The 72,089-nt window shown below is 45.1% G+C and overlaps 2 protein-coding genes and 1 long non-coding RNA gene across 3 annotated transcripts in view; 1 reads left to right on the top strand and 2 right to left on the bottom strand.

The window, feature by feature from the left end:
* Positions 1-41,544: 41,544 nt before the first annotated feature.
* Positions 41,545-46,707, top strand: LOC127331952 (uncharacterized). Its single transcript, XR_007870123.2, has 4 exons — positions 41,545-44,310; positions 44,699-44,778; positions 45,199-45,333; positions 46,400-46,707. It is a non-coding gene; the product is annotated as an uncharacterized lncRNA (long non-coding RNA).
* Positions 46,708-52,923: 6,216 nt separating this feature from the next.
* LOC127331951 (peroxidase 2-like) lies at positions 52,924-54,271 on the bottom strand. The gene is made up of 2 exons (XM_051358185.2): positions 53,917-54,271; positions 52,924-53,797 (listed from the first exon to the last, which is right to left on the bottom strand). The coding sequence occupies exons 1-2, from the start codon at positions 54,202-54,204 to the stop codon at positions 53,018-53,020; spliced, it is 1,068 nt and encodes a 355-aa protein (XP_051214145.1). The 5' UTR covers positions 54,205-54,271; the 3' UTR covers positions 52,924-53,017.
* Positions 54,272-71,633: 17,362 nt separating this feature from the next.
* Positions 71,634-72,089, bottom strand: part of LOC127331950 (peroxidase 2) — a 1,441-nt gene continuing 985 nt past the window's right edge. Inside the window, exon 2 of the mRNA XM_051358184.2 lies at positions 71,634-72,089. This exon is cut by the window's right edge and continues 541 nt beyond it. Within this exon, the coding sequence (XP_051214144.1) occupies positions 71,836-72,089 (254 nt within the window). The 3' untranslated portion in view covers positions 71,634-71,835.

Below are 72,089 nucleotides of genomic sequence, written 5' to 3'. Positions count from 1 at the left end.
AAAAGCTTCAATGCATTTATAATCATAATTTATACCTGATTCTCTATCTTTGTCGTTCTCCCATCCTTCAGTATTTTCCTGGATCCGATTAAGAAGGTCCCTTTTAAACTCTTCTTTGTTGCGCGTGAATGATCCAGAACAAGAAGTATCCAGCAAGGTCTTGTCTTGAAAAGAAAGTCTTGCATAGAAATTATCAATAATAATATTACCATGAAGCTCATGAATGGGGCATTTGAGCATTAAAGACTTCAATCTCCCCCACGCTTGGGCAATACTCTCTCCATCATGAGGCCAAAAATTATATATGCGGTTCCGATATTTGTGAATTTCACTTGGAGGATAGAACTTAGAATAAAACCGGGGCACAATATCATTCCATTCAAGAGAATCCCCATTATCCAGTAATTTATACCAATGCGCCGCTTTACCAGACAGCGATATAGAGAATAGTTTCTTCCTCACTTCATCCATAGCAATACATGCACACTTGAATAAACCGCATAATTCATGTAAGAACAGTAAATGATCTCCAGGGTGGACAGTTCCATCCCCTGTATAACGGTTATCCACTACACGTTCAATAATTTTCATAGGTATTTTGTATGGTATCTCTTCCTCACCTGGCGCCTCATCCACTACCTTTGCAGTTGTACAGATTTTCCAAATAAAAACTCAAGAGAAGATCTCTCCATAATGAATTATGGCAGCAGGCAGAAATAAAATCACACAAACAGTAGAAGTTTCCTTACCAATTCCACTTACCAATAGCGCTTCACTCCCCGGCAACGGTGCCAGAAAATAGTCTTGATGACCCACAAGTATAGGGGGTGTATCGTAGTATCTTCGATAAGTAAGAATGTCGATCCCAACGAGGAGCAGAAGGTGTTGACAAGCAGTTTCGATGAAGGATTCACTGTAAATGCTCACAGACAAGTATTCAGGGGGTTTTGATGTAGCAGATGAATAAAGTACGAGTAAGTAAAGTGCGAGAGTAATAATTGCAGCGAGTGGCCCAATCCTTTTTAGCACAAAGGACAAGCCGGTTTGTTTACTTATAATGACCAAACGTTCTTGAGGACACACGGGATTTTAGTCTAGTGCTTTCGCTACATACGGCTAATTAATCTTCATTGTTTTGATAAGTGTTGTGTGGGTGAACCTATGCTAATGTACCGCCCTTCCTAGGACTAATACATACTTGTGATTATACCCCTTGCAAGCATCCGCAACTACAAGAAAGTAATTAAGATAAATCTAACCACAGCCTTAAACTCTGAGATCCTGCTATCCCTCCTGCATCGATATACCAACGGGGGTTCAGGTTTCTGTCACTCCGGCAACCCCGCAATTGGCAAACGAGTACAAGATGCATTCCCCTAGGCCCATAAAAGTGAAGTGTCGTGTAGTCGACGTTCACACGACACCACTAGAAGAATAACACCACAACTTAAATATCATAACATTGAATATTACTCAACCATACTTCACTACTAACATTTAGACTTCACCCATGTCCTCAAGAACTAAACGAACTACTCACGAGACATCATATGGAACATGATCAGAGGTGATATGATGGTGAATAACAATCTGAACATAAACCTTGGTTCAACGGTTTCACTCAATAGCATCAATAACAAGTAGAAATCAACACCGGGAGAGTTTCCCCTATCAAACAATCAAGATCAAACCCAAATTGTTATAGCGGTGACAATGTGCAGCGGTGGAGACGGCGGTGATGATGATGGAGATGATGATGATGATGATGGTGATGGAGACGATGTCCAGCTCGATGACGGTGACGATGGCGTCGATTTCCCCCTCCGGGAGGGAATTTCCCCGGCGGATCTCAGCCTGCCGGAGAGCTCTTTTCTCTCTGGTGTTCTCCGCCCCGTAGAGGCGGCTGTGACTCTTCGCGACTTATTTCCTGGAGCTTAGGTTTTCGGGACGAAGAAATACGCGAAGGAGAGGAGGCCAGAGGGGGCTGTGGGCCCCCTCCCCACAAGGCGGCGCGGCTAGGGCAGGGCCCGCGCCGGCCTATGAGGGGGGGCCATGGTGGCCCTCCTCGGCTCCTCCTTCTGGCTCTCGTCGTCTTCTGGAAAAATAGGATTTTTCATATAACTTTCGTCAATTGTTGATCTTCTGAAATATTGCATTCTGACGACGCTTTTTCCAGCAGAATCCTGACTCCGGTGCGCGGTCCTCCAATAGTCATGAAACATGCAAAATAGATGAAATAACATAAGTATCATCTCCAAATATGAAATATATCAATGAATAACAGCAAATTATGATATAAAATAGTGATGCAATTTGGACGTATCAAAGAGTTCGACCAAAAGGCGACCTCGTTCATCACCCCATTTGGCACTTACTGCTATGTTACTATGCCTTTTGGCTTGAAAAACGCAGGTGCCACCTACCAACGTACGATGCAGCGGTGCCTGAAGGACCAAATTGGCCGGAACGTACACGCCTACGTCGACGACATCGCGGTCATGACCCAGAAAGGATCCGACTTGATCAGCGACCTCACAGAAACCTTTGAGAATCTCCGACGGTACAAGATGATGTTGAATCCACTGAAGTGCGTCTTTGGCGTACCAGCTGGAAAACTCCTTGGCTTCATTGTCTCTAACAGGGGTATTGAAGTTAACTCGGAAAAAATCAAGGCAATCCTGTGCATCAAAAGGCCAACTTGTCTCAAAGATGTGCAACGACTAACTGGTTGTGTCGCAGCAATCAGCAGGTTTGTTAGCCGTCTTGGCGAGAAGGCACTACCCCTGTACAAGCTATTGAAGAAAACAGACAAATTTGTCTGGGAAGAGGCAGCAGATGCAGCACTTCAAGGGTTGAAGGAAATACTCACCTCCCCACCTATCCTAGCAGCTCCAGGAGAGTCAGAGCCTATGCTCCTTTACCTGGCAGCTACCAACAGAGTCATCAGCCTCGTCATCGTGGTGGAGCGACAGGAAGAAGGTCACGAGTATGGAGTCCAAAGGCCAGTCTACTACATTAGCGAAGTGCTTACGGAATCCAAACAACGCTATCCTCACTTTCAAAAGCTAGCTTACGGAGTTTTCCTAGGCAGCAGGAAGCTGAGACACTACTTCCAGGAGCATCCAGTAACAGTTGTGAGCAAAGCTCCGCTGGCAACTATTCTCAACAACGCTGACGCAACAGGACGCACAGCAAAATGGGGCATTGAATTATCCGCCTTCGACATCAACTACAAAGCCAGGACCGCGGTCAAATCCCAGGTCTTGGCAGATTTCGCGCAGATTGGACAGAAGCTCCGGATATGAATTTGGAGCCGGAACCAGAGACATGGGTTATGCACTTCGATGGATCCAAGCAGCATCAAGGCTCAGGAGCCGGAGTCACCCTGAAGTCCCCTACCGGAGAAGAACCGCGCATGCGTTACGCGAGATCCACTTCGAAGCTACAAACAATATGGCGGAATATGAGGCTCTACTACACGGACTGCGCATCGCCAAGGAGATAGGGATCAAGCACATCATATGCTGCGGAGATTCAGACCTGGTGGCACAACAAGTAGCCGGAACCTGGAACGCCAGAAACTCCGTCATGGCGGCTTACAGAGACGAAGTTGACGAGATCGCCAAATATTTCCTCGGATACGAAGTCAAGTACGTCAGGCGAGACGATGATGCAGCGGCAGATATGCTATCCAAGCTCGGATCCGGCAGGAAGCCAATTCCGTCTGGTATTTTCCTGGAGCATCTACGGATACCCTCGGTAAAGGGCGCTAACCCGGAAAACCCAGAGGTGGCAGTATCTCCGGCCAGAGAAGTGATGGCTATCATTCCGACTTGGACACAGCCTTTCCTGGACTACCTCATTGATCAGAAGTTGCCAGAGGACGAGGTCCTCGCACGACAGATCATCAGACGAGCAAGATCCTACACGATTGTTGATGGACAGCTCTACAAACGAAGTGCAACAGGGGTATTTCTCAAATGCGTCTCCAATCAAGATGGCATTGAAATCCTCAGAGAGATCCATGCAGGGGATTGCGGGCATCATGCCGCTCCCAGGTCACTCGTTGCAAAAGCTTTTCGGCTAGGGTTCTACTGGCTCACAGCTAAAGAAGATGCTGACAAAATAGTCAAGACCTGCCGAGGTTGTCAGTACTACGCTACTCAACCAAACGCTCCAGCCCAAGAGCTGAAGACCATACCTATCACCTGGCCGTTTGCGGTCTGGGGCTCGATATGGTTGGTAAGTTAAAAAGATCATCTCCTGGCGGTTTTGAATACCTCTTGGTCGCTGTTGACAAGTTCAGTAAGTGGATCGAGGCAAAGCCAGTGAGAAAAGCCGACGGTGCTACGGCACTAAAATTTGTCTGCAACCTCGTGATGAGATTCGGCATCCCACATAGCATAATCACAGATAATGGCACAAACTTCGCAAAGGGAGAATTGAAGGATTATTGCGAGACAGTAGGGATTCGACTGGACCTTGCATCTGTGGCTCACCCACAATCCAATGGTCAAGTTGAAAGGGCTAACGGCCTCATATTATCAGGAATTAAGCCATGCCTTGAAGAACCGCTGCGACGAGCAGCTGGAGCTTGGGTTGACGAGTTGGAAGCTGTTTTGTGGAGTTTACGAACTACCCCTAACAGGTCAACAGGATTTACCCCCTTCTTCCTGGTATACGGATCCGAAGCCGTGCTTCCCTCCGACATCATCCACGATTCACCGCGAGTTTCTGCCTACGATGAAGAAACAGCTGACGAGGCCAGACAGCTATCTGTGGGCCTGATCGAAGAAGCTCGGAATTTAGCTGACCAGCGCTCCGCCATCTACCAGCAGAAGCTCCGACGCTATCACAATCGTCGAGTTTGGAACCGCTCTTTCATGGCAGGAGACCTGGTCCTCCGCCTTCGGCAGGTGAAAGACCATAAGCTGCAATCTCCGTGGGAAGGACCCTTTGTCGTTAGCAAAGTACTTCATAACGGGTCATACTACCTTGTTGATTTCCGGGAGCTGAAGGACAGACCTGCTAATTGGTACCGGAAATGCAAGCGTGAGGATCCGGATGACATCTACGACGAGACAGATCGCCCTTGGAACATTGCACAGCTACGTCCTTTCTACACTTAGCATAATTTTCTGAGTTACAAACTTTGTAATAGTTATACATGATCAATGAAATAAAGCTTTTGGTTCACTCTCTGAGTCTTTTACCTCCTTTACTTGTTCATTTTTAGATCGTGTATGTTTTCCGACTAAACCCGCAGAGCTGGATCTTTCCGCCTAGGCGTGTATAAAAGTTGTGATTTTCAAAAATCGTCCTTTAGGACGTAAGCTTAAGTTTTTCTGATGGAGGTGTTTTCTGTTGCGAACCCGTGGATTCCTAGTAGCGATTTCCGGCACCTATTCTTGGGGGCTTGTTTCCGCGGTTATTGACGGATTGCCATTGGGCTTCGTCGCCGCTGGCAAGTGTTTCCGGCTAAGGTCTTCCGGCTCGCGGAAGGTCAAGCGAGCAAGCCGGAACACAATGAGATCAGCACTTGCTTTCCGACACAAAACGAAACATGCAAATAATTTTAAAGGATAGCAGGATAAGTATTTCCGCCCATGCATAGTTGTTTCGTTCCTAGCTACTTAAGAATTTAAGTTATATTACAAACCCACTTCGGGGCCAAAATGATGCAACATTGTTTCAATTCTTTCACAGGAACTCTACTCGGAGTCCTCCTCTTCAGATTCCTCGTAGGCGGAGCCATCGCCATCGCTATCGCCGGAGCCAGCTTCGGAGTCTTCGTCGGAGCCATCTCCGGAAAGCTCAACGCTTGACCCGGAACCCTCCGCATAGTACTCCGGCTCGCCTTCCTCCTCTTCCGCGTCGGAAAAGCCCTTGGGCAGATCATACTTGTGATACCAGAACGAGTGGTTAACTCGCCTGACAAACAACTGCTCAAACCCTTTGGTTTCCAAGAGGATGGCGCGCATGTCGGCACCCTCTGGAGTGCCACGCGCAACATCCGCGAAGCTGAGCGAAGGAAAGTGAGCCTTGCAGGTGGCTAAGACCAGGGAGGCGACTCCGCGAGCGGAAGACTCCTGCCAATCCTTGATGAACTTCGGCACTTGCTCCATCAGCTTGGTTATTGTGTCAATCACTGAAGTTTTGGCCCTCTTCAAGGACAGGGTCTTGGCGATTCCACGACAGGCTGCGAATAGCGCGTCGATGGAACTCCGCGCTTCATCATATGCTTCTGTCCTCTTGAGGGTTGACTCTTTGGTCCACTCAAAGCCAAGGCTTGCTGTGAGAAAATGGGGTTCAGCTAATTCGCGGACAGAACAACATATGATGCAGTCGGAACAACAACAAGGAAAAAATGCTTACGGAAGATGAGCTTGTCAATGGCTTCCACCTCTGCTTCTTGAACCTTGTTCTTGGCCACTAAGGAAGTTACCCTTTGTTGGCTCTTCTTCAGTTTATCAGACAGTTCCGCCACATCGCGGGCGTGCTTCTCGGAGAGCTCCTTCCTCGCCTCATTCTCCTTGTCGGAGGATTCCTTGATAAAGGTCTTGAGGGATTCGTTCTCCGCCTCGAGCACCTTGACTTTGGCGGACAGGTCATCAAAGGCAGAGTGCTTGGTAGTCTCTTCTGCAGTCGGACAGCCACATACGTTATGCATCATGAACAGTTATATCAGCATACAGATCAAAACTCGGATTTCGTACCCCGAAGGCGGGTCTCCAGATGCTGGATAGCTTTCTGGCTATTCTCCGCGTTCTGGCGCAGCCCCTCAATCTCCGTTATATGCTCCAGCTTGTGAACGCGTAGATCTTCGTGCAGTTTCCGCGTGGTCTGAGAAGCAGGCGGGAGTTAGCCGGATATTTAAAATCTTGGGGGCTGGCGAGGAATTCAACGTCTTGGAGGTATAAAATTTTAAATTTCCGCCTAAGGTACATATTGAAGAAAGCATCGGCTAACACATGTTACACGGAAAAAATGTCTGACCCAATGCTTGGGGGCTAGTGTTACCTGGCGCACGTCCTTGTGCTTAGCGAAAAAGACCTTGAGGTCGTTCTCCAGGTCGGTGAGCTCCTGCATCTCCGTGTTCGCCGTCCCCCACACCTTGTCCATCATGGCGGAAACTTCCGCGTGGCGCTGTGCGAGGGAAAGCTTTTGCAGAGATGGGGCAGGTTGAGGGTTAGCTTGGAGTGTGTTGGAGGCATGAATAAGCTGCACCTTCTGCTCATACTCTTCCGCCGTAGGCTCGGCAAAGGTGGCGCTTGGTTGATCAGGCAGAGGTGCAGACGAGGAGGCACCCTTGCCGGAATCGCCATGGCCAGCGGGGTCTTCGGGAAGGTCATCGATGTTGATGACGTCCTTGGGATCCGGCTTGCTGGCAGATGAGGCCTTGGGCGGAACCTCCACTTCCGGCGTAACAGGGATAGAAGCCAGAGATGGCTTGACCTTCTTCTTGAGGGCCCTTGAAGCCTTGGGGGGCTGGGTTCCGGAACTTCTGTAAAAGAAAAAAGCATAGTAACTAAGTAAGGTTTTGCTCGTGAAAACAGAAGAATTTGGATTCCGGAAAACAAGCATTTACCCGGAAGGCTTGAAGAATTGCTGGATGTCGGGCTGGCCTCTGTTGCTGGTGTCGATAAGTTTGAGGCGCTTCTTCTCCGCCTCTGCTTTCCGAGTAGCCACAGTGCTGAGCACTTCGCGGGCGCGTTTGGCTGCAGGGCTGGGGGGAGCGGCCCTCTTCCTCTTGGAAGGGCGCGGAGCGTCATGAGTTTCCGCCTCCGATGCGGCCTCCGGATCCGTGTTGCCCGTAGAAGGGACCCGGACAAGGGTTCCGAGTTGACCTTCCTCGAGGGCTTCGAGCTAAGACACAGAGCCAATGCTTAGAAAAAAAATTGGATGCAAAGGAAACAATGGACAAAGTCAAGATAACATACCGCGGTTCCGGAACCGTTTGTTGATGTCTTTGTTACACACGTGAACATGAAGTTCACGCGGAATCTTGATGAGAAGCCGGATCCTCTTGTCGATGGTGTCGGCGGAGAGATTGTCTTTCGTGGCGCGCATTGGTTCGTCGCACCCTGTATAATGGAACATCAAGCGGTCCCTGTGTTGGAGCGGCTGGATCCGCTTGGTGAACCAGGACAAGGTGAGATCCTTCCCCGTCAGCCCTTCCTCCGTGAGCTTGCAGATCCGCCTAACAGCGCGGGTCAGCTGGGGCGACTCGGAAAGGTGGGGGCACTGCGTCCATGCCGGAGTCTCGCTGGCGGGGCAGTTCTTGAATGGCGGCAACTTCCTTTCGCCCGCCGGGTCGGAGATGTCCTTCAAATAGAAGAAACCCCCTGACCAGTACTGCGCGGATTCGTGGCGGTCGGTATGTGGGTAGACGCGGCCAGGGCGGAGCATAAAGGTGATGGATCCGCACGTCGCCAGCTCGGAGCTCTGGCGGATCTTCTCCTTCTTAATGGAGAAATAGTACTGGAACAGGGAGAGTTCGGGAGGTACCCGGAGATGGCCCTCGCAGAGGGTGACGTGATTGCTGATTGCTAGCACGCTATTCGGAGAGATGTTGTGGGGCTGGAGCCCATATACCTTCAGGATTTCCGAGAAGAAGTCCGAAGGCGAAAACGAGAAGCCTCGCTCCACTAGCGCTTTAGTCAGCACCATCTCGTTGTCTTGGGGGGCTGGAGCCAAAGAGTTTGGAACCGTCCGCCAGCTTCCGGGTTGCAAGAAGCCTTCCGTCTCCAGGTTTTTCAGTTCCAACTCCGTGGTGGTGCAGGGCCACCATTTCCCTTTTGACTCTGAGTCTCACTGGCGGGCTTTAGATTTCTTGGCGGCGATTTCTTCCGCTTTCTTTTCTGCCTGCTCCACCCCGGAGGTTTTCTCCGGGATAGCTGAGGTGCCTTCGGCATCCTTGCCGGAATCCTTAGTGGGATCCAGCTGGACAGGGACGAAGGGAGGAGGGGCGGAGGAGAGTGGCGTCGCCATGATTGGCTCGGAGGTTGGAGGCGGAGTCGCAGAAGACATTTGAAGACAAAGAGGTCGCGGAAAAACAAGACTTAGTCAGATCCACGTCTTCGTCCTAAGGATCGTCCCTACCAGCTACGGCGAAAGGTTGAAGCTCGGAGAACTCACCGTGATGGTTTCCGCAGTGGTCAGAGTTGCCGGCGACGAGGTTTTCGTACGGTGGCTCGCCGGAGTTAAGAACTCGATGAACACCACGGTGGTGAAATCACTCCGGCGAAGCTCCGGCGAGTTTTCCGGCAGACTCCGGCACGGCGGAGGAGGAGCTCGCGGGCGGCGCTTCGCAGAGAGGTGAAAGAGGGGGTGAATGGGAGATTAGGGTTGACGGTGTATATTTATAGGCCAGAGGGAGGAGATTCGTGCTACGCATCCTGTGGTCGGAACGCAAGCGTCGCACCATTGGATGCGTGACACGTGTCCAAACCCTAAGCGGTAAAAATGGCTAAGGATAAGTTACCGCGCAAATCGCGCGAAAATGGCACCAGAATTGGCGGAACCGTTTGAGTCTTTTAAGATTCCGGGTAATCGCGCGAAGATAAGCAGTTCTCGTTCGCAAGCAGGGAAGTAACCCGGAAACGTGTCTTGAACCGTCGATGGATGAAGTCCCGCAGGATGAGAATATTTACCGACTAAAGGTTGGGAAAGAAGAAAATAAGAAGTTGGAGTTCTTCAAGTTTCTCCGTGTTACCAACATTGCCGGAAACCATGATGGGCTAGCAAGGCGGAAACAAGAGGCGAAACTCGGAGAACTCTAGGGGCTACTGTTGTGGGTATACTTCATGGGTGTACCATCGACATTGCCTAGATCCGGCAAGCCCGGGTGGCCCACAGATGGTGATGTGGCATGTGGCCCATCGGGCGGCCCGGTTGCTGTTGATCTTGACGGATGAAGTCCGGCCCAGGCAAAGGGAGCCGGATCCGACCGACCTTGAGGAGGAACCCGGATCCATGAAGGCCCATTAAGGAACCCGGATCCGGTACGACGTAGATAGGAAGGTGGATCCTTAACGTGCACGGCAAGACATTGTACCGTAGTTAGGCAACCTGTATCCGGCTAGGACTCTCCATGTAAACCCTAGATCCGTGCGCCTTTATAAGCTGGATCCCGGGAGCCCTAGAGGGACAACCACAACTCATTGTAACATCGCGAAAGCGCCCAGATAATTCCAGACAAGCAGCAGTAGGCCCTGTCATCGTGCAGGTGTTCCGAAGCTGGGTAAATCGCGTACCACCGTCCCGTGTGCACTCCGCCCTATGGCCCCTACTTCTTCTCCCCCTCGTGAGGATCCCTCCTCCGAGGTACCGTCGATTAGGCAACGACATACACTAGTGGAAAACGGGGCATTCGTGATAGCCTTTTGTCGCGGGCGCGTCTGGACCCGCGACAAATGGCATGGCCACGTCGCCCCGAGACCCTTTGGAGCGGTACGGGTCTTTTGTCGCGGCCAGGTCTATATATACACACAACCAGCCCCCCCACCTCCCTATTTTTTTCCTTGGTGGTGAAAGGTGGAGGGTTTATGCTAGCTCTTTTTTTCTTCATGTGCACAAGAGGTGTTTGATGAAATGTTTGTGAGGGATGCCACTTGATTTTATTTGATAAGATTTCTCCTCTTTTTGATCCTAAAAGGTTAGCAACTACTTTCTCGTATACATAGTTCGTACAATACTAATTTTAGCAAGGTGATTGCATCTGATACATAATTGTACTTATGATGCAGATGGGTCATCCATGGATGTACAGTAACCGATGTGCTCCCGCTTTCAGAGAGGGCATGAATTCTTTCCTGCTTGTGGCCGAGGCCAACAAGTCGAAGCAAGGTTTTATGTGCTATCCATGTCTGAAGTGTAAGAATGAGAAGGATTACTCTTACTCAAGAGACATTAAGAGCCACCTGATTCGATTTGGATTCATGTCCAGCTATAATGTTTGGACGAAGCACGGAGAAGAAGGGGTTATGATGGAAGACGGCGATGAAGACGAAGATAACGATGACCAGTACCGATCTATGTTCTCTGAATGCGATGATATCACAATGGAAGACCATGAAGAAGAAGAAGGTGAAGAACGGGCACTAGATGATCATGTTGATGATGATCTTCGTCGGGCCATTTCTGATGCAAGGAGAGACTGTGGCACAGATAAGTAGAGATTGCAGTTCAACAAGATGTTAGAGGACCACCACAAATTGTTGTACCCAGGTTGTGAAGATGGACAGAGAAAGTTGGGTAGCGTATTGGAATTGCTGAAATGGAAGGCAGAGGCCGGTGTGACTGACTCGGGATTTGAAAAATTAATGATAATATTAAAGAAGCTGCTTCCAAGAAATAACGAATTTCCCACCTGTACGTATGAAGCAAAGAAGTTTGTTTGTCCTCTAGGATTAGATGTGCAGAAGATACATGCATGCATTAATGACTGTATCCTCTACCGCGGTGAGAAGTACGAGAATTTGAATAAATGCCCGATATGTGGTGCATTGAGGTATAAGATCAGAAAAGATAACCCTGGTGATGTTGAGGGCGAGCCACCAAGGAAGAGGGTTCCTGCGAAGGCGATGTGGTATGCTCCCATAATACCACGGTTGAAACGTTTGTTCAGAAACAAAGAGCATGCCAAGTTGTTGTGATGGCACATGGAAGAACATAAGAAAGACGCGATGTTGAGGCACCCCGCTGATGGTCGGCAGTGGAGAAACATCGGGAGAGAGTTCCTGGATTTTGCAGGTGAGGCAAGGAACTTATGGTTTGGTCTAAGTACAGATGGTATGAATCCTTTTGGGGAGCAGAGTTGCAGTCACAGCAGCTGGCCCGTGACTCTATGTATCTACAACCTTCCTCATTGGTCGTGTATGAAGCGGAAGTTCATTATGATGCCAGTGGTTATCCAAGGCCAAAACAACCCGACAACGACATTGATGTGTACCTAAGGCCATTAGTTGATAAAATTTTGGAGTTGTGGGCCAAACCAGGTGTACGTGTGTAGGATGAGCACACCGAGCAAGAATTTGACCTACGAGCGTTGCTATTCGTAACCATCAATGATTGGCTGCTCTTAGTAACATTTCAGGACAGACGAACAAGGGATACAATGCATGCACACACTGTTTAGATGAGACTGAAAGTAAATAATTGGGAAAAGTAGGAAAAAAGTGTACCCGTAAAATCGTCGTTTCCTTCCGCGCAAGCATGCCTTAAGGAAAAAAGGCAAGCATTTCAATGGCGAGGTAGAACACTGTCCGAAGCCTGTCCCCCGTAATGGTGCTGATGTATTTGACATGGTCAAGGATTTAAATGTTATCTTTGAAAAGGGTCCAGGTATGTTCCGAAAGACGCTGACGGACACGCACCCATGTGGAAGAAGAAATCTATTTTTGGGTGCTAGAATATTGGAAAGCCCTGGAAGTCCGCTCTACAATCGACGTGATGCACTTGACCAAGAATCCAGAAGCCATGGGTCGTGTCTCCCTTTGGGGAATAGAACTTTCCCCTCGGGACATCACATACGAGAAGAGAAAAGAATAAAGTCGCAGATCCTGCCAGACTTCATCGCAGAGTGGATGGAGCTACAGAACACGGGACCTCCAGATTTGTCGAGAACCTAGACTATGAATTTCGACGGGTCCAAGAGATTAGAAAGAGCAGGAGCAGGCGTGATATTAGTATCACCCTAGGGTGACAAGCTGAAATATGTGTTGCGGATGACATTTCCAAACGCATCCAATAACGAAGCAGAGTATGAAGCACTCATACACGGGATGAAGATGGCAAAGGCTTGTGGAGCAACCCGACTAAAAATCTTTGGCGACTCACAGTTGGTGGCCCAATAAGTGATGAATCAATGCGACGCAATCAATGATAGCATGATAGCATATAAAAGAGGTATACAACGAGCTCGAGAGGTTATTCGACGGGTGCGAAGTAAATCATATCAGCAGGCTCAACAACAATGAAGCCGATGTTCTCGCAAACATCGGGTCGCAATGCCTCGCGATTCCACCTGGTGTGTTTTGGGAGCAGATAGCTGAGAGATCTACCAAGCCAAAGAAACCGCAGAAGAAGAAGGATGAGAAACCCTCGGGGGCTAAAATAGCATCACTGGAAGAAGAAGAGGAACCAGACGTAATGATGATGGTACAAATTTATTGGATGCAAGCATACTTCGCATACATCTTATGAAGGGAAATACCCGACGATCCAGTTGAAGCAAGGCGAGTTATCAGACATTCTAAAGCCTTCACTGTGGTCAAAGGGGAGTTATACAAACAAAGTATTTCGGGAGTGTTACAAAGATGCGTCACACCGGAGGAGGGAAGGCTAATTTTAAAAGATGTACACGAAGGAGTATGCGGACACCACGCAAGCAGTCGAGCTATAGCAGCCAAGGTTTTCAGAGCAGGGTTTTACTGGCTAACAACAATCGAGGATGCAAAGGACATAGTACGCACTTGTGATGCGTGCCAAAGGTTTGCCGCAAAACCACATTCCCCAGCAGCAGAGTTGATGCCAATACCATTGTCATGGCCCTTTGCTCAATGGGGTCTCGATATGGTGGGAAAATTGCACAAGGCCTCGCCAGGAAGATACGAGTATATGCTCGTAGCTGTCGATAAGTTTACAAAATGGATAGAAGCAAGACCGATAAATTCACCAGATGCAGCATCTGCAATTAAGTTCATGAAAATCATCGTTTTTCGGTTTGGAGTCCCTCATAGCATATTCACAGACAACGACAGCAATTTCACATCTAAGGAATTCAAAGCTTATTGTGCAGAGGTAGGCATCAAACTACACTTTGCATCAGTTGCGCACCCGCAAACCAATGGGCAAGTCGAGAAAGCAAACGGTATCATCTGCAACGACATCAAAAAACGTCTGCTCACACCATTGGAAAAAGCTAGGCACACGTGGCCAGAAGAGTTGCCCAGTGTTTTATGGAGTATCCGAACAACACCAAATACAGCGGCACATGAAACGCCGTTTTTTCTGGTTCATGGAGCTGAGGCAGTATTGCCAATAGAAATAGAGCACGATTCTCCGAGAGTGGTGAAGTATGACGAAGAAACTTCACGAAAGGCATTAGAGGACGATGTCGATGCACTCGACGAAGCTCGAGACGAAGTACTATCACGAGTTAACAAGTATCAGCAAGATCTGAAAAATTACCACAGTCGACGTTTGCGACCAAGATCCTTTCAGGTGGGCAACTTAGTTCTTCGGCTCATGCAAACTAGCCATGAGAAACTCGAGTCGCCGTGGGTTGGCCCATACATCGTCACAGAAGTAATTGAAGGAGGAGCGTACAGAATAAAGAACAAGAAGACAGGAGTCGCCGAGCCAAATCCCTGGAACGTGGCGCAACTTAGGCGTTTTTACGCTTGAAGTCGAAATATAGTCCTCTCTGTAAACATACAATGTACTGAAACGCCCGCGAGTCTTCAGACGCACTCTTTTCCTTTACGGGCACCGAGTGGGGCTGAAAGGTTTTTAATGAGGTGGGCTCGCGGTGCTGCAATATAGTAAAGATATTGGTGATATACATCTTTTTCGTCGACAGGCTCGGGGGCTCATAACCCGCGGCAACAATATATATATGAACTCCCGCAAAATAGTAATTCACAATGGCGTAAAAATAGCTCGAGCAACGGTCAACAAAAGGCTCGGGGGCTTGATTGAAAAAGAAAAAACGTCATAAAGACACTTTGCAATATAGATTGTCTTTACAATATACATAACCTCATCATCAAGAAAAATTCGACAAGGATAAGTAAACTTTCAGTTTCCACCGAGTATATCATCTATGTTTACCCTTTCATTGTTTGGAGCGCCAGTTCTATGTTCAGCATAGCTACCTCGCATGAAGAATTCGGCATCTAGCCAAAGCAGTTCATCCATCATCTTTTCTGCTACAGAGGTTACAACATCGTTCATTTTGTCGATGTTCCTCCTCCTTGTCAGCTTGGCCTGGCACTTGGAGACAATTCGAGTCATGTCTAATTTCGGGTAGCAGACTTGTAGCATAATCATGGCAAATCTTGCTCCAGCAGATAGTTGGGCCCGCACAAATTCATGGATTCGAGGGGCATCCCGGAACTTATCCATAAGAGCAGGAAGAGTTTCTGGCGTTTTGTTGCGCGGAAACATGGTGTTATAAATCAAATACAATGACCTCATGCAGAAGTCGAGAAAATCATGAACTTGACCCGCGCGATCTTGAAATCTGACGATTTGGCGGGTACGTTCAGGTGTAACCCAGAAATTAGAACCATGCTCCAGGGCAAGCTTGAGAAGCGCATTGGATCGAGCTTCAACACGCTGATCTTCGGCAGCAGTATCAAAAAAAGAACCTGTTTTCAGCGAAAGCATTAGAGAGGAAGAACAGACGGTAAAAACATAATATGACCAAGTTCAAAGAAATGTACCCGTCATATCCAAACTGGAGTCGTTCATCAGTTGAAGCATATAATTTTCCCGGGAAGTAGCTTCAACAGCTTCAGCAACCGTGATTTCCTTCAACGCGAGGGCTTCTCGAGCTTGTTGAACAGCAAGTTTTTCCCTTTCAGACGATCTTCGAGACTGTTCCATTATCACGAGAGCTTGTTTTTTCATCAACTGCAGTTGTTGTTGAAGATCGTCCAAGTCTTCATTCTGTGCAGCACCCGAAGAACCACCAATAAACTCGACAGCGGAGGACCTTTTCAAGTAGGACGCAGCGGGTAATGCATCCGAAGAATGAGGCACCACGGTATAGTTATCAAAAATCAACTGGAGAGAAATATTTCGATATCAATAATTCGGCAACATAGCTTTTCATTGATTGGATCAGATATTTACATGGGTATTGCAAAAGAGGGTTCCTAGTGAACTAACGGGGCAGTTGTCGCCAAAGCTACTACGGCGACAGCATCAAAAGAGAAACAAAACAAAAATATAGACAAGATGGTCTACTTGACCTCCGGCTTCGATGAACCAGGGGCAGGAGTCGGTTTGCATCCGAGGAAGGAGAGGATCTTCTTCGAGTTCGGTTTGGCAGCCTTAATCAAAGACTACCATCTCTTTGTCTCCATCTTCTTCGCATCACCAACCTTCGCCCAGTCGACGTCTTGTTGGCTGTCAGCAACCAATGCGATGGTGCCTTCAACGCCAATCTTCAAGCTTTCTTGCCGAAGACCCAGCCCAAGATCTTCTTGGGAGTTGAAGCACTTGGCCAGGGCAGTAAAAGTGTCAGGTTCTTCTTTCTTCGCGAAGAAGTAGGGAAAAAGCCGTGATAGACCCGATCTAGCGTCAGCAAGGTGATACGTCTCCGACGTATCGATAATTTCTTATGTTCCATGCCACATTATTGATGATATCTACATGTTTTATGCATACTTTATGTCATATTTATGCATTTTCCGGCACTAACCTATTAACGAGATGCCGAAGAGCCAGTTGCTGTTTTCTGCTGTTTTTAGTTTCAGAAATCCTAGTAAGCAAATATTCTCGGAATTGGACGAAATCAAAGCCCAGGGGCCTATTTTCACACGAAGCTTCCAGAAGACCGAAGATGATACGAAGTGGGGCCACGAGCTGGCGACACGATAGGGCGGCGCGGCCCAAGCCCTGGCCACGCCGGCCTAGCGTGTGGGGCCCTCGTGTGGCCCCCTGACCTATCTCCTCCGCCTACTTATAGCCTTCGTCGCGAAACCCCCAGTACCGAGAGCCACGATACGGAAAACCTTCCAGAGACGCCGCCGCCGCCAATCCCATCTCGGGGGATTCAGGAGATCGCCTCCGGCACCCTGCCGGAGAGGGGAATCATCTCCCGGAGGACTCTTCACCGCCATGGTCGCCTCCGGAGTGATGAGTGAGTAGTTCACCCCTGGACTATGGGTCCATAGCAGTAGCTAGATGGTCGTCTTCTCCTAATTGTGCTTCATTGTTGGATCTTGTGAGCTGCCTAACATGATCAAGATCATCTATTTGTAATGCTATATGTTGTGTTTGTTGGGATCCGATGGATAGAGAATACTATGTTATGTTGATTATCAAGTTATATCTATGTGTTGTTTATGATCTTGCATGCTCTCCGTTACTAGTAGAGGCTCTGGCCAAGTTGATACTTGTAACTCCAAGAGGGAGTATTTATGCTCGATAGTGGGTTCATGTCTCCATTAAATCTGGGGGAGTGATAGAAACCCTTAAGGTTGTGGATGTGCTCTTGCCACTAGGGATAAAACATTGATGCTATGTCCGAGGATGTAGTTATTGATTACATTACGCACCATACTTAATGCAATTGTCTGTTGTTTGCAACTTAATACTGGAAGGGGTTCGGATGATAACCTGAAGGTGGACTTTTTAGGCATAGATGCATGCTGGATAGCGGTCTATGTACTTTGTCGTAATGCCCAATTAAATCTCACAATACTCATCATATCATGTATGTGCATTGTCATGCCCTCTCTATTTGTCAATTGCCCAACTGTAATTTGTTCACCCAACATGCTATTTATCTTATGGGAGAGACACCTCTAGTGAACTGTGGACCCCGGTCCATTCTTTTACATCGAATACAATCTACTGCAATACTTGTTCTACTGTTTTCTGCAAACAATCATCATCCACACTATACATCTAATCCTTTGTTACAGCAAGCCGGTGAGATTGACAACCTCACTGTTTCGTTGGGGCAAAGTACTTTGGTTGTGTTGTGCAGGTTCCACGTTGGCGCCGGAATCCCTGGTGTTGCGCCGCACTACATCTCGCCACCATCAACCTTCAACGTGCTTCTTGACTCCTACTGGTTCGATAAACCTTGGTTTCTAACTGAGGGAAACTTACTGCTGTACGCATCACACCTTCCACTTGGGGTTCCCAACGGTCGCGTGCTGTACGCGTGTCAAGCTAAATTTCTGGCGCCGTTGCCGGGGAGATCAAGACACGCTGCAAGGGGAGTCTCCACATTCCAATCTCTTTACTTTGTTTTTGTCTTGCTTTATTTTATTTACTACTTTGTTTGCTGCACTAAATCAAAATACAAAAAAATTAGTTGCTAGTTTTACTTTATTTGCTATCTTGTTTGCTATATCAAAAACACAAAAAAATTAGTTACTTGCATTTACTTTATCTAGTTTGCTTTACTTACTGTTGCTAAAATGGGTACTCCTGAAAATACTAAGTTGTGTGACTTCACAACCACAAATAATAATGATTTCTTATGCACACCTATTGCTCCACCTGCTACCACAGCAGAATTCTTTGAAATTAAACCTGCTTTACTGAATCTTGTTATGCGAGAGCAATTTTCTGGTGTTAGTTCTGATGATGCTGCTGCCCATCTTAATAATTTTGTTGAATTATGTGAAATGCAAAAGTATAAGGATGTAGATGGTGACATTATAAAATTAAAATTGTTTCCTTTCTCATTAAGAGGAAGAGCTAAAGATTGGTTGCTATCTCTGCCTAAGAATAGTATTGATTCATGGACTAAATGCAAGGATGCTTTTATTGGTAGATATTATCCCCTGCTAAAATTATATCTTTGAGGAGTAGCATAATGAATTTTAAACAATTGGATAATGAGCATGTTGCACAAGCTTGGGAAAGAATGAAATCTTTGGTTAAAAATTGCCCAACCCATGGACTGACTACTTGGATGATCATCCAAACCTTTTATGTAGGACTGAATTTTTCTTCGCGGAACCTATTGGATTCAGCTGCTGGAGGTACCTTTATGTCCATCACTCTTGGCGAAGCAACAAAGCTTCTTGATAATATGATGATTAATTACTCTGAATGGCACACGGAAAGAGCTCCACAAGGTAAGAAGGTAAATTCTGTCGAAGAAACCTCTTCCTTGAGTGATAAGATTGATGCTATTATGTCTATGCTTATGAATGATAGGACTAATGTTGATCCTAATAATGTTCCGTTAGCTTCATTGGTTGCTCAAGAAGAACATGTTGATGTAAACTACATTAAAAATAATAATTTCAACAACAATGCTTATCGGAACAATTCTAGTAACAACTATAGGCCATATCCTTATAATAATGGCAACGGCTATGGTAATTTTTATGGGAATTCTTACAACAATAATAGGAACACACCCCCTGGACTTGAAGCTATGCTTAAAGAATTTATTAGTACACAAACTGCTTTTAACAAATCTGTTGAAGAAAAGCTTGGGAAAATTGATATACTTGCTTCTAAAGTCGATAGTCTTGCTGCTGATGTTGATCTTTTGAAATCGAAAGTTATGCCTAATGAAAATCATAATAATAAGATTGTTACTACAGCAAATGCCATCCAAGTTAGAACTAATGAGAATATAAGATTGATGGCCGAATTGCGTGCTAGGTGGGAAAGAGAAGAAAATGAAAAAGAAGATAATATAGCTAAAGTTTGGACTATTACCACCACTAGTAATGCTAATGCTACACATGTTGCTGCACCTCCTACTATTAATGGTAAAATAATTGGTGTTGGCAATGTTTCCACTTCTAATGCAAAGCGCGAAAAACTGCCTGAAACTGCTAAAGCTGAAATCGCTGTGATAAACTGCTGAAATTTTTTCCAACATTGGGGACAATGATCCCATTGCTTTAGATCATAATGGTTTGGATTTTGATGATTGCCACATCTCTGAAGTTATAAAGTTCTTACAAAAACTTGCTAAGAGTCCTAATGCTAGTGCTATAAATTTGGCTTTCACGAAACATATTACAAATGTTTTCATAAAAGCTAGAGAAGAGAAACTAAATTGCGAAACTTCTATTCCTAGGAAGTTAGAGGATGGTTGGGAGCCCATCATTAAGATGAAGGTCAATGACTTTGATTGTAATGCTTTATGTGATCTTGGTGCAAGTATTTCCGTTATGCCTAAGAAAATCTATAATATGCTTGACTTGCCACCATTGAAAAATTGTTATTTGGATGTTAATCTTGCTGATAACTCTACAAAGAAACCTTTGGGGAGAGTTGATAATGTTCGCATTACCGTTAACAATAACCTTGTCCCCGTTGATTTTGTTGTCTTGGATATTGAATGCAATGCATCTTGTCCCATTATATTGGGAAGACCTTTTCTTCGAACTGTTGGTGCTATCATTGATATGAAGGAAGATAATATTAAATATCAATTTCCTCTCAAGAAAGGTATGGAACACTTCCCTAGAAAGAGAATGAAGTTACCTTTTGATTCTATCATTAGAACAAAGTATGATGTTGATGCTTCGTCTCTTGATAATACTTGATATACACTTTCTGCGCCTAGCTGAAAGGCGTTAAAGAAAAGCGCTTATGGGAGACAACCCATGATTTTATTACAGTACTTTTATTTTATATTTGAGTCTTGGAAGTTGTTACTACTGTAGCAACCTCTCCTTATCTTAGTTTTGTGCATTGTTGTGCCAAGTAAAGTCGTTGATAGTAAGGTTCATACTAGATTTGGATTACTGCGCAGAAACAGATTTCTTTGCTGTCACGAATCTGGGTCTAATTCTCTGTAGGTAACTAAGAAAATTATGCCAATTTACGTGAGTGATCCTCAGATATGTACGCAACTTTCATTCAATTTGATCATTTTCATTTGAGCAAGTCTGGTGCCTCAATAAAATTCGTCTTTACGAACTGTTCTGTTTTGACAGATTCTGCCTTTTATTTCGCATTGCCTGTTTTGCTATGCTTGATGGATTTTTCTATTCCATTAACTTTCAGTAGCTTTGTGCAATGTCCAGAAGTGTTAAGAATGATTGTGTCACCTCTGAACATGTAAATTTTAATTGTGCACTAACCCTCTAATGAGTTGTTTTGAGTTTGGTGTGGAGGAAGTTTTCAAGGATCAAGAGAGGGAGATGATACAATATGATCAAGGAGAGTGAAAACTCTAAGCTTGGGGATGCCCCGGTGGTTCACCCCTGCATATTTCAAGAAGACTCAAGCGTCTAAGCTTGGGGATGCCCAAGGCATCCCCTTCTTCATCGACAACATTATCAGGTTCCTCTAGTGAAACTATATTTTTATTCCATCACATCTTATGTACTTTGCTTGGAGCGTCGGTTTGTTTTTGTTTTTGTTTTGTTTGAATAAAATGGATCCTAGCATTCATTGTGTGGGAGAGAGACACGCTCCGCTGTTGCATATGGACAAATATGTCCTTAGGCTTTACTCATAGTATTCATGGCGAAGGTTGAATCTTCTTCGTTAAATTGTTATATGGTTGGAGACAGAAAATGCTACATGTAGTAATTGTTATAATGTCTTGGATAATGTGATACTTGGCAATTGTTGTGCTCATGTTTAAGCTCTTGCATCATATACTTTGCACCTATTAATGAAGAAATACATAGAGCTTGCTAAAATTTGGTTTGCATAATTGGTCTCTCTAAGGTCTAGATAATTTCTAGTATTGAGTTTGAACAACAAGGAAGACGGTGTAGAGTCTTATAATGTTTACAATATGTCTTTTATGTGAGTTTTGCTGCATCGGTTCATCCTTGTGTTTGTTTCAAATAAACCTTGCTAGCCTAAACCTTGTATCGAGAGGGAATACTTCTCATGCATCCAAAATCCTTGAGCCAACCACTATGCCATTTGTGTCCATCATACCTACCTACTACATGGTATTTCTCCGGCATTCCAAAGTAAATTGCTTGAGTGCTACCTTTAAATTTCTATCCTCTACCTTTGCAATATATAGCTCATGGGACAAATAGCCTAAAAACTATTATGGTATTGAATATGTACTTATGCACTTTATGACTTATTAAGTTGCTTGTTGTGCGATAACCATGTTCCTGGGGACGCCATCAACTACTCTTTGTTGAATATCATGTGAGTTGCTATGCATGTCCGTCTTGTCTGAAGTAAGGGAGATTTACCGCTAGAATGGTTAGAGCATGCATAATGTTAGAGAAGAACATTGGGCCGCTAACTAAAGCCATGATCCATGGTGGAAGTTTCAGTTTTGGACAAATATCCTCAATCTCATATGAGAAAATTAATAATTGTTGAATGCTTATGCATAAAAGAGGAGTCCATTATCTGTTGTCTATGTTGTCCCGGTATGGATGTCTAAGTTGAGAATAATCAATAGCGAGAAATCCGATGCGAGCTTTCTCCTTAGACATTTGTACAGGCGGCATAGAGGTACCCCTTTGTGACACTTGGTTAAAACATATGTATTGCGGTGATAATCCAGGTAATCCGAGCTAATTAGGACAAGGTGCGGGCACTATTAGTATACTATGCATGAGGCTTGCAACTTGTAGGATATAATTTACATAACACATATGCTTTATTACTACCGTTGACAAAATTGTTTCTTGTTTTCAAAACCAAAGCTCTAGCACAAATATAGCAATCAATGCTTCCCTCTGCGAAGGGCCTTTCTTTTACTTTTATGTTGAGTCAGTTCACCTATTTCTCTCCACCTCAAGAAGCAAACACTTGTGTGAACTGTGCATTGATTCCTACATACTTGCATATTGCACTTGTTATATTACTTTACATTGACAATATCCATGAGATATACATGTTACAAGTTGAAAGCAACCGCTGAAACTTAATCTTCCTTTATGTTGCTTCAATACCTTTACTTTGAATTATTGTTTTATGAGTTAACTCTTATGCAAGACTTATTGATGCTTGTCTTGAAGTACTATTCATGAAAAGTCTTTGCTATATGATTCATTTGTTTACTGATGTCATTTACATTGTTTGGATCGCTGCATTCATTACATATGCTTACAATAGTATGATCAAGGTTATGATGGCATGTCACTCCAGAAATTATCTTTGTTATCGTTTACCTGCTCGGGACGAGCAGAAACTAAGCTTGGGGATGCTGATACGTCTCCGACGTATCGATAATTTCATATGTTCCAAGCCACATTATTGATGATATCTACATGTTTTATGCATACTTTATGTCATATTTATGCATTTTTCGGCACTAACCTATTAACGAGATGTCGAAGAGCCAGTTGTTGTTTTCTGCTGTTTTTGGTTTCAGAAATCCTAGTAAGGAAATATTCTCGGAATTGGACGAAATCAACGCCCAGGGGCCTATTTTCACACGAAGCTTCCAGAAGACCGAAGATGATACGAAGTGGGGCCACGAGCTGGCGACACGATAGGGCGGCGCGGCCCAAGCCCTGGCCGCGCCGGCCTAGCGTGTGGGGCCCTCGTGTGGCCCCCTGACCTATCTCCTCCGCCTACTTATAGCCTTCGTCGCGAAACCCCCAGTACCGAGAGCCACGATACGGAAAACCTTCCAGAGACGCCGCCGCCGCCAATCCCATCTCGGGGGATTCAGGAGATCGCCTCCAGCACCCTGCCGGAGAGGGGAATCATCTCCCGGAGGACTCTTCACCACCATGGTCGCCTCCGGAGTGATGAGTGAGTAGTTCACCCCTGGACTATGGGTCCATAGCAGTAGCTAGATGGTCGTCTTCTCCTAATTGTGCTTCATTGTTGGATCTTGTGAGCTGCCTAACATGATCAAGATCATCTATTTGTAATGCTATATGTTGTGTTTGTTGGGATCCGATGGATAGAGAATACTATGTTATGTTGATTATCAAGTTATATCTATGTGTTGTTTATGATCTTGCATGCTCTCCGTTACTAGTAGAGGCTCTGGCCAAGTTGATACTTGTAACTCCAAGAGGGAGTATTTATGCTCGATAGTGGGTTCATGTCTCCATTAAATCTCGGGGAGTGATAGAAACCCCTAAGGTTGTGGATGTGCTGTTGCCACTAGGGATAAAACATTGATGCTATGTCCGAGGATGTAGTTATTGATTACATTACGCACCATACTTAATGCAATTGTCTATTGTTTGCAACTTAATACTGGAAGGGGTTCGGATGATAACCTGAAGGTGGACTTTTTAGGCATAGATGCATACTGGATAGCGGTCTATGTACTTTGTCGTAATGCCCAATTAAATCTCACAATACTCATCATATCATGTATGTGCATTGTCATGCCCTCTCTATTTATCAATTGCCCAACTGTAATTTGTTCACCCAACATGCTATTTATCTTATGGGAGAGACACCTCTAGTGAACTGTGGACCTCGGTCCATTCTTTTACATCGAATACAATCTACTGCAATACTTGTTCTACTGTTTTCTGCAAACAATCATCATCCACACTATACATCTAATCCTTTGTTACAGTAAGCCGGTGAGATTGACAACCTCACTGTTTCGTTGGGGCAAAGTACTTTGGTTGTGTTGTGCAGGTTCCACGTTGGCGCCGGAATCCCTGGTGTTGCGCCGCACTACATCTCGCCGCCATCAACCTTCAACGTGCTTCTTGACTCCTACTGGTTCGATAAACCTTGGTTTCTAACTGAGGGAAACTTACTGATGTACGCATCACACCTTCCACTTGGGGTTCCCAACGGTCGCGTGCTGTACGCATGTCAAGCTAAATTTCTGGCGCCGTTGCCGGGGAGATCAAGACACGCTGCAAGGGGAGTCTCCACATTCCAATCTCTTTACTTTGTTTTTGTCTTGCTTTATTTTATTTACTACTTTGTTTGCTGCACTAAATCAAAATACAAAAAAAATTAGTTGCTAGTTTTACTTTATTTGCTATCTTGTTTGCTATATCAAAAACACAAAAAAATTAGTTACTTGCATTTACTTTATCTAGTTTGCTTTACTTACTGTTGCTAAAATGGGTACTCCTGAAAATACTAAGTTGTGTGACTTCACAACCACAAATAATAATGATTTCTTATGCACACCTATTGCTCCACCTGCTACCACAGCAGAATTCTTTGAAATTAAACCTGCTTTACTGAATCTTGTTATGCGAGAGCAATTTTCTGGTGTTAGTTCTGATGATGCTGCTGCCCATCTTAATAATTTTGTTGAATTATGTGAAATGCAAAAGTATAAGGATGTAGATGGTGACATTATAAAATTAAAATTGTTTCCTTTCTCATTAAGAGGAAGAGCTAAAGATTGGTTGCTATCTCTGCCTAAGAATAGTATTGATTCATGGACTAAATGCAAGGATGCTTTTATTGGTAGATATTATCCCCCTGCTAAAATTATATCTTTGAGGAGTAGCATAATGAATTTTAAACAATTGGATAATGAGCATGTTGCACAAGCTTGTCAAAAAACGCGCCAAGAAAAGCACGGTTACCCGAAGAAATGAAAATGGTCAGAGTACTTACTAACAAAACGTCGGCTCTTTGACTCCAAACGAGTGATGATTTCTCTTTCACGAGCAGACTGCTGAGCTATGTTTTTGCTTAAAGAATTTTCCGCGTCATGAAGTATTTTTCGAAGATCTTCGACAGCGGCGGCATCCGATTCAGCTTTCTTGCGAGCTTTTTTGCTTTGCTCTAACTTAAGAGCAAGAGCATCAACGCGTTTGTTAGCTTCCGCAAGAGTATCTAGCAAAACAAAGGACAACAAATGTCACGACAAAATAATGAAGGAGAACCTATTCAATGGAAAGAGGCAAGAAAAGAATACCTTCAAGCCTCTTAGCATGGTCACGGTACCCGATGAATTGGGTACCAAGACGGATAAATTCCTTCATCAAAGGCTGAAAGGGAAAACAGAGGAAGAGAAATCAACATAGGAAGCAAAAGTTCGACAACAAAAACAAAAATCAAGGGAGAGTCGAAAGTGCTGAAAAAGTCAAAACATAAATGAAAGGAGGACTTACATCATCCATCGAAGGAGTCGCAGAACCACCAATCAACAGAGTAGACTCTTTGACCGGCTCAATCCTAGCTCTCTTTGGCGAAGAGGCCCGGGGGCTTGCAACTGGAGTCGGATGCCCTATATTTTGCTGAGGAGGCGAGGTCTCATCCGCGTCCGGTTGAGCTTCGGAAATAACTAAAGTGCGAGACATACTCGTTCGAGCATTCACGTCAATAGGAGGATTTTCCTGCTCGTTGCCACTATAGAAGCAAAGAAAAATATGAGAAACAAAGACATGCAAATTTATTGAGGAAAAAAGAAGTAGGTGATGAAAACTCACGAGCTAACAAGGGCATCATCGTAAGGATTGAAGGGTCTCTCCTCCTCTTCGGGTGAAATTTCCTCGAGAGGGGCCTTGTTAGTCTTGGAAGCACCGGAATCTGTGACCTCATCCCTTTTCCGTTTATTCGTCGGAGAAGCAGCAGAGGGGATGGAACGCGTAGATTCTGAAGCCTCAGAATCAATCTCCCTTTCAGAGGAAGCCACGGATTTGCGGGAACCCGCGATTTCACTCTCAGGGCGAGAAGTACCCTGGTTGTCATCGGTGACAACAGCCCATTCTTCGACTTCCCCGCCTTCAGGAAGAGAAGGAAGAGAAGCTAGAACTTGATGATTCTACAAGGACAAGATATGTCGACAAGAAATTATATAAAGGGTGTCAGCAAAATAGTAATCGACAAACATCAAAAAAAATTCGAAAGGGCAAAATAGCAGCCGACAAAATTTACCTCGGGGAGGGCGTTGGTGCCGCTATATGGCTCCACGCGGCAAGAGGATGGAATCGCATCTTTCTTGCTAAGCGACGAAATTCTTCGGACAAGCTTCTTCAAGTCCTTTACAGTAAGGTCCTTGGAGAGCCGGTCGACATCTTCTTCGCCAGCGTACATCCAGAGGGGATTTTTGCGAGCTTGTAAAGGCTGCACTCTAATCCTAAGGAAATATGTTGTAATTTGGATACCCGACAATTCCTTGCCACGGGTATTTTGAAGCTCGAGGATACGGGACATCAGCGCCTATGTCGCTGTTTTCTCCTCTTCAGTGGCCTCCGCGTCCCAGGACCGGCGGCGAAGAATTTTGGCACCTCCATCAAAAGGAGCAATGTTATACTCCACTGAGTCAAGGCACTCCTCGTGGACGTACAACCATCTTTTGCGCCACCCTTGAACGGAGTCGGGAAATTTGACGTCAAAGTATTCGACATCAGGGCGAATGCAGATAACAACACCGCCTATGTTGTAGGCGATGTTGTGGGAGCCATTACGGCGGAGGCAGAAGATGCGTTTCCCACAGAGCCCAATTAGGATGGACTTCGAGAAAGCATTCACAAAGAGTAATGAAAATAGAGACATGGAGGATGGAATTGGGAGTCAGCTGGTGAAGCTGCAACCCGTACGCAAAGAGAAGACCGCAGAGGAAATCGTGAATAGGAACGGATAGGCCGCAGATAAGGTGGTCAATGAAGCTAACCCGATATCCTATAGGAGCCGTCGGGTAGCTCTCCTCGCTGGGGAAGCGCAGAGTGTCCTTCTTCTTCATCAGCCCGAGCTTCTTCATCAGGTTGATGTCCTAGTTGGAGATCTTCGATCTTTCCCACTCCGCCGCTCCCAAATATTGCGCCGCCATCTTAGATTTTGGTGTGCTGTGCCTGGTGAGCCTTGCGCGGGGTGGCATCAACAATGGCGAAGGCGTGAGTAAGAGTATGGCTGAGCTCAGGAAGTTTTGGGTGCAATGGGAGATTTTTTGGAGAGAGAACAGAGGTGCGGCGCACCGAAGGGGATTGATGGAGGAAGACGATGGCTATTTATAGTAGGTTCAGTCAAAACGTCGCACCGTTGGATGATCTACGAACGGACTTGATGGTTTACACGTGGCCTAAGGGGTAAAACAGTATTTTTACTGTGATGGAACTAGCCAGACGCTACAGCGCGCGTGCCAGAAAAAGTGGAGGACGTGTGTCCCCCACTACGATAACGTGTCAACGTGTCGTGGGTTATGGGCCCGCAGGTCAGAGAGAGGACAGTACTCGCGTCTTCCCAATACAGTGGTCGTGGCTATCATCAGCACTGATGTCACCTTACTACATGAAAATCTCGGCTGTGAGGTTAAGGAAAATGGCGATAGGAAAGGACTACTAACAATCTCGAGAGCCTTTGATCAAATACAAGTTTATGATCAAATTCTCGGGGCTACTTTTGAAAAAGGAAAATTTCGGGTATGGCAAAATAGAAATGGCAAGAGCCTATGATCAAATGCAAGCATTCGTCCATAGCCTCGGGGGCCACTCCCATCGGGAGCGCTGGTCGCGCACCCGATAAAGATAGAAGAACTCGGCAACATGACAATATAGCGACAAAAGATATTGAAATGATGAGCCTACAACCAAGTACAAGTCCTTGGCTGTAGCCTCGGGGGCTACTCCCATCGGGAACGCTGTTCGCGTGCCCGATGACATTATAAAAAATATAATGAGCGTATTTCGAGTTATACAAATAACTCTCCATATACTCCCATCGGGAAGACAAGATAAGTCATCCGTTGACTCAATAAAATGTGCTATTTCAACAGCCGAAAAAGCACTCGACAATATATTCTCAGAGCGCCAAAGCCGTGAATAATCTCTGAATGCCGCAAAACTCTGCGAAGGTAAGACCCCAGATTCGTTCTGAGCGGCGTGGCACCGTCTCTGACGTCGGTTTGCTACTTTTTTCCGTATCAGCAGATACGAAGAAAAATCCTAACGGACGCGTTAGGTACCCGATAAAACATAACTGGGACTCGACAAATGGTAAGACCTTAAGCGGCGCATGTCGAGTTAACACCAGTATCCCGAGATCATGTCCAGGGACGTGATCTTGAAGTAGGTTTTTGCGGATTACCACTAGAGCAGTTAACTAGTACCTGATCCGTCAGATGAACTAGCCCCAATTACCATTATCCCTGTACAATATATAAATGTCTAAAGCTATATGATGTTTTGAAAGGTTGTTTGGTGATTATAAAGTTGGAGATTTTCCCTGATTCTTCGATTCAAGCAAAATCTCGGGGGCTACTGACATAGGCATCCCCAATGGGCTTGCCAAAAATGGTACCCGGGGTTTATTGAAGGTCCACGAGTCAAAGAATATGAAGCCTGGAAGCCCAATTAGTATTAAGGAAAGATAGAATTGTATTAGGAATATCAGCTTGTAATTATTATGGGACGGTTCAGAAACCCCCCGGACTCTGTAAACTTGTGTACCATGAATCCCTCGGCTCCGCCTCCTATATAAGGGGGACTCGAGGGACAAAGAAAGGATCGACTCATTGTTTCACGCAAACCCTAGTTTCTTAATTGTCGAGTACTTTTCGGCTGAAACCCTCGAGATCTACTTGCCCTCTACTTCCAACTAAACCCTAGTCTGCAACTTGTAGGCATTGATAAGTTAATCCCTTGTTACTTGGTGGTGGCACCGCATGATTACCCCCTAAACGTTCCGCAACCGGTGTCTCATCCTTCCCTTTCGATGAAGTACCGGTCTCCCCAAGCCCGTCCTTTTGCGGGTCTTTTGTCGATTGAGCGACAAAATCAACAAGAGGAAATTGATTAGCTTTTGATGGGGGATCCACGGAACTTGCCTTAGGATCTATGGTGGAGGATGATTTTAGAGCAACCAACTCCATCATGATTGCCTTCATTTGGCTAACAATGGATGACTCCAATTTCTTGAGGTCATCCAACCTAGCCGTTGTGCTATCGATGATAGATGATGGAGGGGGTTGCTCACCGGGAAGGGACCCATTCACAACCTTCTCTTGTTCGGCCATTTCTTAGGAGGTAAAGCCCGAGCAAGAAAACCTTGCTCTGATACCAATTGAACGAATCGTAGCGAACAAGAGGGGGGGGTGAATGGACGCTTGCTGGCGCGTAGTTGACGTGGGAGTTAGAAATCTTTGTGGTGTAACTTTTCTTCAGTTCCCCGGCAACGGCGCCAGAAAAATGCTTTATACGCGTACAGCACGCGTCCGTTGGGAACCCCAAGAGGAAGGTGTGATGCGTACAGCAGCAAGTTTTCCCCCAGTATGAAACCAAGGTTTATCGAACCAGTAGGAGCCAAGAAGCACGTTGAAGGTTGATGGCGGCGAGATGTAGTGCGGCGCAACACCAGGGATTCTGGCGCCAACGTGGAACCTGCACAACACAAACCAAGTACTTTGCCCCAACGAAACAGCGAGGTTGTCAATCTCACCGGCTTGCTGTAACAAAGGATTAGATGTATAGTGTGGATGATGATTGTTTGCAGAAAACAGTAGAACAAGATTGCGATGATTGTATTTCAGTATAGAGAATTGGACCGGGGTCCACAGTTCACTAGAGGTGTCTCTCCCATAAGATAAACAGCATGTTGGGTGAACAAATTACAGTTGGGCAATTGACAAATAGAGAGGGCATGACCATGCACATACATATTATGATGAGTATAGTGAGATTTAATTGGGCATTACGACAAAGTACATAGACCGCTATCCAGCATGCATCTATGCCTAAAAAGTCCACCTTCAGGTTATCATCCGAACCCCTTCCAGTATTAAGTTGCTAACAACAGACAATTGCATTAAGTATTGCGCGTAATGTAATCAGTAACTACATCCTCGAACATAGCACCAATGTTTTATCCCTAGTGGCAACAGCACATCCATAATCTTAGAGATTTCTGTCACTTCCCCAGATTCACGGAGACATGAACCCACTATTGATCATAAATACTCCCTCTTGGAGTTAATAGCAAAAACTTGGCCAGAGCCTCTACTAATAACAGAGAGCATGCAAGATCATAAACAACACATAGATATAAATTGATAATCAACATAACATGGTATTCTCTATTCATCGGATCCCAACAAACACAACATATAGAATTACAGATAGATGATCTTGATCATGTTCGGCAGCTCACAAGACCCGACAATTAAGCACAATGAGGAGAAGACAACCATCTAGCTACTGCTATGGACCCATAGTCCAGGGGTAGACTACTCACACATCACTCCGGAGGCGACCATGGCGGCGTAGAGTCCTCCGGGAGATGAATCCCCTCTCCGGCAGGGTGCCGAAGGCGATCTCCTGAATCCCCCGAGATGGGATTGGTGGCGGCGGCGACGTCTCTGGAAGGTTTTCCATATCGTGGCTCTCGGTACCGGGGGTTTCGCGACGAAGGCTATTTGTAGGCGGAAGGGCAGGTCGAGGGGCGTCACGAGGGGCCCAGATGACAGGGCCGCGCGGCCAAGACCTAGGTCGCGCCGCCCTGTGGTCTGGCCGCCTCGTGGCCCCACTTCGTTGACTCTTCGGTCTTCTGGAAGCTTCGTGGCAAAATAGGACCCTGGGCGTTGATTTCGTCCAATTCCGAGAATATTTCTTTACTAGGATTTCTGAAACCAAAAACAGCAGAAAACAGCAACTGGCACTTCGGCATCTTGTTAATAGGTTAGTTCCAGAAAATGCACGAATATGACATAAAGTGTGCATAAAACATGTAGATATCATCAATAATGTGTCATGGAACATAAGAAATTATCGATACGTCGGAGACGTATCAGCATCCCCAAGCTTAGTTTCTACTCGTCCCGAGCAGGTAAACGATAAACAAAGATAATTTCTGGAGTGACATGCCATCATAACCTTGATCATACTATTGTAAAGCATATGTAGTGAATGCAGCGATCAAAACAATGTATATGACATGAGTAAACAACTGAATCATATAGCAAAGACTTTTCATGAATAGTACTTCAAGACAAGCATCAATAAGTCTTGCATAAGAGTTAACTCATAAAGCAATAATTCAAAGTAAAAGCATTGAAGCAACACAAAGGAAGATTAAGTTTCAGCGGTTGCTTTCAACTTGTAACATGTATATCTCATGGATATTGTCAACATAGAGTAATATAATAAGTGCAATATGCAAGTATGTAGGAATCAATGCACAGTTCACAAAAGTGTTTGCTTCTTGAGGTGGAGAGAAATAGGTGAACTGACTCAACAATAAAAGTAAAAGAATGGTCCTTCGAAGAGGAAAGCATCGATTGCTATATTTGTGCTAGAGCTTTGATTTTGAAAACAAGAAACAATTTTGTCAACGGTAGTAATAAAGCATATGTATCATGTAAATTATATCTTACAAGTTGCAAGCCTCATGCATAGTATACTAATAGTGCCTGCACCTTGCCCTAATTAGCTTGGACTACCGGGATTATCGCAATGCACATGTTTTAACCAAGTGTCACAAAGGGGTACCTCTATGCCGCCTGTACAAAGGTCTAAGGAGAAAGCTCGCATTGGATTTCTCGCTATTGATTATTCTCAACTTAGACATCCATACCGGGACAACATAGACAACAGATAATGGACTCCTCTTTTATGCATAAGCATGTAGCAACAATTAATTTTCTCATTTGAGATTGAGGATACATGTCCAAAACTGAAACTTCCACCATGGATCATGGCTTTAGTTAGCGGCCCAATGTTCTTCTCTAACAATATGCACGCTCTAACCATAAGGTGGTAGATCTCCCTTACTTCAGACAAGACGAACATGCATAGCAACTCACATGATATTCAACAAAGAGTAGTTGATGGCGTCCCCAGGAACATGGTTATCGCACAACGAGCAACTTAATAAGAGATAAAGTGCATAAGTACATATTCAATACCACAATAGTTTTTAAGCTATTTGTCCCATGAGCTATATATTGCAAAGGTAAAGGATAGAGATTTAAAGGTAGCACTCAAGCAATTTACTTTGGAATGGCGGAGAAATACCATGTAGTAGGTAGGTATGGTGGACACAAATGGCATAGTGGTTGGCTCAAGTATTTTGGATGCATGAGAAGTATTCCCTCTCGATACAAGGTTTAGGCTAGCAAGGTTATTTGAAACAAACACAAGGATGAACCGGTGCCGAAAAAATCACATAAAAGACATATTGAAAACATTATAAGACTCTACACCGTCTTCCTTGTTGTTCAAACTCAATACTAGAAATTATCTAGACTTTAGAGAGACCAAATATGCAAACCAAATTTTAGCATGCTCTATGTATTTCTTCATTAATGGGTGCAAAGTATATGATGCAAGAGCTTAAACATGAGCACAACAATTGCCAAGTATCACATTATCCAAGACATTTTAGCTAATTACTACATGTATCATTTTCCAATTCCAACCATATAACAATTTAACGAAGAAGAAACTTCGCCATGAATATTATGAGTAGAGCCTAAGGACATACTTGTCCATATGCTACAGCGGAGCGTGTCTCTCTCCCACACAAAGAATGCTAGGATCCATTTTATTCAAACAAAACAAAAAAACAAAAACAAACCGACGCTCCAAGCAAAACACATAAGATGTGATGGAATAAAAATATAGTTTCAGGGGAGGAACCTGATAATGTTGTCGATGAAGAAGGGGATGCCTTGGGCATCCCCAAGCTTAGACGCTTGAGTCTTCTTGATATATGCAGGGGTGAACCACCGGGGCATCCCCAAGCTTAGAGCTTTCACTCTCCTTGATCATGTTGTATCATCTCCCTCTCTTGATCCTTGAAAACTTCCTCCACACCAAACTTAGAACAACTCATTAGAGGGTTAGTGCACAATCAAAATATACATGTTCAGAGGTGACATAATCATTCTTAACACTTCTGGACATTGCATAAAGCTACTGAAAGTCAATGGAATAAAAATATCCATCGATCATAACAAAACTGGCAATGCGAAATAAAAGGCAGAATCTATCAAAACAGAACAGTTCGTATTGACGAATTTTATTGAGGCACCAGACTTGCTCAAATGAAAATGCTCAAATTGAATGAAAGTTGCGAACATATCTGAGGATCACTCACGTAAATTGGCATAATTTTCTGAGTTACCTACAGAGAATTTTGCCCAGATTCGTGACAGCAAAGAAATCTGTTTCTGCGCAGTAATCCAAATCTAGTATGAACTTTACTATCAACGACTTTACTTGGCACAACAAAACACTAAACTAAGATAAGGAGAGGTTGCTACAGTAGTAAACAACTTCCAAGACACAAAATAAAAATAGAGTACTGTAGTAAAAACATGGGTTGTCTCCCATAAGCGCTTTTCTTTAACGCCTTTCAGCTAGGCGCAGAAAGTGTGTATCAAGTATTATCAAGAGACGAAGTGTCAACATCATAATTTGTTCTAATAATAGAATCAAAAGGTAACTTCATTCTCTTTCTAGGGAAGTGTTCCATACCTTTCTTGAGAGGAAATTGATATTTAATATTACCTTCCTTCATATCAATGATAGCACCAACAGTTCGAAGAAAAGGTCTTCCCAATATGATGGGACAAGATGCATTGCATTCAATATCCAAGACAACAAAATCAACGGGGACAAGGTTATTGTTAACGGTAATGCGAACATTGTCAACTCTCCCCAAAGGTTTCTTTGTAGAATGATCAGCAAGATTAACATCCAAATAACAATTTTTCAGCGGTGGCAAGTCAAGCATATTATAAATTTTCTTAGGCATAACAGAAATACTTGCACCAAGGTCACATAAGGCATTACAATCAAAATCTTTGATCTTCATCTTAATGATGGGCTCCCAACCATCCTCCAGCTTTCTAGGAATAGAAGTCTCGCGTTCTAGTTTCTCTTCTCTAGCTTTTATGAGAGCATTTGTAATATGTTGCGTGAAAGCCAAATTTATAGCACTAGCGTTAGGACTTTTAGCAAGTTTTTGCAAGAACTTTATAACTTCAGAGATGTGGCAATTATCAAAATTCAAACCATTATAATCTAAAGCAATGGGATCATCATCCCCAATGTTGGAAAAAAATTCAGCAGTTTTATCACAGGCAGTTTCAGCAGTTTTAGCAGTTTCAGGCAGTTTCTCGCGCTTTGCATTAGAAGTGGAAACATTGCTAACACCAATTCTTTTATTGTTATTAGTGGTAATAGTCCAAACTTTAGCTATATTATCTTCTTTTTCATTTTCTTCTCTTTCCCACCTAGCACGCAATTCGGCCATCAATCTTATATTCTCATTAATTCTAACTTGGATGGCATTTGCTGTAGTAACAATTTTATTATGATGATTTTCATTAGGCATAACTTTCGATTTCAAAAGATCAACATCAGCAGCAAGACTATCGACTTTAGAAGCAAGTATATCAATTTTCCCAAGCTTTTCTTCAACAGATTTGTTAAAAGCAGTTTGTGTACTAATAAATTCTTTAAGCATGGCTTCAAGTCCAGGGGGTGTGTTCCTATTATTGTTGTAAGAATTCCCATAAGAATTACCATAGCCGTTGCCATTATTATAAGGATATGGCCTATAGTTGTTACTAGAATTGTTCCGGTAAGCATTGTTGTTGAAATTATTATTTTTAATGAAGTTTACATCAACATGTTCTTCTTGTGCAACCAATGAAGCTAACGGAACATTATTAGGATCAATATTTGTCCTATCATTCACAAGCATAGACATAATAGCATCAATCTTATCACTCAAGGAAGAGGTTTCTTCGACAGAATTTACCTTCTTACCTTGTGGAGCTCTTTCCGTGTGCCATTCAGAGTAATTGATCATCATATTATCAAGAAGCTTTGTTGCTTCACCAAGAGTGATGGACATAAAGGTACCTCCAGCAGCTGAATCCAATAGGTTCCGCGAAGAAAAATTCAGTCCTGCATAAAAGGTTTGGATGATCATCCAAGTAGTCAGTCCATGGGTTGGGCAATTTTTAACCAAAGATTTCATTCTTTCCCATGCTTGTGCAACATGTTCAGTATCCAATTGTTTAAAATTCATTATGCTACTCCTCAAAGATATAATTTTAGCAGGGGGATAATATCTACCAATAAAAGCATCCTTGCATTTAGTCCATGAATCAATACTATTCTTAGGCAGAGATAGCAACCAATCTTTAGCTCTTCCTCTTAATGAGAAAGGGAACAATTTTAATTTTATAATGTCACCATCTACATCCTTATATTTTTGCATTTCACACAATTCAACAAAATTATTGAGATGGGCAGCAGCATCATCAGAACTAACACCAGAAAATTGCTCTCGCATAACAAGGTTCAGTAAAGCAGGTTTAATTTCAAAGAATTCTGCTGTAGTAGCAGGTGGAGCAATAGGTGTGCATAAGAAATCATTATTATTTGTGGTTTTGAAGTCACACAACTTAGTATTTTCAGGAGTACCCATTTTAGCAGTAGTAAATAAAGCAAACTAGATAAAGTGAATGCAAGTAACTAATTTTTTTGTGTTTTTGATATAGCAAACAAGATAGCAAATAAAGTAAAACTAGCAACTAATTTTTTTGTATTTTGATTTAGTGCAGCAAACAAAATAGTAAATAGAACTAAGCAAGACAAAAACAAAGTAAAGAGATTGGGATGTGGAGACTCCCCTTGCAGCGTGTCTTGATCTCCCCGGCAACGGCGCCAGAAAAAGTTCTGCTGGCGCGTAGTTGACGTGGGAGTTAGAAATCTTTGTGGTGTAACTTTTCTTCAGTTCCCCGGCAACAGCGCCAGAAAAAGTGCTTGATACGCGTACAGCACGCGTCCATTGGGAACCCCAAGAGGAAGGTGTGATGCGTACAGCGGCAAGTTTTCCCTCAGTATGAAACCAAGGTTTATCGAACCAGTAGGAGCCAAGAAGCACGTTGAAGGTTGATGGCGGCGAGATGTAGTGCGGCGCAACACCAGGGATTCCGGCGCCAACGTGGAACCTGCACAACACAAACCAAGTACTTTGCCCCAACGAAACAGCGAGGTTGTCAATCTCACCGGCTTGCTGTAACAAAGGATTAGATGTATAGTGTGGATGATGATTGTTTGCAGAAAACAGTAGAACAATATTGCAGTAGATTGTATTTCAGTATAGAGAATTGGACCGGGGTCCACAGTTCACTAGAGGTGTCTCTCCCATAAGATAAACAGCATGTTGGGTGAACAAATTACAGTTGGGCAATTGACAAATAGAGAGGGCATGACCATGCACATACATATTATGATGAGTATAGTGAGATTTAATTGGCATTACGACAAAGTACATAGACCGCTATCCAGCATGCATCTATGCCTAAAAAGTCCACCTTCAGGTTATCATCCGAACCCCTTCCAGTATTAAGTTGCTAACAACAGACAATTGCATTAAGTATTGCGCGTAATGTAATCAGTAACTACATCCTCGAACATAGCACCAATGTTTTATCCCTAGTGGAAACAGCACATCCATAATCTTAGAGATTTCTGTCACTTCCCCAGATTCACGGAGACATGAACCCACTATCGAGCATAAATACTCCCTCTTGGAGTTAATAGCAAAAACTTGGCCAGAGCCTCTACTAATAACGGAGAGCATGCAAGATCATAAAACAACACATAGATATAAATTGATAATCAACATAACATGGTATTCTCTATTCATCGGATCCCAACAAACACAACATATAGAATTACAGATAGATGATCTTGATCATGTTCGGCAGCTCACAAGACCTGACAATTAAGCACAATGAGGAGAAGACAACCATCTAGCTACTGCTATGGACCCATAGTCCAGGGGTAGACTACTCACACATCACTCCGGAGGCGACCATGGCGGCGTAGAGTCCTCCGGGAGATGAATCCCCTCTCCGGCAGGGTGCCGGAGGCGATCTCCTGAATCCCCCGAGATGGGATTGGCGGCGGCGGCGTCTCTGGAAGGTTTTCCTTATCGTGGCTCTCGGTACTGGGGGTTTCGCGATGAAGGCTATTTGTAGGCGGAAGGGCAGGTCGAGGGGCGTCACGAGGGGCCCGGATGACAGGGCCGCGCGGCCAAGACCTAGGCCACGCCGCCCTGTGGTCTGGCCGCCTCGTGGCCCCACTTCATTGACTCTTCGGTCTTCTGGAAGCTTCGTGGCAAAATAGGACCCTGGGCGTTGATTTCGTCCAATTCCGAGAATATTTCTTTACTAGGATTTCTAAAACCAAAAACAGCAGAAAACAAAGAATCGCACTTCGGCATCTTGTTAATAGGTTAGTTCCAGAAAATGCACGAATATGACATAAAGTGTGCATAAAACATGTAGATATCATCAATAATGTGGCATGGAACATAAGAAATTATCGATACGTCGGAGACGTATCAACGCTACACAAATTTTATGTCTTTTTCAGTTTTTATGCAATGCGGAAGGTAAAGGTGATTGCTTTAGTGGTGGAGGTGTTCCAAATATGATCCTAGGCTAGTGCAACAAGCAAAGGAACCAAACAAGATAATAAAGTTAGGGAGCAGGACAACCAGGGGGTGCGGAGACGAGGCAAGGTTTGTTTCCCGCAGTTCCTCGCACAAAAGGGAGTACGTCTGCGTTGAGGAGGTGCTAGACACACACAAGAGGCTAGACGGCCACACCACGAAAGAATGCCTCACCTTCTTCTCGAGAGAGCTCCACAAATGGGCTCCCCCTTCTCCACTAAGGCACCGGTCGAGGCGGTGGTACCTTCACAAGGTTGGGGCGAGCTCCACAACACCGGAGGCTCCCAACACCCTATGGGGCTAGCACAACTCCAAGCTAGCCTCCATAGGAGCACATCCTCCAAGATCCCACCATAGGAACCCTAACTCCAAGATCCACTAAGGACTAACAAGAATTGGTGAAATCTCTCTTGGTAGAACTATAGATCGGGGCCTCCTCCACCACTCCTCAAAGTTTGGGCAAGATTGGTTGGGTAGGTGAGGAGATCCTCAAGGTTTAAGCTCAGCAATAATGGAGGAGAGAGAGAAGAGGTAAAAACGAGCTGGGGAAGAAGGGGCCTTTATATAGGCCCCTCAAATCCAACCGTTATGTGTTGTCTCCGCACGATCGGTACTACCGCTTTGGCAAGCGGTAGTACCGCTCCGGATTCGAAATCCCCCATAGACATAGCCACATGGACTCACAGCGGTAGTACCGCTTGTGGTACCGCTTTGGTACCGCAACGGCCTCTGTGAGTTTCTGGCTTGAGTTACGGTACCTAAGCGGTAAAGTACCGCTTACAAGCGGTACTACCGCCCATGGTACCGTAGAGGTACCGTAACCCTCTCTGTGGGACTTTTCAGTGCAATTCTTCCAGAGCGGTACTGCAGGGCGGTACCAGTAGGGGTAGCCATACTACCGCTACTGGTACCGGTACTAGCAGTCACACAGAGACTGCTTTTTCCTGTTTTTCTCTCTAGCCATGTCACCCCGCGATACATACACAAAACCAGAAAACCTATAAGCTACGCTTCAGTCCTCCGATCACGACGTGTTCAGTGAGGTCACCGTGCACTTGCAAATCTATGACAGACAATCTTTGTACATAGTGAGATTCATTCAAGTGTTGTTATCAAACACATAAACCACGGAGCATAGACTTTGCTCTTTCATAGGTGAAATACACCATAAATATGTCATAGACCAAACTATCACTGCAATTCATGCTGAACAATTAAACCTGAATGCTAAACCTGCAGTAGGCAAAATCGATTCAAGACAAAGCAACCACGAGCCATCACCGTGATACGACATGAATCTGAAAACCCGCACAGCTAAATGCATTGCATATTTCGGGTCCAGGAACTCAAATCCCTATCTAAAAACCTAAATTCGGAAAAGCATCTAGGTGTATACCAAAAAGTAAACCGTCCAAACCAAAAATAGCCAGCATGTCCACACACGCACAGAAAACAGCGAACAAGGGACCCCAGCAATATGTGCTCCCAAATTGACGAATCCACAGCAACGCGCCCCGATCACGCGCAGATCGAGCCCAATCCCCAAGCAGAGATCGCACACACTCCCATCCAAGACACAAAAAACTGAGGGCTCCTTTGATTTAAAGGATAGGAAAAACATAGGAATAGGAAAGGTATATGATTGGAATGACATGTCTACTTAAAACCTATAGGAAGATGAAGATTGTTTGATTGTAGCAAAGGAATTTTTCCATGAGGTATGAGCTAATGCTTTTTTCCTATAGGAATTACACTACAAGATTCCTATAGGAATTTTTCCTATAGGATATGTTCCTATGAATCAAACAACATGTATAGAAATTTTCCCCGTAGGAACCAAATCCTACACAATTCCTATGCAAATCCTTTGAATCAAAGGAGCCCTGAGAGAAGAAAGGGGGGAAACACACCAACTTAGAGAATCAACCGCGTCGGGGAAGACCGCTGTCGAAGCACCGCGCGCACCGCCGCAAACCCACGCCTTCCAAGAACCGCGCTCGCCGCTACAAATCCACGAACGAAGAGGAGAAGCACACCCGAGCTATCCGAGAAGAACTTCCGCCGCAGGAAGAAACATGGAAAGAAAGAGGCCGCCGCGGTCAAAGGAACCCCGAACCGACACCCAGCCAGCCAGCCAGCCTCTTCTTTTTTTTGAACAAGAAAAGGTTATACTATCATTAGAGCTTGTACAACATGTCTCGGCGACAAGGTGTCGTGTGGCTACACCACAACACAAAAATGCCTACCGACGTTTTAAGTTGTTGGTCGGTAATAATTGTTTACGTTGATAGATTGTGGGTCGGGAATAGCTAAATCTTTGATGTCAAACCGTCGGTCGGCACTACTATTACGGCCATCGAACGATTGGTCGGGATCAAAATGCCGACCACCTGTTAGTTAGAGCATCTCTAGCAGAGTCCGTAAAAACGCGAAATGAAAACTCAGAATTCAATTCACCGAACTCGTGTTTACGGGTCAAAAAATCACTGGCGCAGAGTAGACCCTGCAAACGAAAACCGTAAAACAGAATATTCTCTAAATATGCTATTTAGGCCCACCTATCAGCTATTTTTTTCTTTTTTTTTCCCTTTTTTTTGGTCTTCTTCTTCCCGAGCTCTCTCCCCGTGCTGTCCCCGGCTGACTGGCAAGACTGTCGTGCCCGCCACTGCTTCGCCGCGCCGCCCGCCGCGCGCCCGGCCGGCTCCGCGCCGCCCGCGTTGGCCCGACCCGCGCCGCCTCGCGTCGGGCTGCTCCGCGCCGCTTCGACCCGCGCCCTCCCGGCCCGGCCTGCCTCGCGCCGCGATCTGACCCGCCCGACGCCGCGCCGCGCCATCCTACCACTGCGCCGCTGCTCGCCATAGCCCTGTCCCGGCGAGCTCGACCCGGCCTGCCCCTTCCCTACGCCGACCTACGCCGCAGTGAGCTCACCCCGCCCCGACCCACACTTCACGAGCTCGCCGGAATTTGGTTGGATTCCGGCGACTGTACCGGCGGAAGCAGTTAGCTCCATCTAAAATTTCAGCGCGCCACGAGTAGGGGTTCGTGTTCAGTTCGCTCTTTCGGCCCCTACAAATACAAGTCGAATTGGGTTTTCGGTCTCGGCCTCAATTTTTTTTCGGTTTTGGCTCGTTTACGGTTACTGATCTGTGCCATTTCAGAACTGAACCCGTAAATTGGCAACTATTTTTCGGTTTTGCCCAATTTACAGGCTCTGTTAGAGATGGTCTTAGGCTTCCTAGGCGCGGCAACGATTCCTTCCTCAGCGCCTCTGTGCGCGAAATTTTTGGGACCCAATCCAAGGCGTGCCCCGCGCGCGCTTACAACTTGTGCGCGGAAAATGAAAAATAAAATAAATCGTGGGCTCGGCAACATTTACCTATGGAAAACGCTGTGTATCCTCCGGGGGTTCGCGTCGCGCCATCGTCCGCCTTGCTGGCACGCAAATAGGGAGACATCGGTGATTGAGGGACCCATCACGAGGCTCATCTTTTCAAGCCGTTTCTCCTCCACTCGTTTTTGCCCTTCGTCAACTCTCTCTCTTTTCCATGTTCTGACCAAAGAGCCATGGTTTATCTTGGCCGCCCGCCGCCCATGGCACCCGCCCGCTCCGGCAAGCGCTCGAGGATTAGTTCCGCCTCTCGCCACACGCTGCAAGCTCGAGCCCTAGCCAGCCGCCCTGCAAGCTCGAGCAGGGTGACGACCCCTCATCTGTCGTCCTGGCCTGCTCCCCAACCTCTTCATCGGGCTTAGGGGAGATGCCGAGTCTAGAGCGGCAGGATTTGGGCGTCGAGGGCGTCCAGAGTTGGCGGTGGTGCTGGAGGACTACCTTCAGTGGCTACCAGCCTTTGCTGCCACCAGCCGTCGACCCGGCAGCAAACTGTGCTCGCCTTTGCTGCTACAATCTGTCACCGGCGCTGCTAACAAAGGACACCAGCGCTGCTACAATATGCCGCTGGCGATGCTACAATCTGTCGTCGGTGTAGCTTCAATCCTTCCCCGTCGGTACTGCGAGCGGCCCGGCGCTGGTACAATATGCCGGTGGCGATGCTACAATCGGCCCCCGGCTTGCCGTCGACGCTGCTACCAAAGGACACCGGTGCTGCTACAATATGCCGCTGGCGGTGCTATAATCTGTTCTGTCGTCGGTGCTGCTACAATCCGTGCACCGTTGGTGCTGCTTTCGTCATCGTCGGCGCTGCTTCAATCCTTCCCCGTCGGCGCTGCGAGCGGCCCGGCGTTTCTACTATCCGCCCCAAGGCGCTTCCTGCGGCAGTTGCTACGAGCGGAGCCTGACGTTACTACTAGCAGTGGTTCCTTGCAGCCATCGGCGCCCGACGTTTGCTACTATGGACGCCATGAGTTGTTGCGAGCTGCCTACCAGCGGGAGACCGGGATGCTGCAAAGGTGCCGGCAGTCTTCTCCGGTGATGGTTGGGCAACGCTCCCATGGCGAACGGCGATTGCTGCAATGGCAGGCGATGAATGCTACTATTGTGGACAGCGTCTGACCACGCGTGTCGTCTGCTAAGATGGGGCTTGGACGGCGACCTCACCGGAGCTGGATGGCGACCTCGCCGGAGCTGGAGTGCTGGATGCGGGTCATGGCCAAGCTGACCGCGCCTATGGCGACGGGTTCAGGATCGCCATGCGCTTGAGAGAGTAAGCTGATGCTTTGTCGGTTTCTGTTTTGGAGCTGCAGAACCTCTGGTGCGTTGCCTTTTTTCTTTCTGTTAAGCGCCGACTCCGAATGAACGGGCTTAATTAACCGCATCTAACGGCTGGCGACCCAGGGATTGGGGATTTGATCCCGGGGGGCGCTCAGCATTGCCCTTTACCTATTCTCTCCCCATCTTCCCAACCCTAGCGCTGCGCCGCCACCAATGCGCCGCCACCTCTTGTCCATGTCGTCACCTTCGCTACCTGGCTCCCTGCCGCCTCTGGGTCCCCAACACTACTCAGCAGCTCCAGATCCAAATTTCTTCCCCTACCCGGCCGTCCTTCCCTCTGCAGTTGAAGCATCCTTCGCTGCCACGGTGGTTCCCAATTTAGTGCGGCGCATCGGCCTCCACAGGACACCGCTGCTAGCGCTTCACCTGTATCCAACCGTCTGCGTGACGTCGTAGACCTGAAGCACATGTCTTCCATCTCCGGTATCTCCCTAAGAGCATCTCCACTCGTCTCCCCACAGAGCCCCCACGGCCACTTTTTTTCATCCGGACGGCGAAAAACGGCCCAGTCAGGCCCCTGGTTCCTCGTTTTGATCCGGATTTGAGCCTATTTTCGTCCGGACTCCCCATGCCATCCCCGGCCCCCCGGGGAGCGCTCGGGGACTCCGGATGAAGCTAAACCAACCGCCCACGCCCACGTGTCTCCTCTTTCGTCCGGATTCCCCGAGCCGTCCTCTTTTTCCCCGAGAAACGCCGCTTGGGGAGCACACGACTGGAAATATACTGCCCCCCACGCCAAATCTTCCTCCAATCCGGACAAAAATTTCGCCGGATTTGGGCGTGGGGAGCGCCAACGAGTGGGGATGCTCTAACCAAGGTAAGTTCCCCGATCTGTACATCCACATCCACCTTTTTTTCTCCTTATCTGGAGCAGTGAACGATTGACAAGAAGTGTTGATGAAATTTTAATAATGGAGTATCTGTATGAGCCGTACGACTTTTCCACATCTCTAGATGCTCATGTGTGTAATCGTTATATGATAATTTTAATACTGGAGTATGTGTATGAGCCGTACCACTTTTCCTCATCTCTAGATCTCCGTATGTATTCTTGAACTGGTGTTTAGCTATTTAAAATTTTCACGATGAGCTGATGTTTATTCACCGGTTTGCAAAAAAAAAAACTATTCATTTCTGTGTACCCTTACGGCCTTACAGTAGAAGTATCGACCTTTGTAGTACTATTTCTTTTCTAGCACAATATTTTATATTTATAATATTGTCTTTTGTATGGTGGTCAAATAAAGACACTCCAAGCTTCAAAATCCTTCACTGTGTATGTTTTTTATGCTTATGATCTAGTAATAACTCAAGTATACTACCTTTTGACTGCACTAAATCTCAGACTGGGCGCTAATTATAATAATGTTAATTGCTTGACTGCTTTATGGTCAGTTTTGCAGCATGCTAGTGTTAGTAGCATTGGCAAGTACTTGTTGTTTCATTAGAGCTGTCACGGATTTGTTATCTATGCACCCAACCATATGTTTCAAAAATCATTATTCATATTAGTGTTCTTTTGATCACTGCAGGTCAAGTAAAGGCAGTTTATAAATGGAAACTCAAAGATGCAGGTACCTATGCAAATGATATCTCGGTTTGTATTGATTATGCATATATGCTTCACATGCGTTTCATGTAGGATAGTCATGAGTTGGTTCTATGAAATAAAATTGTTAATTTATGATTAATTGTGGTTGCATGTCTTTTCTATTACAACTATTATCACTTTGGTGCCTCTGAAATGCCCAGACACCTAGAGCATGACAGAATCTCTTGAACTATTTGTTTCATGATATATTGCAAGATGGCTCTAAATAGATATGTGATGAGGTTTCCGAAAGTCTGAAGATAAATTGGAAATAACTAAGCTTTTTATAATAACAAAAGCTCAATGCATACATCATCCAGAACCTGAAGGGGTGTGGCAATGCACATTTTTGAAAGTTCTACACTTTTCAGATTTGAGACATTCACTGGAATGGATATTCAGAAATATAAATCAGAGAAGGATCTGCCTCTTTATGCCCTTCCGACTGGAGGTTAGTTCTTAACTTCTTTCTCCATTATTGCTCTTCGAAGTCTTTGATGTGCATTACTTGTAGCTTTCTCATTAGTGTGACAACTTTATCATAGAAAGCTGATTGTTGTAGAAACAAATGAATGCATGCACTTCAGCACAACTGTAGGATACCGGATACTTGAGTTGTTATTTTTCATAGGCCTATTCAGTAGAGTGTTTGTTCGGTCTACTGTGAGTACTCGATCCCTTCTTGCATGTGATAGTGAACTGTTTCCTAGCTTTAGCAATTGATCCCCAAGATAGAATGATTGAAGCCATTCCTAGCTTGCAACATGGTTCTAATTCTCGACAATTAATAAACTGTTTTGCACATACCTAATATGTTCATTGCATTAAGTATTCATCATGCATGCAGTAAGTTACATATTATTTTTGGCAGAACTCAAGAGCATAAATTGAGGAAGAAATTGATGGCGAAGATGGCGATGAAGGGGACGGAGAAGATGACAATGTTCAGAGAAGAAAATTTGTTGCAAATCCAAGAAACTCTTCAACCCAGCAAGATGAAAGCCTTGTAAGCTTCTCATGCATCCTTAGTGCATATTTAAATTTTTTGCTTCCATGTTTCTGTAATTTTCTCATGCATCCTTGTTGCATTTATATATATCCTTCTTTTCAGATTAGGATGGATGTGCATATTTGTGCATGCTTGTGTGTTTTATGCGCATCCTTAGTTGTTTCTGTTGTGCTCATTTTCAGGAGCAGCACTTGATGCCCTTGGCCGCAAGCAATTAATCCCAGTTACTAGATGTGCTTTTCAGTCTTTTGTTCACAATGAAAATTAACAACATAGAATTTTTATAAATGAAGATTCACTGCTGAAAACTGAAATTTATTCTCTAAGCGCTAAAATCAATTTAAACACTACATTTTTTTTGAAAGTTGCAGCCTAAGCACCATGACACTACTGACGAATTCAACTTTACTATATTTTTCCATTCAACCGCTAGCATCACATCTAATCTATACTGATACATGAAGTGAAGTTACACTATCTAGCAGAGACGCAGTCGCACAATTGTAATCCAGCATTTCTATTTGTATTGCTTAGCCAAATCGTGTCCTGTTTGTTTTGTTTGTGAGTTGGAATCATAACGCACACACATCAGTTGCAAGTTTTGCCAAAACGTGAGCGCTATTCAGAGCAAGTAGTAGCAAAATTGGTGCATGGTTTGATTCATAAACTAGCGTCCAACTGTAGATCAAGTTGCAAAATCGTGTCCTGTTTCTTTTGGTTTCTTTTTTCTCAAGCCTTGTACTAGATCTGGGTGATGTTTGTGGCCTTGAACGGGATTTTTTTTGTTCATGCTCCAACATGGCTCTACTTTGGTAGTTACTGAAATTTGATGAAAAATTACTCATGATCATGGTTACTGGAATGTTCTAAAATTGTTTGATAGTCTTCTTTTTTGGTTTGGCTGTTTGCATATAATATGCATAGTAGTTTTGGGTCCAACATATGGCTGAGAGTAGGGTACCTGCTTGTATTTGTTTTTGCAACCTATCTATTTGTACTAGTTTGTGCAAACTGAGAATGTATGTAACAATGTAATCTTATCTGTCTGTACTTGTATGTGCAGGTGTCCCATTCTAATATGAATTATCATGATAAACTTTTCCCGCAAACCACCAAGTACCCGGACGTTTCCCATCAATAGAATGAATTGTGTAATGGAGTAAACTTCGTCATATTGGTAGTCATCTGCTTCCATTTTGTAAACCTGGTTATATGGTAATTATTTGGCTTCCATTTTGTAAGACCTGCTTATATGCGGTGACAACTTATCTATGTTTTGTTGACTACGTTGTAATCAGTAGAGAACATATGAACAATAAGTATTGTAAGAATTTAATCTATATCAGAGTCAGGTGTGTGATTCTTTTGTGATATGCATTTATGATTGTGCGGAATATGAGAATAAACTGAATTTTGCCATTCATATATCTAAATTACTCAAGTGTTGGTCGGCAAAAGAAACATTGACTGATTGTTAATTAGAAGGAAGCTTTGTATGGCACGTTCCAACGGAAAGTTGGTCAGGAAAAATTACCTCGTCTGAAGTTTGGTTGGCAAAGAAATGTTGGTCGGTAAAAGGTTGTCGGTCGGCAAAGAAAACGTCGGTAGGTAAAGCTCTAGGCATGGTATCAAACCGTCGGTCGGCAAAGAAAACGTCGGTCGGTAAAGCTCTAGGCATGGTGTCAAACCGTCGGTCGGCAAAGAAATCTTGGTCGGGAAAGGCCTTTGCCAACCAGACTTATAGTGAGCAACAATGTCGGTCGGTAAAACTAATCCCCGAACGACTTTCTGTTGGCGTAAGCGGCTCGACCAACTTATCAGTTGGGGTTCTAGTGCTGTGGTGTGGGGATCAAAGGTGCCCAAATGCACAATATGAAAGAAAGATGACCTAGCCAATTGTAGTTGATACTGATGATTGCATATGAAGCCAAACAGCGATCGTTCATCCGCCGACAACACGGACTCGATATTGCTGCATCTGCAGTCTTCGAGGGCCTCCATCATGCTCCATACCAGTTGATGCCCCGCGGGTGGCTCTCCCAACGGTTTATCTGGCGTATGCACTTGAGGTTGAGAAGGATCGAGCTGAAGATTTTGAGGACCATCACCGAGCTCAATCTCATAGGGTCCCCGCCGTTGAATCTGGGGATCAACAACAGAGATGTTGTCATCCATCTCTGTTGACACAACCCGAACAACGGAAGGACAGTATATTCTACAAGCTGATCATCTAGCAAATAGAACATTGTGCATGTAGAAATTATGACGCACCCATACTGCACCTTAAAAGCTTTGCCAATTTTGATAGTCTTGCATGCATAGAGGCAAGTCGGCAGTTTTTGCTGACCATGAATTTGTTTTGTTGAGTGTGAGCATAACTGATGCTTCAAAAATGTGGCTCTGTTGTATTGACTTGGCTCCATAAGTTCACACTGGAAAAGATATTCCACATCTGACATTCCAATCCTTGAGCAGCAAAAACCATACGCATAGACTCAAAATGAGCACATGTTTTTTAGATCAAAGGAACTGTGCCTGACTTTGAATTAACAAAGCCAACAACGGCGAGATTGATACAAAGTGCTGAACCCAGCTTACAAACCGACACCACACACCCACACGAACTACCGAAGAGGCTACATCCGGAAGCGCGACCAAGAAGCTCAGCCAAAGCGCCTACGAGGACTCGAAGAAGAGCTGGAGTCTACAGTGTCGGGCCGGAGCTCACCCGAGAGCGAGCCATTTTCACGCGCGCCTCAACAACACTCCTCCGTCGCAGAAGCGTCACCGGAAGCCGACCACCACCGAGGACCGAACCGCGTTGCTCACAAACCGAGAAGTAGCACCAAGGAGGCTCGACCAGGGAAGGGGACGGAGCAAGCCTTGCCGAAGATCGCCAAACGAAGCCACCTTCTCCACACAACCTTCGGAGAGCTACTTGTTGTGGACTCCAAGACGATGTCTTCAAGAAGATCGCGACACCGGAGTGCCGCCACCGCCCGATCCGAGGATCTTGTGTTTTCACCCGGAGACTGTAGAAAGACGGAGAGAAGCCCCATGATGCCTTCAGGAAGGGGACGGCGTCCACAGACGTCGCCATCATGGCCCAAAAGGGCAAGGGTTTCCCCTCGGCATGGCCTCTCCTCCTTCTACACAGGGTTAGGCCGTCGAACGACGACCGAACCGCCGCCACAACACGCGGCTCGCCGCGACCACGTCGCCCGCACGACCATGGCCACCGACCAGCACCAGAACCTCTGGCTCGCCCATCAACCAGCAAGGTTCCCACCGACCAAGGCCGCCGCCTTGGAACCAAACTCCTCGCGCCGCCGGACCGCAACAGAGCACCGAGAACCGCCACCGACGCAAAACACCCGCTCTCGAACAGGTGACGACCGACCTCACCGGCATCTGCCCCATGCAGAACACTAGGTGAGTGAGCAGCTCCACAGATCTAGGCAGCCCACAGCCACCACGACGAGTGCTGCCACCGGATCTGAGGAGGAAGGACGGATAAGAGCTTCCGTTACGCGATCCACGGCCAGCAACCACCCCCGCTGCCGGCAGCGAGAGATCCGGCGGAGGAGACATGAGGAAGAGGGCTCGAAACGGGGCCGGGCCCCTGCCCGGCCGGCCGAACCACCCTGCGCCCCGCGCCCTGCGCCCTCCAGGAAGTCACCCCCGGCGGAGCGGACGCTCGTCGCGCCGCCGCCCACCTTGCCCGTCGCCGCTCGCGCCGCCCGCAGAAGCTGGTCAGGCGGCGCCGCCCGCAGCCTTCGACCGGACGCCGTCGCCAAGATCTCGAGGGGAGCCTGCACCCGCGGCGTGCTGAGCCTCCGCCAGCCGACCACGAAGAAGGGGGCCTCGCCGCCGCCGTCAACCGCTCGGGCTAGGCCCGGCGGCGACCATCGGCGGCAGCGGGGCGAGGGGAGAGGGAGGAGGAGTTAGGGTTAGGTGGGGAGGGGAGTTGGTGGCAGATTAAAGTTTTGATCAAAAAAAAAAAGAGAGCACATGTCAACTCCAGATTGATGGAAACTTCCCGCCGTCTGATCCATATGGAATAACAGCATTCCACAATCGACCTGTTTGAGCTTGCCATTCAGCCAAAGATCATCATGTACATTTATTATCAGGAGGACACCACATCTGCTTGGCATAGGAGCAGACTGTGTAAAATTCTTGCACATCATATTCTCCAGCCAGATTTTCACTAACAACAGAACCAGTATGATGATGTGCTTCTTAAATTCAGCCAGATTATACCAGGTTTGTAGCAACAAAACAAAGATGCTAACAATTGCTACTGATTGCTTGTAATAGGATAAGAAACATCAAACCCGTGTGTGGTGCCTGACAAGTTCCAATCCTTGCACATGGGGAAGAAATTGCACGCCCTTGGAGCCATATTCGAACATGCTTCTCATGAAAATCTGGAGCAGCAAACCTGGCAATTCCACAAAAGAACTGGAGGCATCGGCCTTGTGATCCTGTACCTGGCGCGGCATAGCAGCCAAGCCAGCCAGCCTCTTCGTGTCGTCGACACGTGAACACATGCGAGCATCGAGGCGGTATCGCAATTTCGCTAGCTCAAATAGTGGCCTACGACCGACCGGCGGCAACGGTGGTGGGGCCCACGATAGCGATGGGCAAATCAACCAGGAGCGCTCCCAGTACTGGGAGCTTAGAGCTCTTAGAAGATATGCTCTTTTGTCTCCAATATGAGTATATTTCAATGCATTTATTTGAACATGTGATATATGTCGTTCTTGGTAGATCAAAGTGATGTTTTCTTTCGCTTGTTGTGTGCCCAGGTTCTAAAAAATTGCTAGGTCTGCCACTCCCCCTTGGTCAGCCCAAGCGAAAAATTTCAATGCATTCATTTGAACATGTGATATATGTCGTTCTTGGTAGATCAAAGTGATGTTTTCTTTCGCTTGTTGTGTGTCCAGGCTCTAAAAAATTGCTAGGTCTGCCACTGCCCCTTGGTCAGCCCAAGCGAAACCCTCATGCTAGGAGAGGAGAAAAGACGGATCAGAACGTGTGGGGAACAATCTGCCTGCGTCGCCAATCGGTGATCATCGTCAGCGGTTAGGTAGGTATACGTGATTCCTCTATACCACAAGCATGTGATCCTAGAGGCCACACCCTCAAAAAATTTAAAAAGTAAGTTTTCATGTGTACCTAACAAACAATGGTATGAGCATTTAAACACTACGTGGAGAAGAGAAAAGCCCATCAACAAATAAGAAAATGAAAAAACGGCATAGCCAGACCAGGCCATGTAGAAGAGAATCAACTCGACCAGACCAGCAAAGGTCAACCTCAGCCAGCTGAGCTCTAGTCACCAATAAAAAAAATGAAGTGTAAATAATATAGAGAAAATAACAAATTGGTTCGTATTTTAGAATCTTGTAGGTAAAAAATACCATTCATCCACCCATACTCAATTATCTCTGAACCCTTAATTTGGGGACCTTAATTTTGATGGCAACAACCCAAAAGCTAAATGCAAAAAGACATGATACGCTCATTTGATTCATAGGATTTTCTAATGATTTGTATAGAATTAGAAGATAACAATTGAAAAACACTTGTACCGTGCATAGTTCCACCATCAAATGCATTAGTAACTCGTGTGAAGGTCATTAATAAAGAATGGGGCGTACACGAATTACAACACACGGTAGAAGAAATGAATGAATGTTGTTTAACATTGTAGCGGATATTCTGGCTATACTCATAGAGCGGGCTAAGGCTGATGGCCAGATTGAAGGTGTGATTCCACATCTAGTTGATGGTGGCTTATCTATACTTCAATATGCCGATGATACAATTCTACTTATGGATCATGATCTTGAAAAAGCTCAGAACTTGAAATTAATCTTGGCGGCCTTTGAGCAATTGTCAGGATTGAAAATCAATTTCCATAAGAGTGAATTGTTCTGCTTCGGTGATGCCCAAAATGATGCGACTCTGTACGCAGAGTTGTTTGGTTGTGGGCAAGGCCAATTTCCGATTCGTTATTTGGGTATTCCGATTCATTATCGGAGACTTACAATCGCGGAATGGAAATTAGTGGAAGAAAGACTACAAAAACGCCTTAGTAGCTGGAAAGGCAAGTTGCTGTCCCTAGGTGGAAGATTGATACTCATTAATTCGGTACTCACAAACATGGTACTGTATATGTTATCATTTTTCATCTTACCAAAAGGAATTCTGCATAAACTCGATTATTATCGATCCAGATTCTTTTGGCAAGGGGACAGTGAGAAAAAGAAATATCGACTGGTTAAGTGGAGTATAGTTTGTAGCCCCAAAGACCAAGGTGGGCTTGGAGTTCATGATTTGGAAGTCAAGAATTCGGCCCTATTGGGAAAATGGCTGTTTAAGCTCCTCACTGAGGATGGGATTTGGCAGACTATCCTTCGGCGAAAGTATATCGGTTCGAAGACATTATCCCAAATGGTTTGGAAACCAGGGGATTCTCACTTCTGGGCCGGGCTAATGGCGACTAAAAATGAATTTTTTCGCCATGGCACTTTTTCAATCAGAAATGGAGCACAAATACGTTTCTGGGAAGATGCTTGGCTTGACAACGCACCCCTAAGTGAACAGTATCCTGCTCTTTATAGGATTGTTCGTCGTCAAGGTGATACCATTGCTACTGTAATGGCTACCTCACCCCCGAATGTGACGTTCAGACGGGTTTTACTTGGACAAAGACTTGCGGCATGGAATACCTTAATTCAACGGCTTGGGGATATTCAATTATCGGACGAACCGGACGAATTTAGATGGAACCTTCATGCCAACGGTGCTTTCTCTGTGAAATCTTTTTACAACGCGATCCTTCTTTCTGATCTACCAGTTGATAATAATAAAAAGATTTGGAAGATGAAGATACCATTAAAAATTAAAATTTTTGGATGGTATCTTCGTCGAGGGGTAATCCTCACCAAAGATAATCTTGTTAAGCGTAATTGGCATGGGAGTACTCGATGTGTTTTCTGTCAACAGGACGAAACAATCAAGCATTTGTTCTTCCAGTGCCAATTTGCGAGATCTATATGGTCAGTCATCCAAGTAGCGTCTACCCTGTATCCTCCGACTAGTGTTGCCAATATTTTTGGTAATTGGCTCCATGGGGTTGATTCAAGGTTTAAGTTGCTTCTTAGGGTGGGGGCGCTAGCAGTTATCTGGGCGCTTTGGCTATGTAGAAACGACAAGATTTTTAATGATAAAAATTGCTCTTTGTTGCAGGTCATCTACAGATGTACAGGTATTCTCCGTTCGTGGTTACCTCTTCAGCGAGTGGAGAACCGAGACCTGTTTACGGAGGTCTGTACACGGTTGGAGGCTACGGCGAGGGATATTTTTTCCCAACATGGGTGGCAGCATAGTCTACGGATAGATGCCCCACCTATCTCTTAGGCGTTTTATGTTTCATCTTGATGTGTATCTCGCCTAGTTTTTTCGTTTTTATCACTTTCGAACCTGAGACAACATAAACGGCTGTGTGCATCCTGGTTATGCAGAGGCTGGATGTAATTGCTTATAAAAGTAATGAAAGCATCCTTTATCGAAAAAAAAAAGGAAAAGAGGACTTGAACAACACATCGACAAGCACTTGTTCCTACGGGGTCAACACATGGGCAGATCATCAACCGGTGTAGGTACGGCACTAGGGATTGTTGACGCTCCAGCACTTGCTCCTGATCTCGCCCTCGGGAGGGCCAGTCTTCACCCCGATGTTGCCCATCTTCACCATGGCTTCTCCGAAGTCATTGTGCCACACGAATGGGGCTAAGTACTTACCAAGGAAAGAGGGACGGTTGCCGGCATAGAAATCCACCCAGCCGTTGGTCAGCAAGGACGTGGTGAGCGACGCGTCGGAGTTGAAGAGCACATCACGGGACAACACATTCTTGTAGTACTGGATGTCCAAGGTGTCGGCGGTCCTAAAATCCTGCGGCACATTTACGCTGCCGGCGCTGCAGGTGTTGGTCAGATCCGCGGCGAGGATGGGTTCCATGGCTGTGCTGGAGTTGGCAGCCGGTGGGAGACGGTCGGAGAAGGAGTTGCAGCTGGAGCGTCCGATGGAGTGCGCACCGGAAAGCACGACCATGTCGTTCTCGTTGAGTCCCTTGGCGGCGAACATTGCCGTGGTTAGGTTCAGGTCGCCGAAGGGTGGGGGCAGGTTGAAGAAGGTATCGATGTCGCGTGATACATTCCCGTCATAGCGGCCGGCCGGCACGCCATAGTTTATTTGGCCGTCGCTTAGGCTGTAGCTGGCGTCGCGGCCGGCGAAGGCAACGATGTCGGCGCAGGAGACGACGCCCGGGCAGGCCTTCTCGAGGGCAGCCTTGGCCGCGTCAATCACTTCGAAGCCGCGCAGGCTCAGGTTCGGGAAAGCCGTCCTCTCCGTCTGTGGGCCGCTCAGCAAGACGGAGGCGTCGCACCCCTGAAGATAAACCACGTGAGCATTGTTAGCTACCCAGTCGAGCAGAACGCGCACACACAGTACTAGTACAAATGAATTCGTACTGTATGTGCGTGTGTCTTCAGTTTATGTGTACATACCTGGACGAAGCAGTCGTGAAAGAAGAGGCGTACAAGGCCGGCCTTTTCGCCGGCGGTTGCATTCCGCACGGCGTCCCTCACGACGTCCTCCGCACAAGGGCACTTGTCAGCATAGTAGCCAACCTTGAGGCTAGGGGCAGGGCTCAGCGGAGGACAAGCTGGCGGTAGCGGATACGGCTGGCTGGGATTTGGGGGTGGATAGCCGTAGCCTGCGTAGATTGAAAATTCGCAGGACACGGAGCTGAGTAACGACGCGAGCACGGCGAGAACCGCAAGCTTGGCCATCATCCTACCAGCACGGCGACCTTGGCAAGCTTGGTACGTAGTAGTACTCCTTGTGTTTGCTCGAGCTCGTGAGAATATGGGATGAAGCGAACTTGCTGTTTTGCATGTGTATTTATAGTGCCGGCACATCAGATATCACCGTAACACCGGGAGGAGAAGTTTTGCAGCGCATGTGTTTGTTGGTTAGTCACCTGGCCAGCCGGAAAAATGTAATGAGCACACAAGTTTATGTGCGTGCATCGCGGCGGCACTAGGTGGTGGACATGATCGGTTTGCATGTATGCGCTGGTTAGAGATACTCTTGATGTTTTACTTCTTAAATCATTGAGGAGAAAGTCAACCGGCCAGCCGAAGGTCTCCTGTCGTGGGCTGCTAGTGTTCCTGGGTAATGCTAATCTCTTTACTTTCTTTTTTATTTGGAACATTACGAGGTTGTAGTTTCTATGCTCGGGAAGAGAGCGGCTGTTTGAGGTGACTGATTCACGAGGAGAGCCCTGGTTGCAACTTAATTATTTACTTATTTATTTTATTTATATTTTTTATAATGATAAATCTTAGTGGCAATAGTTGCAATTGGGGTTGTAAACTTGTGTCAAAGTCCTAGGGTTGGAACCGTGCCCTACGTGTTAATATATGTGTGGAAAAGCCCTACACGTGGCATATAAAAACTCTATACAAACTCTAATTACAAGGTTTAACACCCTCCCTTAATCTAAACCTCGAGAGAGGTTGAGATTACGCTTAAACTCATCTAGATCCTTAACACCTAAAGCTTTAGTGAATCCATCAGCTACTTGATCCTTGGTTGAAATGAATTTGATATCAAGAAGTCTATTGCTGACTCTCTCACGAACAAAATGATAATCAATCTCTATGTGTTTGGTCCTGGCATGAAATATTGGATTTGCAGATAAGTAAGTAGCTCCAAGATTGTCACACCAAATAATCGGTCTTTGATAAAACATGACTCCTAGCTCACGAGCCAGGGCTTCTACCCAAATCAGTTCAGCTATTGCATTTGCCACAACTTTGTATTCTGCTTCAGTACATGACCTTGACACCGTAGCTTGTTTCCTGGCACTCCATGATATTAGATTTGGACCAAAGAATATGGCAAAGCCACGAGTAGACCGTCTATCATCAAGACATCCTGCCCAGTCTCCATATGAGAAGACACTAAGAAGAGAGGATCTAGACCTCTGAAAAGTAAGTCCAACTTTTACTGTACCTCTAATATACCTTAATATGCGTTTCACTGCTGTCCAATGCACAGTAGTAGAAGCATCAAGGTACTGGCATACTTTGTTTACTGGAAAAGACAAATCAGATCGTGTCAAATACTGCAATGCTCCAACTATGTTTCTGTAATTTGTACTATCCTCTACACCAAGTAGTTCTCCATCTGTTAAGGACAACTGTTCTGTGACCGACAAAGGTGTTGTACAAGTGGTACACTGTAGCATGCCAACCTTCTTAAGTAAGTCCATAGCATATTTCTCCTGTGTTAAGACAATATCATTTGAACTCTTTTTAACTTCAATGCCCAGGAAGAAGTGCAAATCACCAAGATTCTTGAGTGCAAAATCATGATTTAACTTCCATAAGAGGGCAGTCGTTGCCGCATCAGAAGAGCTTGCAACAATGACATCATCAACATAGACAAGGATAAAGATAGTAATATCCGATTTACTGAATAGGAATAAAGATGTGGCTGCCTTTGATGCTATAAACCCAAGTTCTTGCAATTTAGAGCTCAAGCGAGAGTACCATGCTCGTGGAGCTTGTTTTAGACCATGAAGAGATTTATCTAATTTGCAAATATAATGCGGAAAGCGAGGATCTTCGTACCCAGGTGGTTGCTTCATATATACTTCCTCCTCCAGAACGCCATGAAGAAATGAGTTCTTAACATCTAGTTGCCCAAGGCTCCATCCCCTAGACACTGCAACAGAGAGAACAAGACGAACAGTAGCTGCTTTAACAACAGGGCTGATGGTGTGTCTTCATAATCAAGACCATATCTCTGTTTAAACCCTCTTGCGACCAAGCGAGCCTTGTACCGTTCAACTGTACTATCTGCATGTTTCTTGACTCTATAAACTGATGGGGTTCGTAGCATAGAAAACAAAAAAAATTCTACCGCAAAGACGAATAAATCCAAGATCCAATCTATGGAAAAACACCAAGATCTAATCTACTAGAATGAAGCAACGAGAAAGGTTGGATCCACATACCCTTGTAGATCGCTAAGCGGAAATGAGATCGGATCTCGTGGGTGATGTAGTCGTACACTTGCCGATCTCAAGATCGCGATGACGATCCCTCCGGCGCTGCAAACGGGCAGCACCTCCGTACTCGGTCACACGTACAGCTCGATGAAGACACCTCCTCCTTGTTCCAGCAAGCGGGGAGATGTGGTAGATGGGATCTATTCCAGCAGCACGACGGTGTGGTGGTGGTGGAGAGTTTGCACGGACAGGGCTTCGCCTGTTCGCGTTGGGTGGAAGAAACTAGGCAGAAGGAGAAACAAACGGAGCAAAGCTGCAGCACACAAAAAATCTGATTGTACCGTACGCGCCTATCCTTTTATAGGCGTCCACGATCAGCCAATTGCGTGCAAGCCAAGCAAACCATGTTTTGCCGATTTTACAAGCAATCAATCGATCGATCGGATCGATCGGCCGGCTGTACAGGCAAACGATGCCTTAGCCTTTGCTTGCTTGCATGGATGGCCCAAGGCACTCACAGCGTGGCTCAAGGCTAAGGCCTTGGCCTGGCGCTCGTGAGAGCACCGGCCGGCTCAGCCCGGCCACCTTTTTTTTTTCTTTTCCTTCTTTTCTTTAATAGTCTGTTTACATGAGCTACTAAATTGGCCCATTAACAAAACTACTCATAGACTACTTTTAGTCTTATATTTATTTCTATTAAATAAATATATATTAATATTTACTAATTCAATTAATTAATAAATTATTAATCATCTTCCCGGAACAATTCCGCAACTCTCCAAAACTATTTCTTTAATCCCAAAACTACCCCTAGCAACATCGCAACCTTAAGTGTGTCACCCTACGGTTCGAGAATGTGCAGACATGACCGAGACTCCTCTCCGATCAATAATCATCAGCGGGACCTGGAGATCCGTAATGACTCCTACATATTCAACGATGAACTATGTGATCGAATGAACCATATACATACGATGTCAATTTCCCTTTGTCACACGATATTTTACTTATCCGAGGTTTGATCATCGGTATCTCCATACCTTGTTCAACCTCGTTACTGACAAGTACTCTTTACTCGTACCGCGGTATATCATCTCTTATGATCAAATCATATGCTTGCAAGCTAATCAGACGACATTCCACCGAGAGGGCCCAGAGTATATCTATCCGTCATCAGGATGGACAAATCCCACTATTGATCCATATGCCTCAACTCACACTTTCCAAATACTTAATCCCATCTTTATAACCACCCATTTACGCAATGACGTTTGATGTAATCAAAGTACCCTTCCGGTGTAAGTGATTTACATGATCTCATGGTCGAAGGACTAAGACAACTATGTATCGAAAGCTTATAGCAAATTGAACTTAATGACTTGATCTTATGCCACGCTCATTTGGGTGTGTGTCCATTATATCATTCAACTAAAGACATAACCTTGTTATTAATAACATCCAATGTTCCTGATCACGAAACCATGATCATCCATTAATCAACAAGCTAGTTATACAAGAGGCTTACTAGGGACTCCTTGTTGTTTACATAACACACATGTATCAATGTTTCGGTTAATACAATTATAGCATGATATGCAAATATTTATCATAAACACAAAGATATTATAATAACCACTTTATTATTGCCTCTTGGGCATATCTCCAACAGTCTCCCACTTGCACTAGAGTCAATAATCTAGATTACATTGTAAGGTACCTAACACCCATAGCATTCTGGTGTTAGTCATGCTTTGCCCTGGGGAGAGCTTTAGTCAACGGATCTGCAACATTCAGATCTGTGTGTTCTTTGCAAATCTCTACTTCACCATCTTCGATGTACTCGCGAATCGAATGAAAACGCAGCTTGATATGCTTCAGCTTCTTGTGTGACCTTGGTTCCTTTGCATTGGCGATAGCACCCGTGTTGTCACAATAAATGACTAACGGGTCCAATGCACTAGGAACCATACCAAGCTCAACAATGAACCTCTTCATCCATACCGCTTCCGATGAAGCCTCTGAAGCCGCTATATATTCAGATTCTGTTGAAGATTTCGCCACCGTGCACTGCTTGGAACTGCTCCAGCTTACTGCCGCACCATTCAATATAAACACGTACCCAGACTGAGACTTAGAGTCATCAGGATCGGTGTTCCAACTTGCATCGGTGTAACTGGTTACAACGAGCTCTTGGTCACCGCCATAACAAAGAAACATATCCTTAGTCCTTTTCAAGTACTTCAGGATATTCTTGACCGCTGTCCAGTGTTCCATTCCTGGATCACTTTGATATCTGCTGGTCAAACTAACAGCATGTGCGATATCCGGTCTAGTACACAGCATGGCATACATGAGAGAGCCTACTACCGAAGCATAGGGGATCTTGCTCATCCTCTCTCTTTCTTCTGCTGTAGCTGGACCTTGAGTCTTACTCAAGACCTTACCTGGCAACATAGGCAAGAACCCTTTCTTGCTTTCATCCATTCTAAACTTCTTTAGAATCTTGTCCAGGTATGTACTATGTGAAAGGCCTATTAGGCGTCTTGATCTATCTCTATAAATCTTGATGCCTAAAATGTATGCTGCTTCACCAAGGTCTTTCATTGAAAAACACTTATTCAAATAACCTTTAACACTGCTTAATAGTTCTATATCATTCCCAATCAATAATATGTCATCTACATATAATATCAGGAACGCTACAGAGCTCCCACTCACTTTCTTGTAAATACAGGCCTCACCATGAGTCCGTATAAAACCGAAGTCTTTGATCACTCTATCAAAGCGTAGGTTCCAACTCCGGGATGCTTGCTTCAGTCCATAAATGGAACGCTGAAGTTTGCATACCTTGTCAGCATTTTCAGGATCGACAAAACCTTTGGGTTGTACCATATACAACTCTTCCTCAATATCACCATTAAGGAACGCCGTTTTGACATCCATCTGCCAAATTTCATAATCGAAAAATGCAGCTATTGCTAACAAAATCCTCACAGATTTTAGCTTCGCTACAGGTGAGAAAGTCTCATCGTAGTCAACTCCTTGAATTTGTCGGAAACCCTTTGCGACAAGTCGAGCTTTATAGACAGTAATATTACCATCAGCATCTGTTTTTCTCTTAAAGATCCATTTATTCTCGACAGCCTTGCGGCTATCAGGTAAGTCTACCAAAGTCCATACTTTGTTATCATACATGGATCCCATTTCGGATTTCATGGCTTCTTGCCATTTGTTGGAATCTGGGCTCATCATTGCTTCTTCATACGTCGCAGGGTCCTCATCATTGTTGTCCACAATCATGACATTCAGACAGGGATCATACCAATCAGGAGTGGTACGTTCCCTCGTCGATCTGCGAGGTTCAGTAGTTTCCTCGTTCGAAGTTTCATGATCATCATCATTTGCTTCCTCTCCTATCGGTGCAGGCTGTGCGGGAACTTCTTCCGACACTGCGCTACTCTGATCTATGAGAGAAGGTTCATTAACCTCGTCGAGTTCTACTCTCCTTCCAGTCACTTCTTTGGTGAGAAACTCCTTCTCAAGAAAGGATCCGTTCTTGGCAACAAAGATTTTGCCTTCGGATCTGTGATAGAAAGTGTACCCAATTGTTTCTTTAGGGCATCCTATGAAGACGCATTTCTCCGCTTTGGGTTCTAGCTTGTCAGGCTGTAACTTCTTTACATAAGCTTCGCAACCCCAAACTTTAAGGAACGACAGCTTAGGTTTCTTTCCAAACCATAGTTCATACGGTGTCGTTTCAACGGATTTAGATGGTGCCCTATTTAAAGTGAATGCAGCTGTCTCTAATGCATAACCCCAAAACGATAACGGCAAATCGGTAAGAGACATCATAGACCGAACCATATCTAAGAGAGTTAGATTACGACGTTCGGACACACCATTACGCTGTGGTGTTCCCGGCGGTGTCAACTGTGAAAGTATTCCGCATTTCTTTAAATGCATGCCAAACTCATAACTCAGATATTCGCCTCCGCGATCAGAACGCAGAAACTTAATCTTCTTGTTACGTTGATTTTCTACTTCACTTTGGAATTCCTTGAACTTCTCAAAAGTCTCGGACTTGTGTTTCATAAAGTAAATATATCCATATCTACTCAGATCATCCGTGAAGGTTAGAACATAACGATAACCACCGCGCGATGCTACACTCATTGGTCCACACACATCGGTATGTATGATTTCCAATAAGTCTGTAGCTCGCTCCATTGTACCAGAAAATGGAGTCTTAGTCATTTTTCCCATTAGACATGCTTCGCATCTATCAAGTGACTCAAAGTCAAGCGACTCAAGAAGTCCATCGGAATGGAGTTTCTTCATGCGCTTCACTCCAATATGACCAAGGCAGCGATGCCACATATAAGTAGAATTATCATTCAATTTCATTCGCTTAGCATTAATGTTATGAACATGTGTATCACTACTATCGAGATTTAACAAGAATAAACCATTCATCTCAGGTGCATGGCCATAAAAGACATTACTCATATAAATCGAACAACCATTATTCTCAGAATTAAACGAATAACCGTCTTGCATTAAACAAGATCCAGATATAATGTTCATGCTCAACGCAGGTACCAAATAACAATTATTAAGGTTTAAAACTAATCCCGAAGGTAGATGTAGAGGGAGCGTGCCGACGGCGATCACATCGACTTTGGATCCATTTCCAACGCGCATCGTCACCTCGTCTCTTGCCAGGCTTCGTCTATTCCGCAGTTCCTGTTTCGAGTTACAAATATGAGCAACCGAACCAGTATCAAATACCCAGGCACTACTACGAGAACCAGTAAGATAGACATCAATAACATGTATATCAAATATACCTTTCTTTCTGACATGGCCGCTCTTCAAATCGGCCAAGTATTTGGAGCAATTACGCTTCCAGTGCCCCTTCCCCTGGCAGTAATAGCACACAGTCTCAGGTTTAGGACCAGCCTTAGGCTTCTCAGGATGCGGTGCAACTTTCTTGCCGCCCTTCTTGAAGTTACCCTTGTTAGGCTTGCCCTGCTTTTTGAAACTGGTGGTCTTGTTGACCATCAACACTTGGTTCTCCTTCTTAATCTCTACTTCAGCAGATTTCAGCATGGAAAAGAGTTCAGGTAAATCTTTATTCATGTTCTGCATGTTGTAGTTCATCACGAAGTTCTTGTAACTTGGTGGCAGTGATTGAAGGACACGATGAATACCCAGCTGGTTAGGGATCATCATCCCCAAGTCACTGAGCTTCTTCGCATGCCCGGACATGACGAGCATGTGCTCACTAACGGAGCTGCCCTCTTCCATCATGCAGGTAAAGAACTGCTTCGAGGCCTCATAGCTCTCCACGGCCGCATGAGTCTCAAAGATAAGTTTGAGCTCACGCATCATGTCACAGGGGTCGTGGTGCTCAAAACGCTTTTGGAGCTCTGCCTCTAAGCTGCACAAGATGGCACACTGAACTTCGGAGTACCGAGTTGCCCGAGTCTCATAAACATTCTTTATGTCCTCGGACACTGCAGGAGGTGGTGGGGGACCTAGCGGTGCATCGAGCACATATTGCAGGCTTCCACCAGTGAGGAAAATCCTCACATGACGGAACCAGTCAGTGAAGTTGCTACCATTGCCCTTAAGCTTTTCTTTCTCTAGGAACTGGTTAAAATTGATGGAGGGGGGCGCCATGATCTACAACATATTTGGAAAGAGTTTAGACTAAGTTTATGATAAATTGAGTTCAATTTTAATTCTGAAATTAACTAGGTGAACTCCCACTTAAAACAACATCCCTCACATTGTCTTAGTGATTACATGAACCAAATCCACTACACCAAGTCCGATCTTCACGAGAAAAGATGTAGCTTCAAAGGCGAACACTCAAAGTGTTTATCATATCATTCATATGACTCATGCTCTACCTTTCGGTATCCCGTGTTCCGAGACCATGTCTGTACATGCTAGGCTCGTCAAGGCAACCTTGGTATCCGCGTGTGCAAATCTGGCTTGCACCCGTTGTATGCACATGTAGAGTCTATCACACCCGATCATCACGAGATGCTTCGAAACGACAAGTCTTAGCAACGGTGCATACTAAGGAGGAACACTTTATTATCTTGATATTTAGTGAGAGGGATCATCTTATAATGCTACCGTCGCGATCTAAGCAAAATAAGATGCATAAAAGGATTAACATCACATGCAATTCATAATGTGTGATATGATATGGCCTTTCTTCTTTGTGCTTTTGATCTCCATCTCCAGAGCACGGACATGATCTCCATCATCACCAGCATGGCGTCAAGGTCAGTGGCGCCGCTTCATGGTTGTCCATCACTTATAGCTACTATAACAACTACTTGAAATAAAGCTATTACATGATGAATAGACACGCAGGTCTTTAACAAAAATTAAAGACAACCATTAGGCTCCTGCCGGTTGCCATAATACAATAATGAACATCTCATACATCAAATATAATCATCATCACATCATGGCCATATCACATCACCAAACCCTGCAAAAACAAGTTAGACGGCTCTAATTTGGTTCGCATATTTTACGTGGTTTAGGGTTTTCAAGTAAGATCCAATCTACCTACGAACATGAACCACAACGGTGATACTAGTGTTGACAATAGAAGTGCAAATTACAATCTTCACTATGGTGGGAGAGACAGACACCCGCAAAGCCACTTATGCAATACAAGTTGCATGTCAAGCGTGGAGCAAGTCTCATGAGACGCGGTCATGTAAGGTTAGCCCGGGCCGCTTCATCCCACCATCCCGCAAGAAGCAAAGTACACAAACTAAAGCAACAAGAGCATCACCACCCACAAAACCATTGTGTTCTACTCGTGCAACAGATCTATGCATAGACATGGCTCTGATACCACTGATGGGGTTCGTAGCATAGAAAGCAAAAAATTTCCTACCGCAAAGACGAATAAATCCAAGATCCAATCTATGGAAAAACATCAAGATCTAATCTACTAGATTGAAGCAACGAGAAAGGTTGGATCCACATACCCTTGTAGATCGCTAAGCGGAAACGAGATCGGATCTCGTGGGTGATGTAGTCGTACACTTGCCGATCTCAAGATCGCGATGACGATCCCTCCGGCGCTGCAAACGGGCAGCACCTCCGTACTCGGTCACACGTACAGCTCGATGAAGACACCTCCTCCTTGTTCCAGCAAGCGGGGAGATGTGGTAGATGGATCTATTCCAGCAGCACGACGGTGTGGTGGTGGTGGAGAGTTTGCACGGACAGGGCTTCGCCTGTTCGCGTTGGGTGGAAGAAACTAGGCAGAAGGAGAAGCAAACGGAGCAAAGCTGCAGCACACAAAAAATCTGATTGTACCGTACGCGCCTATCCTTTTATAGGCGCCCACGATCAGCCAATTGCGTGCAAGCCAAGCAAACCATGTTTTGCCGATTTTACAAGCAATCGATCGATCGGATCGATCGGCCGGCCGTACAGGCAAACGATGCCTTAGCCTTTGCTTGCTTGCATGGATGGCCCAAGGCACTCACAGCGTGGCTCAAGGCTAAGGCCTTGGCCTGGCGCTCGTGAGAGCACCGGCCGGCTCAGCCCGGCCACCTCTTTTTTTTTTCTTTTCCTTCTTTTCTTTAATAGTCTGTCTACATGAGCTACTAAATTGGCCCATTAACAAAACTACTCATAGACTACTTTTAGTCTTATATTTATTTCTATTAAATAAATATATATTAATATTTACTAATTCAATTAATTAATAAATTATTAATCATCTTCCCGGAACAATTCCGCAACTCTTCAAAACTATTTCTTTAATCCCAAAACTACCCCTAGCAACATCGCAACCTTAAGTGTGTCACCCTACGGTTCGAGAATGTGCAGACATGACCGAGACTCCTCTCCGATCAATAATCATCAGCGGGACCTGGAGATCCGTAATGACTCCTACATATTCAACGATGAACTATGTGATCGAATGAACCATATACATACGATGTCAATTTCCCTTTGTCACACGATATTTTACTTATCCGAGGTTTGATCATCGGTATCTCCATACCTTGTTCAACCTCGTTACTGACAAGTACTCTTTACTCGTACCGCGGTATATCATCTCTTATGATCAAATCATATGCTTGCAAGCTAATCAGACGACATTCCACCGAGAGGGCCCAGAGTATATCTATCCGTCATCAGGATGGACAAATCCCACTATTGATCCATATGCCTCAACTCACACTTTCCAAATACTTAATCCCATCTTTATAACCACCCATTTACGCAATGGCGTTTGATGTAATCAAAGTACCCTTCCGGTGTAAGTGATTTACATGATCTCATGGTCGAAGGACTAAGACAACTATGTATCGAAAGCTTATAGCAAATTGAACTTAATGACTTGATCTTATGCCACGCTCATTTGGGTGTGTGTCCATTATATCATTCAATTAATGACATAACCTTGTTATTAATAACATCCAATGTTCATGATCACGAAACCATGATCATCTATTAATCAACAAGCTAGTTATACAAGAGGCTTACTAGGGACTCCTTGTTGTTTACATAACACACATGTATCAATGTTTCGGTTAATACAATTATAGCATGATATGCAAATATTTATCATAAACACAAAGATATTATAATAACCACTTTATTATTGCCTCTTGGGCATATCTCCAACATAAACCCACTTGCAACCAATGAGATTCTTAGTGGAGTCTGGAGGTACTAAGTGCCAGGTTTTATTTTGCATGAGTGTTGTGTGTTCTTCATTCATTGCATGTCGCCATTTTTCATCTCCAAGTGCCTCCGCTAGACTATCAAACATGCCATACCGAATAGTTCCATCAGTATATCGACGAGGTTTGCGGATACCTCTTTGAAGCCTAGTACGAGGTCGCGGTGGTTCAGGTGAAGGATCTCCGCCGGAGTCTGTGTTTGCAACAGAACCAGCAGGAGAAATGTCATCAGCATCTGAATCTGGATCAGCATTGAATTCCGCATTGTCATTTTGTGCGTTGGCATTTTCTGCATTGACATTTTCTGCTTCATTTTCTTGTACAGGTGGCGAGCTAGGAGAGGCTGGCGAAGATTCCATGGGCTCGAACTGCCGCTGTAGGCAGGGCTGGTAGGGCCATCATTGCTGCCATCATGGTGCACATGCGACGAGGTGGAGACGCCGCGTTCTCCCGTGCGCGCAGCAGGTGCACGTGGATGGCCCCCCACGCTGTCGGCTGTGGACGGAGGCGTGGCAGGCAGAGAACGGCCAGGACCAGGCGCGACAGTCGGCGCGGATCTGGGCTGCAGATCCAAGAAGTATCTCCTGGCAGGGGAATCGGCTTGGCATTCAGTGATGTTTTGTCCTGTCTCCAGATTTCTTGTTTGTGCACCGTTTTGATTCAAATTTTCACCAGAATCTTCAGAATTTGAACCTGCATTTGCTGTACTATCACCAGGAACTTGCAGAGCATTAGTAACAGGGACAATATGCATATGATCATCAATAGTTACTCCCTCATGTGCATGCGATGACAAAGTGTTAGATAGTAAAAGGATTTCAGCTCTAAGTTGTGCACCGGCATTGGGATGAAGATACTTGAAGGGAAAAATATTCTCATCAAATACTACATCACGAGATATGTAAATACGACCAGTGGAGACATCAAGACACTTGACACCGTTATGTAGAGGACTATAGCCAAGAAAAACAAACTGTTTTGATCAGAAAGAAAGCTTGTGTTTATTGTATGGGCAAAGGTTAGGCCAGCAGGCACAACCAAAGATACGAAGGGTATCATAGTTCGGCTTGACATCAAGTAATTTTTCAGCTGGAGACATGAGATCAAGAACTTTTGTAGGCAGTAAATTTCTGAGGAAAGTAAGAAAAGATTCATCCCAGAACTTGAGGGGCATGGAAGCATTTGCTAGAAGAGCAAGACCAACCTCAACAATATGTTTGTGCTTGCGTTCAGCAGAACCATTTTGTTGGTGAGCATGTGGACAAGAGACATGATGAGTAATGCCTACTATTTGAAGAAATCATGGAGTTTTTCATATTCACCACCCCAGTCAGTTTGCATAGTAACAATTTTTCTATTGAATTTTCGTTCAACAAGCTGCTGAAAATTGAGAAAAACTTGGTACAAATCACATCTCTTTTTCAGCAAAGAAATCCATGTAAACTTACTATAATCATCAATGAAGCTGACATAATACTGATGTTTTCCAACAGAGGCTGGAGCAGGACCCCATACATCAGAAACACTTGTTCTAAAGGAACGGTAGACACACTAATGGAAACATGATATGGTAATTGATGACTCTTTGCTTGCTGACAAAGATCACACACATATGGATTTATTTCCGGGGTGTATGCTAAATTATTCTTCCAAAGCACTTGTTGACAATAAAGGATGATGGATGTCCTAGACGACGATGCCATGTGGATGAAGACGGCTTGATGGTGATGAAGGCATGCTTGTGGGGTTCAGCAACATTGGAGATGGGCACAAGGGGGTAGAGGCCATCATGACAAGGACCCTTAAACAGAATTTTATTGGTGGCCCGATCCTTTATCAAAAATAATAAAGGGTGAATTTCAACAAAATCATTATTGTTTAAGGTAATTCTATGAGCTGATAACAATTTTTTAGTGGCACAAGGAACATGGAGAATATTATTCAGATGCAATGATCTATGAGGGGTATGTAATGTTGAATGGCCAATATGCTGTATTGCCATACCTGTACCACTAACATTGTGAACTTGATCACGGCCCTTATAGTTGTCATGCGTGTGCAGCTTATTTAGTTGTCCCGTGATGTGATCTGTAGCACCAGTGTCCATATACCAGTTGGTATCAACTCCATATGCGCCCTTCTCATTGCGAGGGCGATCCTCATCATCATCATCATCAGGATCAGAATAACGCCACCAACAATCACGTGCAGGGTGCCCAAACTTCGTGCAAATCTGGCAGGTGGTGTCAACAAAGCGAGTAGGTGTACGTCCACGACCATGGCCACGGCCGCCACCACGACCACCTCCATCACTGCACTGCATGTCTCTGTCATCGCGCATATTATACCCCCGATCATCACGGCGATCACGATATTGCCTATCATCCCGTGTCTCATCTCGCCTATTGTAGCCATCTCTATCATCCCGGCGGTAGCCATCTCTGTCATCTCGGCGGTAGCCACCACCACCGCCATATCTGTCATCTTGCCGATCTGTAGCCACGGTCATCATGACGTTGGTAATCATCACGTCAGGAAGGGACATTGTCATCTCAGCGCTGAAAAGAACCACCACCACCACCATGCGTGGCAGTGTTTGCGCTGCTCTGAAAACCAGTACCACTCTGGCCAGACAGTGAAAGGGCGGTCTGGCGATCATCAAAGGCTTGAAGCTGCGAGCACATATTAACACAGGTAGTGGTAGGATTTGCATTAATCGATGTGACAAAGGGTGTGTAGCGATCATCATCCAGGCCGCCAAGAATATAGCCCTTCAGTTCATCTTGATCAATAGTTTTTCCGGCGGCAGCAAGTTCTTGGACAAAACCTTGCATCGTGGCAATGTACTGACGAGCCGACATATCCTGTTTCTTGGTGTTGATCAATGCACAACGCAAAAAGTTCACACGAGCTCGAGATTGTGATGCAAACAAGCTCTGAATTGTCGACCAAATTTGATGAGCATGCTGCAATCCGATCATCTGAGCCAAGAGATCTTGATCAAGAGATTTAACCAGGTAGCTCATCAGTGCTTGATCCCGAGCAAACCAGACAACATAGGCCCGGCTCAGAACTTGGATCTTCTTTTTATCTTTATCTTCAATCTCTTTTGTTTCAGGTGGTGCGGGATAAGATCTGTCAAGGATCCCCATAGCCTGCGCACAGTGGAACGTCGGCAGCACCTGTATCTTCCAGAACACATGATTGTCCCGCGACAGTTTTTCCGACGGCGGCGAACCAAGAGCGGCAAGCAGAGTCGCTGCAGCGGCGGCCGCCAGTGGTGAAGAAGTCGAGGCAGACATGATCGAGCGCGGCGACAGAAGGCGACCAGGCTAGGTTGTGTGTCTGTTTGATCTAGGGTTTTTAGCTCACGACCGCAGAGGGCGATCGGAGCGGATTTGTCTGAAACTCTCGATGGCGTGAGGCGATCGGAGCAGGTTTTTCTGGTTGTGCTGTTTGTTTTCGGGTCCTTCACCGGCGGGTGGGTTGTGGATGCGACAGCTGCGCTTACGAGGTGGGAGGAGGCAGCTCTGATACCATGTCAAAGTCCTAAGGTTGGAACCGTGCCCTCTCCCTGGGCCGGGTTACATGTTAATATATGTGTGGAAAAGCCCCACATGTGGCATACACAAACTCTATACAAACTCTGATTACAAGGTTTAACAACTTGCACATTAGTTGTAATTGGATTGTAACTGTGATTTTTAGTTTTACAGATTCAAGTGAAGTTACAACTGAGGTTTTTTAGTTTTTTTTTGAAAGGAATACGGTAGGGGAAGCCTCTACAGTGTTTTTTTTAAATAATAAGAACCCAATTCAACGTCCGTGGGAACTTGAACCTGGGTGGCTGGGTTGTACATCCACTTCCCTAACCGAATGAGCTAGGCTCACTTCTTTAAGAGGTTTTTTAGTTGGAGTGAGCTTGTAACTAAGCTTGCAACTAACATTTTCTGCAGTCGGAAACAAGGTAGCAACTAAGATTTTTCGGTAACAAATGGATCTGTAACTAGAGTTGTAACTGAAATATTTTTTTAGTTGCAAGTGTGATTGTAACTGAGATTTTCTTCCATTGCAAATAGTGTTGCAACTGTCATCTTTTAGTTACAAACAGGTGGTAACCGGGATTTTTTTCAATTATAACTAAAATGTAACTGATAATTTCCACGTGCAAATCAGTTACGGTTTAGGCCACTACTTTTTGGCTTATGAGAAAGCCTAAAAGAACTGAAAATTTCTGGGCGGCTTGTCCCCACCGTTGGGCCTCCGCGTACTGTAAATTTGGCTGCCAAGAGAAACTAGGAAAGGGCAGCTTCCCAAGATTCTCCAAGAAAAATCGAAGCGGTATCTGTTGTAGCCCCTGTTCGCTCCTGATATTACCTCGAGACTGCACCTAGCTAGCGCGACGAAGTGTTTTCCTCGATTCAGCCCGTGCTGGAGCAAAAACAAAATCCCACCCCAGCGTATGTTTCCTTTCTTTCTGTTCGTGGTACCCTCCTCTCTCGTTTTTTAATGTGTTGATTAGTACAAGATGCAAACACATCATTTGTAATAGCTAGCTGAAGAAGAAAATACCCCCCTTGAAAATTTTCAGCATGAAGGCACGACATATATATCCAATAAATCAGCACATCAGACGTAGGCATAGAAAATGTCCTGACATATGGTATTTTCACTTATCTCGAACATATACCATATCAAGGGCATTATGGACAATGCACAACTTGATACATTAAATTTCATAAGCCCAAATGAAGGGGAGAACAACTTTAACGAGCTTTTTCCTCACTTGAGTTTTTCCCCACCGCAAACCATAAGCTGGCTTCTCCATAAGCATAAGTCCAAAGAAGTAGGTCTTAGTCCTATCGGCTAACTATAAGCTAATTACTTGACTGATTTGATTCTCGACGGCGGTGGGCAAGCCTGCCAGGACCTGATCAGCCACCTCGTAAACGACATGAGGCAATCGGCCAACTAGTGACCCACCAGTCCTGTCGGTGTTCCGAAGGCCGACACTGTATTATTTTCGGAAAACTGTGAATCTGCGTAATATTTTTGGATTGAAACAAAAAATATTAGCCCACCACTGTAGCTTGTGGCGACTCATCTTTATCACTCGCAATAGCTACATCTTCATTGTCCTCCAGATTTCTTCCGCCTTCATCATCGGAGGAGGACCAGCCGAAGTGCTCCTCCTCCACCACAAGAGGCGCTTGCTCTGCCAGCGGAGCCTCTTGGAGGCGCTTGCTCCACCACCGGTGTCTCCTGTTGTACACGGCGGCGGTTCGCCTGCGGGTACTGTGCGATGCAGAAAAGCCAGGCGGTCTTCTTGGTGCGAACCATGACGTAGTGAGGTGCTTGTCTATCGTAATGATGGTGGGTGCCGATACTGTAGCGGCGGGAGGCTTTATGTAGGCCAGCCGAAGAAGCCGACTCGTCGGCGACGCGTGGCACGTGGGAGGAAGGCGAAGAGGCTACACGTCGATGGAATGGGAGGAGGCAACCTCGGGAAAGATTTAAACACAATTTTACCACGACCAATAGTTTGTGATAGGGAGAAGAAAAGAAATGGGTACCCTATTGAGTTCTTATATTTTAACTGGTCACTCGAATTGAGTTCTTATATTTTAACTGGCCACTCGAATTAATGTTGACCTTGTTTCCACACAACTAGCATCTGGGTTAGTGTCGTTTTGCTGGGTGCTCCGTGTTTATTGATCGTGGTAAAGTTCAGCATAGTTCGAAGGTTTAATACAGAATACAAAGATTGTATAGATGATATAAGGAAGCATAGGCTATCTCATGCAAGTTAGCTTGAAAACCGTATATGTAATTTCTTGGAGATTTCAACTGAAGTTACGTAATTATTTCTCTTACAAGGAAGTTACCTAGTGACTTTTATACTTATTGGCACGTCTAATAAACTCTGAAGAATAGTAAGCTGATGTGTCGATTCTATATGGTGTTTTAAGCATATTATTTCATTATAAAATGTCTCTCGTTACATGCTCCATCTAGCAAATATTAAGTTTATTATGCATGATTACGTGTTTTCATTCATTTTTATGTGAGTTTTGAACAATTAGTAGTTTTATTATTTTTTTTATCCGGTTTCCACGTTTTTGTGTGTGTCGGTGTTTTGAATATTTATCAACAAATCACGAAGAAAGAAACCGAAAAAGGTTATATACGGAGGAGATACAGACACCCTGACTTAGCCATTTAAAGAGTGAAAAGGTGATATTTTTCAACGGTGTTGTTGCCTTCAACCATACAAATCCAACCAGTCAAATAACACCACAATCAAAGTTCGTACGATAAAATGATGCCTGTATATTAACAAAAAAAAAAGACGAGAGTTTTAGCATCATGTGGTACAGTAATCCACGACCGTACGGTTTGACTGTACCACATATTCTGGGTAAGGAAAATTGGCGTAGTTGCCAAAATTCAGTGCAAAAAAGAAGTCCAATAGCAGTGAATTATCATATCAAATAAAAAATGAATAAAGATGATACATGAATGGTGGTATTAGGACGCACGGTACAAAATAAACGAAGGTACAAAGCCTTCATTGAAAGTAAACAAGAAAAGTTAACCGAAAACCGTATACTAGGAAAACGTTACTCTCCATAAAGATGGGTTGATGATCAACGGGTGTGGATAGGGCCTTAATAGGTCTTGTCATTGACCTTCCCGCAGAATTGCCTGATCTCGCCCACGGTGCTGTTCTTCACCTCCCAGTTTCCCATCTTCACCATGGCTTTAGCGAATGCATCGTACCAGGGGTTTCGGCCAATTGGAATAATATCCGACAAAAAGAAAGGGTCACGGGCAAATGAATCCACCAAGACCTTGGTCTCCGGTGACTCCAGCAGTACCGCATCGGAGGTGAAGAGCACATTGTGTTCCTGCACGTTCTTGT

Source organism: Lolium perenne, chromosome 2, assembly GCF_019359855.2.
Source record: "Lolium perenne isolate Kyuss_39 chromosome 2, Kyuss_2.0, whole genome shotgun sequence".
NCBI lineage: Eukaryota > Viridiplantae > Streptophyta > Magnoliopsida > Poales > Poaceae > Lolium > Lolium perenne.
This window is presented reverse-complemented; position numbering and strand designations above follow the sequence as displayed.

Excerpts from the sequence above, each read along its gene's own strand:
- LOC127331951 (XM_051358185.2), bottom strand. The coding sequence starts at position 54,204 with ATGATGGCCAAGCTTGCGGTTCTCGCCGTGCTCGCGTCGTTACTCAGC. Across the intron at positions 53,798-53,916 it reads TTCACGACTGCTTCGTCCAG|GGGTGCGACGCCTCCGTCTT; the intron begins GTATGTACACAT and ends GTTTATCTTCAG.